We start from the raw sequence: 72,089 nt of genomic DNA on the forward strand, positions 1-72,089 counted from the left end.
ACACATTACTGTGTGGAAAAGTTGTGGGATCACCGGGCTGACACACATTTGCTACCACCCAGCGTTCCCCTAGGTCTCTAGATAAAAATGGTACCTCACTTGTGTGGGTGGGCTGAGTACCTGCGTCAGGAAAGGGCCCAAAAAATATTGTGGAGACATCAAATTACCTATCGCAAAATGTCCTGGTTTTGCAAGGGGGTCACCTGTGTTTTTAGGTCTCGCTAGCGTAGGCTGCGCAAATGCGCAGTCTCGCTGGCGAGATTGAACGTTTTGGGGATTTTTCAGTAAAGGGCTTTCCCATTGGCCGGCGTCACCGTTTATGCTAAACGGTGGCCAGCCATTGGGAAAGAGCTGTTGGTGACGTTTTGGCTCTGCTTTTTCTTATCTTTATGGGGCCAAACACATGGCCCCATAAAGATAAGAAACCTTTTAGCAGGCGAGGCCGTCCAAGTGGGACAGCAGAAAAAGGCAAACGAAAACGTCATGGCGAGCGCTTGGTCTATGCTTGCCAGGGCGAGGTCAGGCCATTCTATCCACATCAGCAACGGACTCCACTAGAGTGAATAAAAAAATCTAACTGTTATTCGATTCTGGATTAAGCGCTATACAAACAAACAAAAACTCCCCTCAAGCCTTGTTTCCAATTAACTTTTTTGCTCACCTCGAGCATATCTGGAAGGAACGCCTTTATACGCTTGGGAAAGTATAACATTGATAACTCTATCCAACTGCCCCATTCATAAAATGATCGCACATGACAGATGGGCTTCTGGAGTTTCTACCGTTGTCTGCAGCGGCAATGCCAGGTGCTGTACACCGTGTTACCCCCGCATCTGCCCAATGTCCTGATGGGTCCACCCCGTGCCGAAGGTCAATTGGTACATTTCGCCAACCTGCTCCTTTTCCAGATTGCGCACTGACGCCCCTCTTGGTTGGTGCACGTTGGGTAATCCATTTCACCTGCCACATCTCCGGGGCGAACCACCTATGGCCATGACAGACGTACCCCACAAACCACCCTTTCTACTCGCCTGCCTCGTTTTCACCGCCCCCTCACACACACACACACCGTACTCCATTTTACGTGCCCACCCCACGTGTTACTTAGGGACACTGATATCCACCATGACAGTGGTAATTGGCCCAAGCGTGTCAGCCGCGTCATGACGTAGCAGCCTCCGCCATGCTGGATGGGATAATTCACACAGGTTCGCACTTCTTGGCTACTTATCTGCTCCACCATAGGGATGTGCGCCACACACAACCCTTTAGAAGGTGTAAGGAGGGGAGGGGGTAACTCACCTCGTGTTCCCCTCATGAATAAGGTAAAACACCGACATGAAAGGTATACAATCCTGATAAGACAGCTGAGTTAAGCACTGGATGTGGAAATATGCGTGCAACGGTAGGACACAGCTCCAAATTCTTGTAAAGCCGACTCGAACTTTCAACCTTCAGAGGACGATAAAAAGAGTTCTTGTGTAATGAATAATGGCGCTTGTTTTTTAGTTTTACAGTGCTGTGAAACGGTGGGAATGCGTGATAACAAGCAGTGTGTGCATTTTGTTTATAGTTTATATATAGCGCAAACTTGGCCCAAAGGCTTTTTACGAGCACAAAATTACATTACACAAAGTCAGATTTTACTGATATAATTTCAGGCACGGGGAGATTAAGTGTTTGGCCAAGGAATCACAGGATGGTTGAGTCGACGCCAGGATTGGACACTGATTCCGCAAGTTTCAATGACGGCAAATCAGGCCGGTGAGCCACATCTCATCCCTTGGTTTTATTACCATCGCAATTGAACGCTTGCCCTAAGCTCAGGGTGCCCCTATATCTGAACATAATGGTCCCTTCCAAGACCAGGATATTGTGATCCCTCGTTCTCATTCACCGCTGTCACTAAATACAGGCCAGACTGCCCCGAGCGGCTGCTTCCAAAGAGAACCAATGACCAGCCCGGGCTCTGACTGTCAACACCGCCACTATCCCTGTGAAAGAGGAAGCTCTGGGATGGTCGTGTGTTCGATGGGCTCAAGTGACGGCTGTCTGAGGACAGTCTCCCACACTCACCCACACGGAGACGCTACCGGAGCCCAGGGGTGAGAAGAGGCGCGGACCGGCGGCTCCAGACACCATGGCACCTCCAGCCAGATAGCGTCAGCAGCAGGCAGTAATTACAGCTTCTGCCGTGTTTGTGCGTGTGGAGGAGGGAGAGGGCTGGAAAGAAAGGTCTACACGCACCACCAGTAAATAAATCCACCCTCCAGGCCGGAGAGCAGTCACTCTCAAGCAACACATGTGTGGTGATGTCATGTACTTGGAAATTTGTCAGAACTCTCCTATGTCATTCAGAGTGTTGGATGTACTCATGTTCTGTATGTTCTAGGATTGGCAGTTTCTACCTTTGCCATGGTTATACCAGGGGCGGCTCTCTGTATCACTGAATAAACTACATCTCCAGCTTATCTGACCCATCAAGTATCATTTCATTGGCGACAGGCGATAGGATGCGAGTCTTCTGTGACTCCACTACGGATCTACATTGATGCGAGTTTACTCAATTCACCTAAGTAGCGCATCTATCTATTGACTCTCTTCTCCTTACTGTGTAATCCCTCAAGCCAAGTGTGAGTATTTTTTTTTTTAAACTTATCAAGGCACACGCACACCTCGGAAATCTACACAGAGAGCCGTGCCCTTTTTATCATCTACGAACTGCTTTTATCGTTGGCTGGGCTATATTTATTTCTTTTATACGCTGGCACTGAGTTAAGAAGACTCTATTTAGTCATATTCTCACTATTAACATATTGGGGGCCTAACTGAAACGTATGCTCGCGCTACATCGCGCGCCTTACCCCGAGCTACGCCACGCGCAAAAACATCTTCTCCATGTCTCACCGGCTCATGGAACCATAGTTGAGCAGCTCCATATCACGTACGTGCCTCAGCGAGTCTTCTTCCTCCTTTATGATGTGCTGCACTGTCTCCATCAAGACGCATCATCACGTGGTTACCTTGTGGAACGCAGCGTTCACACGAAGAAGCGTCTCTGAGGCCTCGTCATTTGAATAAGTGAAACTGCGCTGACACACTCAGCTTTCGTGTGTCAGTTTCAATTCCGCTACAAATCTCATTGGTCTGCAGACACACTCAGCATATACGAACAATTTAAGGTAAACTCTGAGGTAAACTCTGCCATCAAGTTCGTCTTACCGCTGACACGCTCAGCCTTTGCGTGTCAACTTCACTTTGCACCTAATTTTGCCGCTGACACGCTCAGCTATCTTGCGTGTCAATATTTTTGCATTTCTCACATTTAACTTCGCTGGCACACACAGCATTGTTCATGAGTACATCCAACACTCTGAATGACATAGGAGAGTTCTGACAAATCTCCAAGTACATGACATCACCACAACATGCCAACAGTTTCGAAGTGGAAAGTGCGAGATTTAAAAAAAATATCCAGGAGAATGTATTTATTTTCCCCATTTACTTGTATTGAAGTGGAGGCAATTTTACGCAGGAGACAGACAACTGAAAGTCACTTTTGGCTTGAAAAAATCGCAACCCTCTCACCTAAATCGTGTCTGTTGACACGTATGTAGGCCTGGGCGTAGTTCGCGAAGTGGCACTTCGTGAAGCTACCCAAAGTGAAGTTCGCACTACGCGAGCTAAGCGTAGCACTTCGCGAACTGCGTAGTATCTTGTTCGCACTGTGCCAGATGTCGTTTTCAATGATTGCACAGTGCGGACAAGCAACCGGCACTGTGCAATCATTGAAAATGGCATCTTTTCTGCTGCTCGAGTAGATTTTTACTCGAGCTTCAGCTTTCTCAACGCGAACTGGTAGTTTCTCATCACGAGCGGTCGCGAGCATACGCGACCACTCGCAATGAGAAACCTGACCTCCTCGCGTTGGGAATCTCGCCGGGAGGTTTATTTTCCATGCTCGCGATCGGCAACTTGAAGTTGCTGATCGAGAACAAGGAAACAGTCTCGCCGGGATGTCATTTTTCTTGCTCGCGGTCGCCAACTTGACGTTGAGGACCGCGAGCAAGCAAAAAATGACCGCAGCACTACGCAACACTACCCTACGCGTGTTCGCACTGTGCTACGTGCAGTTCGCGTAGTGCGAAGTAGCGTGAACTTCGCAAACTACGTGAGCGTAGCGTAGTGCTTTGCCCAGGCTTACACGTATGCCTAGCACTGTTTGGAATCAAGGCTCTGTTCTGCTGTGCGTCATGAATTCTATAGCTTGCTGCAGTACCCTGGACCAGCAGTACTCCAGGCTCGGTTCGTAGCACCCCTCAGTACCCAGGTCTTCGGTGCTCCTGCCCCCCCCCCCCTTTAAGTCTTTGGTCGATAGCTCTGTAGTATTCATGGGCCTGGAGGATTCTCATGCTCTGCTATGCTCCAGACCCTCTCTAGCCTTGAAATGCCCCGTCCCTGGGGTATTTCTGGCCCCTCACTAACCAGGGTCAGTGGTACCCCAGCCCCATTGACTCCTCAATATCTAGGCTTGGCTGTTCTCCTAGGCATCCCCAGGTCCCGCCAGCTCCCTGTCCCTGCGGTACTCCATCACCCTGTGCTACTCACCCATACTCCAGACCTCTTTTGCTACTCACCCGCCTTTCTGTACTTTAGTCCCCCTCCCTTCCATCATGCCCTCATCCAAGCTCTGCGGTACTACAGGTCCTGCGAACAGGACCGGCTTTAGCGCTGGTGGCGCCCTGTGCGACAATGTCTGTTGGCGCCCCCACCCCCAATGACCACCTCTGCCACAGATTCCTTCTCTAGCACCCTTTAACAGTACCTCTCAAGTCTCCATTACCACTGTCTCTCAAATTCATTTAGTTTTATAGCACCACTCATACCAGTGTAAGGTGTCAGAGCACTTTACACCACACACACATTGCAGAGAGACAATCATATGTGTGTAAATCAGTGTATAGGAAATGTTACTTCAGACAGGACTACAAGGTTTTAGAGTAGGAGTGGCATGCCATCGATACTGGAAGGCAATATAGTTAAAGTTCCTATTTAGGAAAGGCACATATTCAGAATTTAAAATGCAATATCATTGTTAAGGGTTCTCTTTCATAATAAGAATTGTTTTCTACCCAAATGAACCCTGTTCACAAGTTTAGGATAATGAAAAACTGGGCAAAAAAACATATAGCTCTAACATATACCTTGCAGTTTGCATGCAGCTGTAGGGTGACAGTTAATAGCTCAATGTTCTATATTAGGATTTTGACTTATAAACGACCAGTAACAAAAGGAGCTCTCTGACAGAAGCAGTAACCCACTGACCTATTTACATTATATGCACTTTGTTATGTGCATGATACACTTTCTTAGCAGCAGGAATTTTAACCCTCAGCGCTACTTTAGGATGAGTCAAAATTTCCACTAGACAAACCTCCGGTCTCTTTCCAAGAAAACGATTAATCACGGGACTTCTCTTGACATAAGGAGGCAGCAGGTGCTTTAAAAACGATGATAAACATTTTCAAAAATGACGCCCCCACCCCAAGTCAACGCCCGGTGCGGTCGCACCGATCGCACCGCCCTGCCTGTGAAAGCTGTAACCTACTCTTGATTGATGTACTCTCTCCCTCTATTCTTACAACATCCCATTGGTACTCCATTCTCTGTGGTCTGACTTACATTGATCACTTCCTGCTTCCCAGCCTAGGGTGACCAGATTTTGAGAAGAAAAAACGGGCAGGCCAGACATAAAAGTAGGACTAAAGTCTTAAGCCTCATTTATGATTGGCCTGTCCCGATTTTTGCATGGAGGGGCAGTGCAGGCCTGTTTAATATATATAGCCACATATTTACAAGCTATGCTTACATAACATTAGCTATGGCATCACCTTTTGCCCCGAGCCCCCCTGCCATCTTCCCCACTGTGTCTCCCCTCTGTTGCAGCATGCATTCAGCCGATCTCCTCCTGCGCTGCCTGAAACAGACAAATTACTAAACGAGCGCACACCTTTTTCTTCTCCTTTACAGGTTGACTTGACCTTTTCTCAAAAATCGGGACATACGTTTAAAATTAAAAAAAGCGTGGGGACAGCACTCAGAAAACCAGGACTGGCCGGAGAGTCTGGTCACCCTATCCCCCTCAAAAGCCCTACACATCTACCCTAGAACTGTGTGAGGCCACAAAATCGTAATTGGAATCAGTTCTCCAGTACCCAGACCGTCACCCAATGGGTCATTCCACTCATTGAGAAACAAATGGACCTAAACATCCTAGGGTATGGCAGCGGTTGTATCCCCTGCAATCCCTCTTTTCTACACAAACTTAACTATGATACCAAGAAGTGCCTTAACTGGGTCCAGGAGCCTTTCTCCTTGCATACCCCTGATGCTACAAGTTCAAAATGCTATCCCCAAGCCAAGTGCTACTGACCCTGAATGTAATAGATTGGTTAGGGTCCCTGGACCTCCAGGACGCCTATTTCCATCGTCCAATTCTTCCCACCCATAGACATTGCCCAAGGTTCACAGTTGAGTCAGAGCCTACATGGTGCTACCATTTGATTGGCAACCACTTCCTCTGTCTTCATGAAAGTGCTGGTGGTTGTGATGGCTTCACTGCGAAGGTCAGGACTCCATGTATTTCTATACTGAGATGACTGGCTGGTGCATGCAGAGTCCCTGATGTTGGTGAAGGAACACTTCTAGCAGACAATAAACATCTTTCATGACTGGAGTTTTACCATTAACTGCTAAAAATCTCTCCTCTCTCCTACACAGAAGCACACAACACACATTAAGGCATTTCCTGCTGATCAGAGGATGTTGATATTCTGGAGATGATTCAGAGGTTTCTGACTTAGGCTCAAATGTCATTTCAGTATGTACGTCTGCCTGGCTTCATGACCTTTAGCTTACTTTTGGTGGCACATGCCAGATGGCAGAGGAGGCCCTTCAGAGGTGCCCGAGGTCACTGTGGCTCAAGTGTCAGAGGGGTCAAGTGCAAATCTCCCTCTCTGGACATCTACACTGGTAGATAGAGTCCTCCAGTCTTCTAGTGGGTCGTCCTTTCAGCTTCTGGAGGATCATGCTAATGTGGTCATGGATGCTTCCTCACTGCCTGGGGTGACTATCTGGGCAACATGACTGCGCTGACCCTTATGTCTGTGTCAGAGCAGTGCCTGGGCATAAACGGGCTCCAGCTGAAGTCAGTCCACCTTCCAATGAAGGCTTTGCTCCCTTCCTTCTAAGGAAGCACCATTCCGATTCTGTCGGACAACCGTACTAACATCCAGTATATCAACAGACAGGGCAGTGTGGATTCCCGAACTATATTTTGGGAGATGATTTACCTGTGATAGTGGGCAGAGTGGTGGGAGATATTCTCAGTATCGGCTTGCTTCATGAGCTCCCTTATTGTGAGGGTAGATGCTCTCAGTTGCATCTCACTAGAAGAAGAGTGGTAGCTACACTCCATAGTGACAAAGGTATCCTTCTCAAGCTGGGGGATTTCATCCATATATTGGGAAACACGATTCCGAACAGGTAGCATTCTCTATATTGTGCCATACATTTTCCTCAGGAAGGTTAATTGGGAAATGCTTTCAGATACATTTGGTCTCAGAGCCATCTGCTAATGTTCTCACTGGTTCCACTTATGTCAAAAGTGCTGCACACTATATTGGTATTGGAAGATTGAGCACAGCTGATCTTGCCCACGATTGAGCACAGAGGATCTGGTACGTCGATATGTTTCCACTCAGCATTTGGCTGCCTCTTCTTCCACACAGGGCAGACCTACTTGCACAGCAGGAAGATCAGGGTCTCCAGCCTAATCTCCCTAAGCGGAGGTTGAATGTGTGGCGATTGAGTGGTGCCAGCTAGAGTCCTTTTGCCTTCCTAATGAAGTTGCAGAGTCATCTTAGGGGCTAGAAAACCCACTACCAAAGCCATCTCTGTGGGTCACTGGAACAAACGGTATTGGCTCATGCTGGTATAAGGTTTAGACCCATTTAAATCCTGCCTTTCCAATGTCCTGTGATATGTATTGTCCCTTGAACAGCAGGGTCTGGCAAGGGCTACAGTTAAGGGCTATTTGGCTGCGCTCTCTGCCTCCATGGGTCTTCCTGATCAGCTGTGCCTGTTTAGATCGCTACTAGCAGTGCATTTTCTGAAATGTTTTCTTGATTTGTAAACTCTCACTTCATTTAGCGTTCTTCAATGTGATCTGAATCTTGCATTAACAAGTTGCACAGCTGTCCGGTTGAGTGTCTTACCTTAATGGCAGCATTGTTGATGGCAATAACTTCAGCCCCTAATGTGGGAGAACTTCAGGTCCTGTCAGTTTGTACACTTTTCACAGTGCCTACTTAGAGAGGCTAGTCCTGTCTGTCCTTCTTACCCAATATAGTATTCTCATTTCATATGGGTTAATCTATTACCCTCTCAACTTCCTTCTCATCCAACCAACAAGCATTGAAAATGCAATAGGTCTCGCCTTTGATTAAGTTAAAGCCATTTGCTTTGCTAATGGTATTGTATAGCAAAGCAAATGGCTTTAACTTAATCAAAGGCGCGACCTATTGAATTTTCAATGCTTGTTGGTTTTGGGCTTGGCGCCCATCTAGGGAAACCTACCTAACCAAGACATTTCAGAAAGCTAGACAGCTGGGGGAGTCCAGGGAGGTATGGCTTGTATGGATCCCCTAACGTTTTCCTACCCAGAGTCCCTTGCAAACCTCAAATTTTGCTGAAAAAAACAGATTTTTCTCACATTGAAAGGCCTGTCACCCACTTTAATTGGCCCAGATGTGGATGGCCTCAGATGTGTTCTGCGGGTCATGCCCTACCTGCCAGACCAGTGACAAGTTGTAAGAGAAGCTCAAGGCTTCCCTGCAGCCGTTCCCTGTCATTGGCACCCTCTGTGAATGGGTGGGCATCGACATTCTTCGACTTCTGGATCCCAAGAAACAGGTTCATCCTGGTCTTGGACAACGCCAGGTGAAAAATTGCGGGAGAACCAAAGTGGGTCTAAAAGAACAGGTTTTTGAAAATACGTTTTTAGGCTGACTCTGCTTTGGGCACCCACACAAGTGAGGCCTCATTTTTATCTGGAGACTGAGGGAAGCGCTGGGTGGTGTGAAATTTGTGCTGGTGCGGTGGTTCCATGACTTTCCTACACAGAACTGTGAGAAAAATTTGACTTTTTAGCCAAATTTGAGGTTTGCAAAGGATTCTGGGTAAAAAAACTGTTGGGGGATCCATGCAAGCCACACCTCCCCGGATGGGTGTCTAGTTTTCAGAAATGTCTTGGTTTGGTAGGTTTCCCTAGCTGGCCGGCGATTCCGGGACCAAAAACGCATGTGCCCCCATCCATCACAAAACAGCCAGGTTTTTCAAGTGGCACCTGCATTTTTGGACCGAGGCTCGGCAGCCAGTGAGGTATCTTTTTTACCAGGAGACTGAGGGGAACTCTGGGTGGTAGGAAATGTGTGTCAGTGCAGTGATACCAGACAGAAATGTAAGGAGAATGTGATTCTTAACAGAATTTTGGGTTTGTAGGGAATTCCGGGTAGGAAAACCTTGGGGGATTCACACAACCCACACCACCCTGGACTACCCCAGGTGTCTAGTTTTCAGATATGTTTTGGTTTGGTAGGTGTTCTTAGACGGCCGTTGAGCACAGGACCACAAATGCAGGTGAACCACCTGCAAAATTAATATTATTTTGTGATAGGTAATTTTGATGTCTCCACAATATGTTTTGGGCCGTTCTCTGTCGTGGGCACTTGGCCCACTCACACACGTGAGGTAGCATTTTTATTGGGAGACCTGGAAAATGGATGGGTGGGTAGAAGTTTGGGCTCCCAGCAGATTCCAAATCTTTCCATCACTGGAATGTGAGTAAAATTTGTTTTTTAGTCACATTTTGAGGTTTGCAAGAGCTTTTGGGTAACAGAACCTGGTGAGAGCTACACAAGTCACCCCCCTCCTGGATTCCCCTGGTTGCCTAGTTGTAACATTTTTTACAGGTTTGCTAGGTGTCCCTAGGCGCTGGCTGAGCTAGGACCCAAAATCTAGTTCTAGGCACATTGAGAAAAAAGAGCCAGTTTTCAGTGGAAAAATGTGATGTGTCCATGTTGCGTTTTGTGCCGATTTCTGTCACGGGCACTAGGGCTACCCACACAAGTGAGGTACCATTTATATTGGGAGACTTGGGGAATTGCAGGGTGGAAGGAAGTTTGTGGCTCCCTGCAGATTCCAGAACTTTCCATCACCGAAATGTGAGGATATTGTGTTTTTAGGCAAATGTTGAGGTTTGTAAGGGATTCCAGGTAACAGAACCTGGTCAGAGCCACACAAGTCACCCCATACTTGATTTCCTTATGTGTCCAGGTTAAAGAACGTACAGATTTCCTATGTTTCCATAGGTGACAGCTGATCGTAGGCTCAAAATCCACACCTAGGCACATTGCAAAAAAGGGTCACAGGCACTAGACCCACCAAGTGAGGAACCATTTTTATTGAGAGACTTAGGGGAACACATAATAGTAGAACATGTGTTATTACCAATTATCTTTCTCTGCATTTGCATCTTCCGAATGTAAAACAGTATGTAAAAAGAAGTAATTATGAAAAAAAGCCCTCTAAATCACATGCTAGCATGGGTACCCACAAATTGAGAGATGTGCAAATAACCACAGCTTCTAAACTGCATGTCTTGTCCCCTTTACAGAAATACATAGGTTTCCTTTACACCTATTTTTCACTTAATGTATTTTAGCAAAATAATTGCTGGATACCCGGTACACAATGAAAAAACATAGCAAGCTGCAGCTCAGTTATTGGCTCTGGGTACCTCCGGTTCTTGGTGAACCTACAAGCCCTATACAACCCCGCAACTAGAAGGATTCAGCGGATATAACAATATATTGCTTCAAAAAATCTGCCATAGTTAGAAGTTGTTGCAGGTGAAAACACAAGCACAAATGGCTGTTTTTTCAACTTAATTCCAATATTATTTTTATTTCAACTGTTACTTTCTATAGGAAAACCTTGAAGGATCTATACCAATTACCTCATGCAGAATTTTGAATTGTGTCTATTTTGCAGAAATATATAGCTTTCCAGGGTAACTGGAAGAAGTTTGAAAGCACAAGAATAGTAAAATTGGCTCTGTCCGAGTAAAACACGTAAACCACATTGAAAAATGTGGTTTTCTGACAAAAATCTGCCTGTTCTTGAAAGCTAAGGAGATTGTGATTTAAGCACCACAAACCCTTCGTTGATACCATTTGTAGGAGAAACAAACAGACGCATGCTTCTGCAGCAATTTTTCCCATTTTCCCCGAAAAATCCTAATTTTATCTGGATTTTGGCTAATTTCTGAGTTCCTCCCCTAGGGAAATCCACAAACCCAGGGTACCTTTTGAACCCCGATGATGGTGGAAGAAAAGGGCAAATATTTGGCGTGGATACCTTATATTGAAAACAAGTTATGGGGGCCTAAGAGTGAAGTACCCTAAGTAGCCAAAGAAAAAGCTTGACACAGGGGGGACAAGTCCTGGTAGCGAACGGGTTAAACATATCTCAGGTCTGCCATTGCAGCCTGTGTGTGCATTTTTTAAACTGCCATGATGATCTGGCAAAATAAACCTTTTGCCAGGCCCAAACCTTCCTTTTTAATACATGTAAGTCAACCCTAGGCTAGGCTCTGGGCAGCCAGAGGGTAGGGTGCAGTATATTTAAAAAGAGTCACATGAACGTTTTAGTTTTATATGTTCTGGCAGTAAAAAACTCTTAAATTAGTTTTTCACTACTACAAGGCTTACTTTTCCCATAGGCCAACATTGGAGTTACCTTATTACATCTAATAAGCGATAATTTCCAAATGGGAGTGGGTATTCAGTTCATGTTTGGTGTCCTTGGGATTGTAATGGAAAAATCCACTCTCATGGTGAAGTTGGATTTTAAATTACAATTTTGAAAGTATCATTTTTAGAAAATTGGCATTTTCCTGCCTTAGCCACTTAGTGTCTGTAGCCTGTATTTGGGTCACATGACTGGGTGTAGCTGACAGTTGAGCAATCTGTGTTCCTCCTAGAGAGCCACACACAATAGAGAGCTTAGGTGTTCCTGGATTGGACATCCCTGGCAGGATGGGAGGGAAGAGCTGGGAACAGCCCTAGTTACACTTGAATAGGCGGTGTGCTGTCTCTAAACAAAGGGCTACATACCCCCTGTAGTTAGTCTGGAGCCAGGACAGGGAAGGCATGATGACTGGGGACTTCAGAGCTTCTCCCACTTCAAAGAAAGGCCCAGATTTAAATGTTGGACCCCAGACACCATCTCTACAGTATACTCTTGATCTGCAGAAACTCTGCCAGGAAGAAGGACTGCTGTGCTGCTTCCAGGACTGCCACTCAGCTAACCTGCTTCTCTAAAGGACTACTGCCCTGTTGTGCTGACCTGTTTCCTGCTGCCCTCTTGCTTGGGTGAGACCTACATCTGTTGAACCCAGAACCCCAGAGTGACTCGAAAGGCTAGTTGGCTGGCCTCCTGACTTGGGCCTCAGGAACAGAGGGCTCCAACATCCTCGACCCCAGCACCTGGACTCTGCCATCTGTGAGTCTACCCTGCCAAATGGTGCCACCCCTGTATCACATTGAAGCCTGCTGCTTCATCGGAACCGCTATTGTTTGACGCATTCTCGGTGCAGGCTCTTGCATCGCTTGTTTACGGCAACCTCAAAGATGATGCAGAGCTCCACATTGCAGCTTTGCAGTTCCTCGGGTTGACGTACTGCCCTGACTGCGCAACGCATCCTTGACGCTGCACATCAGAAGTCCAGTTGAAGGGATCCTCTATGATGACACAGACCCTCACCTCACAACCTTGTCACATCCCAGAACTGACACATGGCTTCGGCTGCACAACACATCAACGACATGGACCCTCGCAACACTAGCCAAACTAGGATTACAGGTACTTGCGCTCCATCCTTGGCGGCCTGAACTTGTTGCTTTGTTCCAATCCAGCACAACCAGAAATACACAGTTCACTGAAATCTTTAAAGTTGCATATATCTGGTTCTACTTATTGGATTTCTGTCATTTCTAGTCTTATAGTATTTGTTAAAATAACTATGTTTCTAACCTAGTGTGGGATCTTTTTTGCGTGGTGTTTTTCACTGTATTACTGCTGAAGGAGTTGCACAAACACTTTACACATTGCCTATGATTCAGCTTGACTGCTCTGGGCGAAACTACCAGAGGGTTAAGCACAGGTTAATTTAGAGTTGGCTTGTGCCTCTCCCGTACAAGGATTGTGGTTGGATCTTGACCAGGGCTCACACCCCAGTTAACCAACAACCCAATTTCTTGCAATCATATTGATAAGTTGTTTTTTAATACAGTACCTGTTAGAACTGGGGGTCTCTAGTTGGCAGAGGTAGGTACCTTTGTCCAAATAGGGACCCTTGCTTCTAGTCAGGGTAAAGGGCTACACTTCTAAAATAACCCCTGCTCACCCCCTTGGTAGCTTGGCATGAGCAGACAGGCTTATCTCAGAGGCAGTGTGTAAAGCATTTGTGAACACATACAGTAATACAGTGAAAACACTACAAATGGACACCACACCAGTTTAGAAAAATATGTAATCTTTATTAGACTTAACAAAAGACCAAACGACAAAAATCCACAATCCTGTAATCAAAAATAGACTTTAAAATGGTAGATGGTAAATGCAACACTTTACTCTCAAAGTACCTTGGATGCGTCACGCAATACAAACAAAAGGGTCGCAGGGAAGGTGATGCGTCGATTACTTCCTTCGGGGGAGGTGATGCGTCGGTTCCTTACCAGAGAGGAGGTGATAGATCTTACTGTGATCTGGTGCAATGCGACAAGATGGTGCCTCGATGCGATGGGACGATCCGGTGCGACAAAATGGCGTCTTGATGCGATGCGACAACGATGGATGTGATGTGTGCACGCCTGATGGCTGTGAGGCAAACTCGGGGATTTCTGAGCCGTGACAGGCCCTGTGACATGCTTCGTCGATGATGCGACGGCGAACAGATGCAGTTGTGGCACGCTTCTTCGGCGATGCGACGGCAACTGCTGCGGCGGCGACACGCTTCTTGTTGCGTCGCGCTTCCATCTCCCAGTGAGTCACAGTCTTCTCAGAGGGCCCAAACAACAGTAGGCGCCTCTCTGCAGGCAGAATTCCTCAGCAAGGGAATTCAGGGGCGCTGGTGGTGAAGTCTTGTATCCCTGACACTTCAGGAAGGAGGCAAGCACAATTCAAACCCTTGAAGATTCTTCTTCAAGATTGCAAAAGTACACACAAAGTTCCTTTTTTTCCTTTCCTTGACAATAAAGTAACCACTGCAGGCCATCCCAACAGCACAGGGGCAGTCTCCTCCTTCGGCTTCCTTGGTTCTTCTCCTTGGCAAAGGGTCGTCTTGATTCCCAGAAGTGATCTAAAGTTCTGGGGTCTGGGTCCCCCTTTTTAAACACAAAGATCCATTGTCTCTGAAGTCAGGGAGTGTCTATACCTAGTCCAAACCAGTTCTGGGTGCATTCTGCCAGTGCACAACTTCTTCCTTTGTCAGTGTGGGCCAGGGTCATCAGACACACCACAGGAGGTGGAGCCAGCATTGTGGAAGGCAGGCACAGCCCTATTCAGGCCCCTGGGCTACTCCTCCCACCACTCCTCATGCAGATAGGTCTATTCAGGCTTGTGCTGACTCACCCTGTCTCCTGGAGCCATCCCAGCCCCTGTCACTCACAAACCAGACATGGAATACACAACCTAGCAGAGGCAGGCTTGGATGGTTAGGCAAGAAAATACCTACTTTCTAAAAGTGGAAATATCAAACACAGAATGTTAAAACCAACTTCACTAAAAGATGTATTTCATCATTCTGAGTTCAGGCATACTAAACCTATAATTCTACCTAGTTCCCTGAGTCAGTTAGGATTATAAGATGTTATAATCAAAGGCTAACTGGGAACAGGTAGCCTTGCAATAGTGAAAAACGAAATTGGTTGTAATTCACTATCAGGACATGCCGCACACATCAGGGCATGTCCTACCTTTTACATACAATGCACCCTGCCCTTGGGTCTACCTTAGGGGTGACTAATATGTAGAAAAGGGAAGGTTTAGGGACTGGCAAGTGGGTGCACTTGTCAAGTCGACCTGGCAGCCCCAGGCTGCACACAGGCTTTGCCAAGTCGACCTGGCAGCCCCAGGCTGCACATAGGCTTTGCAATGGCACTCCTGAGTCACATTTTACAACCGGCTTCTGTGGGTGGCACAACCAGTGCTGCAAGCCCACCAGCAACATTTGATTTACAGGCCCTGGGCACACATGGTGCACTGTACTAGGGTCTGACAGGTTAATCAAATAGGCCAATCATGGAGTCACTAATACATTACAATAAATTACAATAGAGAACACTTGCACTTTGGCACTGAATAGCCGTAGCAAAGTGCCCAAAGCATCTAGACAAGCAAAACACATAGCACAAATACAGGAGGCAACAGCAAAAAAATGATAGGGAGACCTTTAGGGCCCCCTTCGCCTTCTCTGCATGGGGATGCATTCAGGGAGGCACATGTGCCCCCCTGCATGCATGCACCCCAATTCCTGCACGGCATGGACTTTTCAGTCCATGTCATGCAAGAACTGTTTTTAGCATTCCTATTGCTATGCCCATTTTCTGAGGCCTTGTCGTGGGAACGCCAAAAAACAGCCTGCCAGACAGGAGGAAACTTCCAGTCTGGCAGGCGGTCTGACCACGGGTTTGGTGGTGCAGCAGCGAGGCAGACTCGGCGCCACACCACCAAAGTCATAATCAGGCTCTATATAGCAGGTGTTACTATTGCTCAGTTTAATTTACTCAATTTACTAACATTCAGGAGCATTGGAGGCTGAGTCAGCCTTCTCAGGATTCAAACACATAACCTACTGGTCACCACAAGCCATCTGCCAAGGTGATTTACTGACACTTACATATCTCCTCAGCATCCACAGCTGTTAACACTTATTTTGAGAAGAGAAATTGCCTTCTGAATAAATACATCCATCACAACACAAAGAATTGATTGGCCATGTCACATTGCAAACACTGTGGATACATATCCTAGTGGGGGTCCTACTCAATCAAAAATATTTCTGAGACTAGATCCTGAATCTTCAGTGCATTTACCATTTTAGTCTCAAAAACAGTCCACTGCATTAACAATGTTGACCTTAACAGCCACCCTGAAAATATTGTTCTGCATCTAGAATTCTACACAATGTATTACATTTGTACCTGTGATTCATCTTTCAGAACGATGAAGCCCAGACTTTGTTTGTAAAAAAACCTTTTCTCAATAAACCCTGTGATTAGGGACACAAACATGTTGGCGTTTTGCTCTCAAGCCTCAGTGATCCATTACAAATTGGCAGTCATCTATCAAAATTGAGTAGTGGAATGGGTACATTTCCGCATTGTGCAAGTGGAGAATAGAGCTTTTATTTAAGATTGTTCAAGTAGCACACGATTTAATTAAATCATGTAACTAACCCACGCACACTAGCTTACCATGCTCAATTTGAGATTTGAATTAAACCTGCAAAAAACATGCAAATGCTAGCCATTTGAATATATATTGGCATGCATTTGTATGACCATCCTTGGCTCCTTGTGGTGAAATCTAAAGCAATGTGCATTTAAATTTAAATGTATGAAAGGAAGATATTCTCTGATTAGACATATTTTGGTTGTGACATGCAAAAAAGGCACAAATTCCCAGCACTTGTTTACCTTTAGAGACAGGATTTAATGTAAAGTGTCCCAAACCTCACCAAGGAGGGGGTCCTATTGCACCCCAGAGTGCTCTGTAAAGATTAAATACTGTGGAATGAATGTGTGTCACTGTTCGCATGACGCAAACAGCTATTTGACAAAGGATCTCCCAATTCGGGGGAGCCGTCCTAATGTCGGTACGACTGGGACAGAACTGGGGGTAGTAGCGCTGTGTGCTGCATCCTTCCGGAGAAGGCTGTTAACCCATTGTCCGGGCTGGAGGTGAGGCACAGTGCTTCCGGGGTTGTTCCCTCTCGAGGAGCGACAAGCGCAGCCCATAAAAGGGGCAGCAAGGTGGCAAGCAGGTCTCTCTTTCCTGCTTGTGGCTTCGGACAAGACAGGCGCCGCTCCTCCACAGCCCCTCTCGGCACCACCAGATAGTTTCTTTTCTTCTTCCTCTGCAAGCGCAGCTCTACAGGAACAGCACAGCCGATTGCCTGCTGGTGGCTGCGTGGGCTGGAGAGTTTGCTCCCCTGACCCAGGTGTTATTGCACTCAGTGGCAGCTCTGTTGGAGGGTGCTGTTGCTGTAAATGAGTCGGGCTCAGGTGGGCCTAGTGGGAGCAGTTATATTAGTGCAAGCTTGTCTTTGGGCACTTTTTCTTTGTGTTTGCCATAATTCTGTTCTGGGCGTTTTTCCTCTCATTTGGATCAATTGTATTTGGTGCAATCTTTGTTTTGTGGGTGTTTTTATTCCTGCGTTTAGGGCCAAAGATTTTGTTTGTATTTTTGGGGGTGGTCGCCCTATTATCAAAGATGCTAGTACTCCAATCTCCTATATGTGCCAAGGTGTTCAGGAGGCTTGTGATGGTTTTTTGTTGGCATTTAACTGCTGGATGTCTTAGCACTTCTTTAGACTCGCACTCCTTCGATTCGCGGCCTATACTCAGCGAGTGTTTGAGGAACCCCTGATTTTGGTATTGGGGTAGTGCCTCTTCAAGGCCAATGGTTGTTTGACTGTCCTTTGAGTGTTAGGAATAGTTTTGTGTTTGTTGGTAAGCCTTTGACTAAGGATGCTTGGTAAGGCAAAGAGGGGCTCCAAGCACTCATGGTCTGAGGAGGCTATTGAGGCTTTAATGCATAGAATGGACTCAATGGCTGAGACCATGGCCCTGTTGCGGCTGCAAACAAATGTGGGGCAGCCTAGTGAACCTTTGGCACCAGTGGAGAAGGTTAGGAGATCAGGGGTTGAACCTAGGGTGGCATTTCCCCTGGGTCCGAAGCGGGGCTGGGGTGGGAACCAGGAGGGGGTCAGCAACGATTGCTGAGGATTGGCCACAGATCACATCAGCAGGTAGCTCTGGTGAGTGAGTATCACAGGGTACTGTCTCTGCTGTTGTGCGGCCACCTGCAAGTGGTAGTAAGGTTCAGGACGGTAACAGTTGTATGGTGATTGGGGTTACTCCAGCGAGAGGCCCTGGACAGCCAGATTTGGTAGCTAACTTATCCACTGTGTTGCCTTGGCTTTCCAAGGTGGGAATGTTGTCCACTCCTCTTTTGGGGGTATGAGTGACGGCGTGGTAGACAGTGATAATGTGGAGAGGGATAGGAGTTTGATGGCCCACCTTGTCAGTACGGTTTGTTAGGGAATGTAAGTGGGTGGCACACCTGTAGCGTGAGTCAGTAAGGTGCCTCAACTTAACTCGGTAGCGTAAGGGGATGCAGCTCTGTGAGGTTGTCATGGAGTGGGGGTGGGTGTCATGCCTGTGGCAGGAGTCAGTGGTGCTACCGCAATGTAACCCAGCGGTAGAGGGACCTTCAGCTCCGGTCACTCCGCTGACTAGCAGCGTTCCTCTTGCAAACCCAGCCCCCACCTTCCACTCCACAGTAACAGGTATGACACCATTGCCGGTTATTGGTTTGTGGGATGTGTGATCTGAGCATGACCAATTGGTCAGGCATGTCACAATGGAAGTAAAAGAAAATATTTGGAAGGGGAGTTACGTGGACAAGTTTGAGCTGATTGTGAATATGCCAAAAAGGGAAGAGGCCAAGGGACTGCAGCCAAAGAGGGTGAAGGAAACATTGGTTAATTGGGTGAAAGACTTTTCAATTTTCCAGTCTATTATTGCAGAACTCTACTAATTTAGGTGCCCAACTCATGTGCTACCAGATTAGAATAGTGTGTGAGCATGATGAGTTTGGTGGCAGAGCTTGGAAGGACTATGATAGGGAGCACAGGAGGATTAATACATCTAGGCCCATGCTAGCTTGGTATCACATTGATGTACACACTTGACTGAGTCTCATGAAGCAGCAACACATTGAACCTACTCCAAATCAGCCCTTCCGGGTGGGCTCTGGGTCAACTGAAAGCTCGGTTGGAAGCAATGAAAAAAACTGCGCTCCGCGGGATCCATGTAACACGGAGTGCAGAAAACTCCGCAAACTCCGCAAACGAAGCAGAGTTCACCACCCAGACTTAGTTTTAAGCCAAGCATGTCCCGGTTGTACTGAACAATGCAGCTGTGCGCAGACGCTGTATTAAGGAAAGACTTTATTCCCTTTAAACCATCTCCCTGGGATCGGGTGAGCAATCATCAAATTAATCGTACCAAGCTGGAAACAAGTTAAAATACAACAATGATGACTTTTTAAAATGTGTGTGATATAAAACTGTAGATCTTGGTGCAAAGAAATTATTATTTTTTTTTTTTTTATTTATTAGCATTTTCAAAAACAAAAGAAACACATACAATGTTATTACATACAAGTAACAGACAGGCCGTGGTACAACAACATCCGTCTTCCAGTTCAGTAGCGTTGTAACAGTTCCTAAAAAACACGTAGTCTATAGTGCAGCTGCAATGCATAGTCAAGTGACTTTATACAGTTGTAGATATTTAATCAAGTATTTCCAATAATCTCTAGGCTTTGACCCACTCGGAAGCTCTTCCTCGTATGTTTGCAGAGTGTCTTTACAGTACGTTAAATCATGAATCCATTGTTTAATTGTGGGAACCTGCCTACTGTTCCAACATAGTGATACTCTTCTTTTGGCCAGGAGTAATGCAATTACACAAAATTTACGCTTATTGGCTCGCAGTGTAGGCATCAGGCCCAGCAGACAGGTGCGAACCGTGCATTCAATGTTAACTTCCACCATAGTACCCAACATCTGCGTTACTTTCAACCAATACTCTGCCACTGCACCACAGGACCATGCCAGATGGATGAAATCCGCTTTGTCTGCACTACAGCGACAGCATCGAGAGTCAGTCCTCAGACCATACTAATAAAGCTTAGCCGGAGTATAATAGGTCTAATGGAGGTATTTATAGTACAGCATACGTAAATTACCATTTGGCGTTAACAAACCTGTTAATGAACAAGTCACAGCCTAGTCTTCCATCGTTAATGGATCGGCTAAAGTACTGTTCCATTTCTCCAGTGTTTTGTGTGTATTGCCTGCTATGTCCTCTTGCAATTTTACATATAATTTCGATACCATACTTGTAGCAGTGGGAGTGGTGAGCAAGAATTGTAAAGCAGACAATTGCGGCAGCTCCGCCGTAAAAGATGGCTATAACTACTTTAGGGCACCTTGCAGCCTATGATATGTAAATTTGAATAATAACGTTTGATTGCTGATAAATGAGAGCTCCTCCAGCGTTTGAAATAACCCATTGCTAAATAGATCCCCCATGGTGGTAATGCCCACTTGCCGTAGCAGACCCATACCCACCTTTCCTTGTGTAACCGATAGATCCAGATGGTAGTGGAGCGGCAGTGCTGGAGCATACAATGGTAGCTTATGCGCCTTTCTTCCCATTGTTCGCCACGCACTATTCGTCGTATCTATAGTGTTTATATCACGGTTATGAAGTGAAGCCCTATGGTGGGTTATAATAGCATTTAATGGAATCAGAAACGCATCTCCTTCTTTAATTGCAACATGCGTGACATACGGAATTTGGTGATACCAATAATGCGCATATTGCGCTTGCGCACATAAATAATATAGCAAAAATTCCGGCACCCTGAACCCATCCTGGGAATAAGGCAGCGTTAAAGCTCGCAGTTCAATCCAGGCCTGTTTACCCGCCCATATTAGACAAAGGACCATTGAAGATATCCTATGAAAAACTGTAGCTGGAGGCTGAATCGGTATATTATTAAAAAGATACAATAGTTTAGGTAAAATGACCATCTTTACAATGGCTAGTCGGTCAGCCAGTGATAGCGGTAATTGAATCCACCTCTCTATTTTTGCTTCCAGCACCCCAATTACCCTTCCATAATTAGTACGAATGACAAGTTCCGTGTCACGATGATACCAAACACCTAAGTATTTTACTGGCTCCGATTGCCACTCTATTGGATATTCCAAAGAGTGCGGGTGAGTAGTATCTGTCAAGGGTATAATTAATGATTTGGACCAATTGATTTTGATGCCTGATTGCTGCTCAAATGTAATATATTCCCTCAGCAAAGGATTAAGATATTTCTCAGGATCCCGAACATATAGCATCATATCATCTGCATATAATGATATATTCAAAGGCCTCTGCGGACTGTAGCGCTGAATAATGATGTCCCTGTCGAATTTTACATGCCAACGGCTCTAGCGCTAGCGCAAATAACAAGGGAGACATCGGGCAGCCCTGTCTTGTCCCCCGTGCGATAGTTATAGGTTCAGATATGTATTTATTACCTCTGATATGCGCCGTTGGCGCAGTATACAGTATTTGTATCCATTGGAGAAAAATAGGAGGAAATCCCATTCTCCGTAAAACCGTGTAGATAGGGCCACTCTAGAGAATCAAATGCTTTAGCAGCATCTAAGAGTACCGCAGCAGCCTTAGTCGTAGGAGTCAAATAATGCGACAATGCAAAGAGCGTTCTGGTTTTATGAGCTGTAGACCTATTGGGTATAAATCCTGATTGATACGGTAATACTAACTTAGTCATTAATGGCTGCAATCTAGTGGCAAGAAGTTTGGCGAGGATCTTTGCGTCTACATTGATGAGGGATAATGGCCTATACGAATCACAGTACTCGGGATCTTTGCTTGGCTTCAAAAGAGCAATTAATAGGGCTTCCCTCAATGTGGGCGGCAGCGTCTGCTTTTCATGAGCGTCTCCATACATCTCAACCAAATGAGGCGCCAATTGATCAACAAAAGCTTTATAAAACTCACATGTAAACCCATCGGGCCTGGAGCTTTCCCATTTGGCAGGGATTTGATAACATCAGTTACCTCTTCCACTGTAACAGGCAATGACAAGTAGTCCCACTGCGTGTCAGACAACCATGCTCTCGCTACATCAGCTAAGTAATCCATTATCTCATCCGTTGATGCTTTAGGCTGCGAAGCATACAATGCTCCATATGCATGCATGAATTCCCGGAGTATATCCTGCGCCCCTTATTGCAAGTCCCCATTACTATCCCGTACCGCCCAGACAGTCTGCGGCGCATGACCAGCGCATATTTTAGCTGCCAAATTTCTACCGGCTCTACCTCCCTCACCATATGCTCTCGCTACCTGGCGCTTCGCTATATACTTAAGCTCATCTTCGGCATAGGTTTGGTATTCAGATAGAACAATCAGAATGTCACCCACTGTTTTGGTACTTTGTGTGCGCTCCAGTTCGCGTAGCTTTCCTTCACGCACAACGAGTTGCTGCCGTATATCTTTAAGTATGCCCGCATTAGTACTTATGCAGATACCTCGAATCGTAGCTTTAAAAGCTTCCCATAGCAGGCAAGGATCATCCGTAGTAGGCTTATTTAGCTCAAAGTACTCCTTAATAGCTTGACTTATAGGCAGTTGCATACACTGAATCTAGTAAGGCCGTCGCATTGAACCTCCAACTAAACGGGGCGGCACGTATTTGGGCAGATCTAGGGATAGCAAAACTGGGTTGTGATCGGACAGAGTCCTGGGCAAATGACTCACAGACCTCGTCCATAGTCCTACATCGTCAGAACCCAGCCAATAATCAATGCGGGACCAACTGCTATGCACAGCTGACGTATGCGTGGCCTCCCTGCGCTCAGGGTTTCTGATCCTCCAGATATCATTAAGACACCTGTCATCCATAATATCTTTTAGTTTACCCAAAGCCCTTTTGTGGGGTTCAACCGTGGCACCCGACTTATCAAGACCATCTTGCAGCGCTATATTAAAATCACCCCCCCAGATCAAAGGGATATCTGGCAAATCGCTAAGTGTGCACCACAATGCTTGATAGAATTCAGGATCATCAACATTCGGGCCATATGTGTTAAGTAATGCGAGTCTCTGCCCCCGGAGCCTACCTGTTAGAAGAACAAAGCGCCCCACATCGTCCGTTATTGTAGTATCTATATCAAATTGCAACCCCTTTTTAATCAGGATAATGACCCCTCTAGAATAAGAAGAATATGACGAACTGTGCATGGTCTCCGCCCACCTGCGCCCAATATGTCTGGTAGAGGTGGGTGCAAAATGTGTCTCTTGCAGAAGGGCAATATCTATGTGTAGTCTGTCCAGGTATTGAAGTATGTGTCTAATTTTTGGGGGGTTATTATAGCCCTCGCACATTCCAAGTTAACAAGTTTAAATGCTTAGGTCATGTCTTTGAGCTAATGACATCCATATTATGATGCTAGATTGCGTGCAGCCTGCACCTCGCTCTATTCCTAGGAACGAACCATCAACATTATGCAGCTTAATGTACCTCTGGATTTCAGCGATGTTTCTCATGCACCTCGGCCTACAAAACAGTTCCCAACCCCAACTCTTCCACCCACCACTAAGCCTGGGCCAAAATTCCGTTCCGTTTGCGGAAATTGCTATAATTTGGCATTTTCTCGTTCCGCGGAAAGCGTAAAAATGTCAAAATTTCCACATTCTGCAGCTTAGCGATAATTTGTTTCTTGCTCGCGCTGTAAAATAATACATTCTCACGTGCGCACGATCGCCTTACCTGAATCCCCGCGTTCGCCGACAAGTTTTCCCAATCCGGTCGCGTTCTCCACGAGATGTTGGATTGTTGGTAGCCATTTGCGCTGTCTCGCGACAGTTCGCGCCCGCAGTAACGTCATGCATCACGCGATCACGTCTTTCTTCTTGCGATCATGCACTGCGAGACAAGTGAAAACAAGATGGCCACACCCGCGAGCAACCGCATGGGTAAGTTGGCGAGCCGCGACCACGCAGAAAATACCGCGAATGGGCGAGAAAAAAACTTCTGCATCTTCGCGATATTTCTGTGTGTTTGCGGAGATTTTTAACATTTTCGCGATAATTTGCGAAAGTGAATTTCGCAAATTCCGCCCACCCCTACCCACCACCCACTTCAGCACCCCAACTATGCCAAAGACAGTTCCCAGAAGAAAATAACAACATAACCTAACTTGGTGTGGGGATCACCCACGCCGGGGGGCCACCAAGAGCACTCAACTCCATCCAACCAAGTGGACGTGGTCAGGCATACATTCATGATGCAAGCTAGTCATTTACGTCAACATTAAAGTCAGAATAGTGACCATCCCTGGGCTATACCTGTTTTGCACAATACGCAATTACAAATTATCCGTCTTATCTCCATACCCCCCAATCCGCACTCTATGGCGCCCATCCTAGGGCTCTAGATATCCAGGAGCGTTGAACTAATAGTGAAGACTCCCCAACAGCTCATCCACATGCTCCGCACTGTCTGTCACAGGGAGTTCAGCAGGGGCAGCCAATAATGCCAAGCATATGATCCCACAACAGCTATGCTTACTCAGAAAAGCAGGACCATATCGATGCTCATAAAAAACACCTATCTAAAACCTGCAGCATCTCCATCCGTAGCCTCTCCGCCATTAGTAGAAACATGGGAGTCACCAACAGTTCTGAGCACAGGGATAATATGGGCTTGATGAGTTGTTAGGCCATTTTTTTTTCTGTCATCTGCAATATCCAGGCCGGCGCCAGTCTCCTGAGTCTGTTCATCCCCCCCCAGGTATCAGCAGTTGAATCGCACCTCACAGTGCAGACACAGGTCTTACCAGTCCATAGCTTCGAAGACTCAAAAGTTACTTTGTCCCGTATGAGTACTCAATCCGAGTCCCTACTCTGCTCTGCTCGCTGTTGTTCTTTGCGCCTATTGCTGATCTTCTTGATGAAGTCTTGTGCTGCTTTCGGCGTCTGGAGAAGTGTAGAGCGGCCCTCATATCTCACCCTCAGGCGCGCTGGGTATAACATAGCATATTCAATCCCCAGGTCACGCAGCTTCTTTTTTGCCGGGTTGAATTCTTTCCACGCTAGCTGAACTGATACAGTGAAGTCCGGGTAAAAATCCAGTGCATTACCCTGATAGCTTATCTGCCGTTTCTCGCGAGCCAGCCGTAGGATGACATCACGGTCCCGGTAGTTAAGGACCAGGGCAATGATAGGTCTCGGAGGCATGCCAGGCTTTGGCCTCCGGGCCAGGGATCTATGGGCACGCTCTACCAAGAAAATGGTGGAGAGGCTCTCCGCGCAGAACACGCTACGCACCAGCTCCTCAACATGAGTTTCCATCCGGCCTACGTTTGTGGATTCTGGAACTCCCGCGATTCTAATGTTGTTGCGTCGCGACCTCGCCTCTAAATCCTCCGCCTTGTTTTTGATGACGTCCAGCAATCTTTCCATTTCCGTACATTTTTGGGTCATGACGAGCGATTCATCTTCCATCGCAACAATGCGGTTTTCGGCTTCCACCAGCCGTTCTCCGTGTCCATCCAGCTTAGCAGCCATATTGTCAACCCGCAGAGTAATGGAATCCAATTTACCTTGTATGTCCTGTAGACTTTGTAGTATGGCCTGCAGAACTCCTTCCATACCTACAGGCGTCTCAGGTACAGCGTCAGACTCGGCTTCAGAGAGCATCGCCGCACCCCTTGTGGGCTTTTCCGTCTCAAAGGGGAGTTTAGACTGCAGACGATCAGGCTAACCCATTGACACACACTGAGACTCCACCAGGCAGAGCGTCTTGGCCTCCGTGAATGTCACGATGTAGGGTGGCAATGCGACACGTACAGCCACTTTAGTGTTACCCGTCTTGAGCTCTCCCTCCCTCCAGCAACAGTCCATGTCACAGGCAGGGCACAACTACAATGTGGGCAATCCGCCACGCCGCAGGTACTGGTGTGCCTCTCTGCAGCCAGCTCACCCCGCCACAACAACTGAGTACTGGGGGGCAAACGATCAGGAACCCAGTCGCAGCACAGCGCCAAACCACACCTGACCGGCACTGGTTGTAAGCAGCACTAGATGTGAGTCCCAGCAGCCATAAACCATAATCTTCAAGGCACCAAGGGGAGAAGGCTGGGCAAATATCTGATAGCACACACCATCCCCCTCAGCGCCGCCGCTCCGGGTATTAGCACCAACAGCGCGACATGTGGGCCACGCACAACTCCGTTGCTTCCAGCGTTACGGGAGCACCCATCTAATAGCATGGCATCCACAGGTGTTACAGCGCTGCACACCGCCCAGGTGCAACCGCCGCGCAAGTCATGCCATGCACAATGCGTGCCCCGCAGAGTCAATGTCAATAAATGGCGTCAGCGAGGAGCGCTCAGGCCACAGCAGTGCAGATGTTTATAGCAGTTTAAATCAAAAGCAGGGCACCTCAACTTCAGGGCTTCTCAATTACCGGCCATGCTTTTCCCCAAACGCTAGCGGCATCCGCCATTTTGCGCCGATGTCCGAGTCTCCACCGCCCGGCAGCCTCTCTCTCTCAGTGCAGCGCTGGGAACTCACACTGACAACTTGGTACAAGCGCAATCTTCACCTGCCCAGCGCAACCAGGGCATAGTCGCAGTTTCACCGCACTTCACTCCGTACCGGCTCCGATTGAGTTATGCCTCAGGGCGCCGCCATCTTGTTCACCGCAGATCGTACCGCTCGTCCAGACACCCTGCTCAAGTTTTCCGCCGTTCAATCAATCAATCAATCAATCAATCAATACATTTATAGAGCGCGCTACTCACCCGTGAGGGTCTCAAGGCGCTGAGAGGGGGGGGGGGTGCCGCTATTGCTCAAATAGCCAGATCTTGAGGTGTTTCCTGAAGGCGAGATGGTCCTGGGTCAATCGTAGGTGTGCGGGGAGGGAGTTCCATGTCTAGGAGAATGATCTTCCTCCTGCGGTGGTTCTGCGAATCCGAGGGACGGTGGCGAGGGCGAGGCTGGTGGAGCGGAGCTGGCGGGTGGGAGTGAAGAACGAGAGGCGGCTGTTGAGGTATTCGGGGCCCATGGCGTGGAGTGCTTTGTGTGCGTGGGTGAGGAGTCTGAATGTGATCCTCTTGCTGACGGGGAGCCAGTGCAGGTTTTCTCAGATGGGTGGATATGTGGCTGTGGCGAGGGATGTCGAGGATGAGTCGTGCGGAGGCGTTCTGTATGCGCTGAAGTCGTTTCTGGAGTTTGGCTGTAGTTCCTGCGTATAGGCAGTTACTGTAGTCCAATCGGCTGGTGACGAGGGCCTGGGTGACAGTCTTTCTGGTTTCGATGGGGATCCATCGGAAGATTTTTCGGAGCATGCGCAGGATGTTGAAGCAAGAGGACGAGACGGCGTTGACTTGCTTGGCCATCGTGAGGGAGGAGTCCAGGATGAATCCCAGGTTGCGTGTGTGGTCCGAGGCTGTCGGCGCGGAGCCCAGCGCTGTGGGCCACCAGGAGTCGTTCCAGGCGGAGGATGAGGACCTCCGTCTTGTCTGAGTTCAGCTTCAGGCGACTGATCTTCATCCATTCTGCGACGTTTTTCATTCCTTCCTGGAGGTTGGTTTTGGCGGTGGCTGGGTCTTTGGTGAGGGAGAGTATCAGCTGGGTGTCGTCGGCGTAGGAGATTATGTTGATGTTATGTTTGCGTGCGATGGCGGCGAGGGGGCTCATGTAGATATTGAAGAGGGTTGGGCTGAGTGAGGAGCCTTGGGGTACGCCGCAGATGATCTCAGTGGCCGCTGAGTGGAAGGGAGGGAGGCGGACTCTCTGGGTTCTGTCGGAGAGGAACGAGGTGATCCAGTCCAGGGCCTTTCCTTGGATCCCAGTATTGAAGAGGCGGGTTGTTAGGGTGCGATGGCATACGGTGTCAAAGGCTGCCGAGAGGTCTAGGAGGATGAGAGCGGTTGTTTCTCCGTTGTCCATCAGGGTCCTGATGTCATCGGTGACTGCGATGAGGGCGGTCTCGGTGCTATGGTTGGCTCAAAATCCGGATTGGGACGGGTCGAGCGAGTTGTTTGCCTCGAGGAATGCAGTCAGCTGTTTGTTGACGGTCTTCTCGATTACTTTTGCTGGGAAGGGAAGAAGAGAGATGGGACGGAAGTTCTTGAGGTCTTTGGGGTCCGCTGTGGGTTTCTTCAGAAGGGCGTTGATTTCTGCGTGCTTCCAGCTCTCAGGGAAGGAGGCTGACGTGAAGGAGTTGTTAATGACGTTCCGGAAGTGGGGTGCGATGATGATGTCGGCTTTGTTGAAGATATGATGGGGGCATGGATCAGAGGGGGAGCCAGAGTGGATGGTGTTCATGATGTGGGTGGTGTCTTCAGTGCTGACGGGGGTCCAGGCACTGAGGGTGCTGGTGGGGGTCATTGGTTCGGTGACTGGAGGCGGAGTCTGGGGTCCGAAGCTGTCGTGTATATCTGCGATCTTGCGGTGGAAGAACATGGCGAGGGAGTTGCAGAGGTCTTGTGACGGTGTGATGTCGTTGTTGCTGGCGCTGGGGTTGGAGAGCTCTTTGATGATGCTGAAGAGTTCCTTGCTGTTGTGGTTGTTGTTGTCTAGCCGCTCTTTGAACAATGTCCTTTTGGTGGTGCGGATCAGCTGGTGGTGTTCGCGAGTGGCGTTCTTGAGGGCTGTTATATCTTCTGTTGTCCATTCGTGGCGCCAGGTTTTTTCATGGGTTCGGCAGGTTTTCTTACATTCTTTGAGGGCGTCTGGGAACCAGGGGTTTTTCCTGTTGCCGGTCTTGCCTGGGGGGTTCTTCAATGGGGCGAGGTCGTCAGCGCAGTTGATGATCCACTGTGTGAGGTTGTGGGCTGTGTCGTTAGTGTCAGCGGTGTTGGCTGGCTGGTTCTGGCTCTTTGATGAGAAGAGCTGGTCAGTGGTGACTTTGCTCCAGCATCTGCGGGGGATTCGTTGCGTGCGGTTGTGGGATGTGGTCTTTTTGAAGGTGAAGTGAAGGCATCTGTGGTCGGTCCAGTGTAGTCGGGTGGAGTGGCTGAAGGAGACGTGGTTGCCGGTGGAGAAGATGGGGTCGAGTGTGTGGCCAGCGAGGTGGGTGGGGGTGTTCACCAGTTGATTGAGTCCGAGGCTGGCGAGGTTGTCGAGCAGGGTGGTGGTGTTGTTGTCGTTGTTTTTTTCCAGGTGAAAGTTCAGGTCCCCTAGGAGGATGTATTCTGGTGAGGCTAGGGCGTGCGGACTGACGAGGTCGGCGATGGTTTCGCTGAATTGGCAGGGGATGACGAGGGGAGGGGCACAAAAACAAAAAGGCACCGAGGGGGGTACAGAATCAAAAGCGGGGCACAGAGGAGAGGGTGCAAAGTGAAGAAGGGCACAAGTAAGGGGGGTACAGGGTCAAAAACGGGGCACAGAGGAGAGGGTGCAAGCGAAAAAGGGCACAAGTACAGGGGGTACAGAATCAAAAACGGGGCACAGAGGAGAGGGTGCAACAAGCAAAGGGCCCTGAGGAGACAATACAATACCAGTGGAGGTGGGGCGAGGCGGGCTGGTCACGGGCGGTGGTAGCACAGGGTCACAGTTCACACAGGGGGCTGCGTGGCGGTGAGGGGAGTGACCTGCCTGGTGGCAGGGTCAAAGGTCGCTCTCTCTACCGCTGTGCGGCCTCCATATGAGGGACAGAGGGAGGGAGGAGCAGCTGGGAGGTGGGAGCAGGGTGGCCAATGGGAGGCGAGGGGGCGGGGCTGCAGGGACGCAGCGGCAGGAAAACCGAGGCAGGGGACAACGAGGGGAGGGGCACAATAACGAAAGGACACCGAGGGGGGGTACAGAATCAAAAGCGGGCACAGAGGAGAGGGTGCAAAGCGAAGAAGGGCACAAGTAAGGGGGGTACAGAGTCAAAAACGGGGCACAGAGGAGAGGGTCCAAGCGAAAAAGGGCACAAGTACAGGGGGTACAGAATCAAAAACGAGGCACAGAGGAGAGGGTGCAACAAGCAAAGGGCACAAGTACAGGGGGTACAGAATCAAAAACGGGGCACAGAGGAGAGGGTGCAACAAGCAAAGGGCCCAGAGGAGACAATACAATACCAGTTGAGGTGCGGCAAGGCGGGCTGGTCACGGGCGGCGGTAGCACAGGGTCACAGTTCACACAGGGGGCTGCGTAGCGGTGAGGGGAGCGGCCTGCCTGGTGGCAGGGTCGAAGGTCGCTCCTACCAGCCTTCCGCTCCCAACCAGAACAGGGACACGCTATTCTGATCACATATTCTGCCACTTGTGATCCAATTTGAAGCCCGCAGCTCGCTCTTCGCGCTACATCATGAGCCTGCCCGGAGGAGCTGTCTTAGCAGGCAACCATTCCGCAGTGCGCCCTCTAGCGCCCCCCCCGGTGCAAAGAAATTATTGCATGAGATACAATTGAGCTCTTGAACATTTCTCTGTATTCTTTAGCAACAAATGCGAGCTCTTTCATTTTTTGCTTTAACTCTAATTTTGTTAATTTAGTGGGAGTAGCGAGGATACTGTCTTCAAAATTACTCAAGCTTAACCCTAAAATGTGGTGGCTGGATCTAATAAACTCCAGTGAAGAGATTTGGTGGGTAAAATCAATAGAAAGGATCAGCAATAGGAGCCCTCTGTTAGTACATTCGGGTTCCAACCAGATAGAATACAATAGCAGCATAGGCCTTGATCTACTTATGTCCTCGATATAAGAGAGGTTCATTTCATTATGGTAAATAAAAGCTGGCGCAGCTTGAGGAACAGGTAATAACCTTCTAAGAATTATGTTCTCAGCCTGCTGCAATACTTTACAATCAGTGTATCCTCAAAAACTAGAGCCATAAGTAGCAGCGTAGATACTCTCTTACTAGAATAGATTTTGAACATTTCTCTAATGGTCTAGACCCAGTTTTCGAGGGAGACCAGAAGACGGACATTGCTGTCTTCTTTAACTGCATGGTCCTAAAACGAATTTGAGGTGCTCAGTTTTTATAACTATTAAATTGTACCCACAAATAACAAAATGTAGATACTCAAGGAATTTAAGTGTTTTTAACATTTAGATTAAAGTCATACATAAAAATTGAAAAGAATTGAAAAAGAGTTTAACAGCGAATACAGTAGATTCGCGGAAAGCGCTATAAGGACTGCATCATCTGCGTACAACAGAATGAGCATCATTCCAGAGCCTACCTTTGGTAAGCCAGTGGAGTCATGCAATAGGGCTTGTTCAAGACCATTTTATATGGAGCGAATGGAAAGGAAGCTGAAATGCACCCTTGTCTTACCTCACTCAGAGCTTGAAAGGAATTGGTGCATTTAAGTCCTGGGCCAAACAAAACTCGGAAAAACAAAAAGGTAATAGGGGGACCAAGGGATTTTATAGACCTACCACGGATTAAATCCCCAAATCCATATGATCAAAAACAAACAAATAATCCGGGGTCTAATGTACCAGTCCGTAATGTAATAATCTGTGTACTCTTTTAGGATTTTACTACAATTGGCTATCCATTGGTGTTCTCTCTGAAATATGTAGAATTATAAGTGAACCAGAACAAACCATGATCTTTCAACTCACTGGTTCTAACCAAATTGTTAGAGGCCACTTTTTAAAATTCAGATTTATGATCTTTACAAACCTGCTTTTACTGGGGTCTACAGTAGGCTATTTACAAAAGGGTCTCTGGGGTGATTGTTTAGTACATTCTTTAAGTCTGAATGTGCTGTAGTTCATGCCACATCAAACCACATTTTCACTTGGGCTTTCCTGGGAAGCTACTTTCGGTCAATTTAGTGTTAATGGCCCTACAAATGGCTTCAAATGACACCTTTCTTGGGCAGCATTCATTCTATAGGCAAATATCAAATGTGTCCTTATTATCAGTGATAATTGGGAAAATTATTAGAATCCACCCCAGACCATTTAATTCAAACACTATTCAGTTTGGATGCAGTCAAATTACCTACTATGGTCATGTTTGGCTTCTCTGGAACTCCCAAACTAAGTTCCGCTTTGACTATATTATAGTCACCTAATTATGATGGAATGACCAAGAGCCCTCTAGGGAGAAGGACATGGTTACTCAAGGTCAATATACTATTAATAACACTAGTGGCACCCCTACCTGTAAAGGTTTGGTAAGCTGTTTGAAATTTTGAGCAGGACTCACTAGCAAATCTAAAGTTAACCCCTTCAGCGCGGCGGGAATTCCCCCGCGGTGCTGAAGGGTTCGAGCGCGGGCGGGGCCATGACGGAACGGTTCCGTCATGAGCACAGCACAACCGATGCTCATGACGGAACCGTTCCGTCATGGGCATGGAAGGGGTTAAAAGAAGAAAGTAAGTCATTCAAAGCATCACCGTATGATGAATGGTACAAATGAGCCTGCCCACCCTCTATATCGTCCTTAACCTCAGAGACTGCTTTAGGGGTCATGGCTACACATTTGGAAAATAAAATCTCCGGCCCAGACAAAATAAATATTACACTTGTTAGATGTATGATTGTTAGAAATGGGGGTCTCTAGTTGGAATTGGCACCCTTTCCAAGTAGGGACCCTTCTTTCTAGTCAAAGTAAGGGGATTTCTGATGGATACATCTGCCAGTGGATTCCTCACCTTGTGAATATCCCCTGCACCTGCAAGATTCGGAAACTTTTGTAGCAGTCCACGCAGATGGGGTCGAAGACGACGTCACAGAGACACGGCTCCACTCGCGACTCCGCTGACGTCACCGGCTCCATAAGAAGACATCGTCGGCGTGATGACGTCAGTTCCCTTTTTTCCGCGCCGACGACGCCAACGGATTTCGGGAATCGTTACTAGTAGCTTTATCTGTTACTTTGTGTATTTTCTGAAAATGTTCTGTCTTTCTTCGAAGATGTCGACAAGGAAGTCGGGTTTCAAGCCCTGTCGAGAATGTGGAAAGCACATGTCTATCACCGACCCACACGAGGACTGTGTTTGGTGCCTTTCATCCGACCACGATGTGGGTGGTTGTTCCAGCTGCCGCAAGATGAGCTCGAAGGCTCTCAAGGAAAGAGAAGCGAAGCTCTTTATCGCCCGGATGAAGAAGAAGGAAAAAAGAGAAAGGAGGAGGTCTGGATCCAGGTCGAGGTCGAGGTCGGCGTCCAAGTCGACTTCGGGGCATGCTTCGAAAAGTAAGAAGCATAAGAAAAAGAGGAGGCATTCTTCACATCATCACTCCGACAAAGGTTCGGCTCTGAAGTCGAAGTCGCCTACTCGACGTCGGAGAGAGTCAGTGTCTCCTTCTCCGGTTCCGGCTTCACCTCCAGCTCCTTCTTCTCCGGTGACTTCGCCGGCTCCAGCTGAATCTCCGGTGCCGGTTTTATCCCCGACACCGGTTCCATCTCCGGCTCCAGCTGATTCTCCGGCTCCGTCTCCGGCCCCGGGTGAGGATCTTCAGGCTCCGGGTGAGACTGTGATGCCGCTTGTACCACCGTCGGCGCCGCCAGGCCCGAGTCCGGTGCTGCCTGACCAGTATCCTGCATTCCCTGGTCCAGGTCAGGACCCCTCGCATTATCTTAATGCCATGTACGGGGTGTTTTCAAGGGCCATGTATACCTCTGGTGCACCTGTGGGTCCGATGGGTCCGATGGCTTTCAATTTGGGAGTGCCGCAGGTCTACCCTCAAGCTCCGTTCATGCCATTCTTTCCGGCGACGCCGTCTTGGCAGCTACCGGCGCCGAGAACATCGACACCGCTTCCCTCTTCACCTGCGCCGACTCGACTTCGTTCAACGCCGGCTGCTCCAGCAGATCCGCGTTCGACGCCGCTGCCGGCGCCGTCGGATTCGAACACGGCGCTGCCGACGCCGCTGGTGCGGATTCGTTCCAGAAGGGAAGCACAGAGAGTGGTGGATGAGAGACGCTTTCTGTTGGAAGAGGCTGAAGAGGGAGAGTTAGTCGAATCTGATGAGGTGTTTGAAGAACTGAAGGAGGCAAGTGGACTGGATTTGTCTCCAGAGTGGGAAATCACTCCACCATCAGATGAGCCCTCTAAAGATGCAGCGCCGTATCATGCGGTCATCAGAAAAGCTGCAGAGTTGTTGGACCTACAGTTACCATCCACGGAGTTCAGGTCTAATATACTTACTGAGGTGCTGCATTCACCTACAGCGGTCTCGGAGCCTTTGTTACCCTTCAGTGAGGCTATTATGGAACCTGTGCTGGAGGTATGGCGCAAGCCTTTTTCAGCTCCTACGGTCTCCAGGGCAGTCGCAAGGAGATATAGAGTGGCTACAGGGGATCCTGAGTTTCTAACTTCTCACCCTTCGCCTGAGAGCTTGGTGGTCCAGGCGGCTTGTTCGGGAAGGTCAAAGGGGGCCTTTCCTCAGGTTCCAGGAGACAGAGAGGCCAAAAAGGTGGACCAATCGGCCAAAAAGGTCTTTTCATCAGCCAGCATGGCTCTCAAGTCCACGAATGCGACGTGTTTATTGGGGCGCTATATCCATGCACTAATGGATTCAGCAAAGAAGATTGCACCAAAGCTGTCGGAGGAGGATAGGGCTGGCTTCAATGAAGTTCTGACTGATGCCCAGGCGGCTGCTCGACAAGTCATTCAGAGTGGACTAGACACGGCAGACTCAGTTGCCAGAGTCATGGGGTCTTCTGTTGCCACCAGGAGGGGTGCATGGCTAAAGTCCTCTGAATTCTCCTCGGATGTGCAGTCGACCTTATTAGACTTGCCTTTTGATGGGTCTGGTTTTTTCGGGAAGAAGGCGGATGCTGCTCTCGAACGCTTCAAGGAGAGTAAGGCTACGGCTAGGTCGTTGGGCCTTCAATCCCAGCCGAGAGGTTCTTTTAAAAGGTATAGGGGCTTTGGAAAGGCGACTTTTCGCTCCTGTAGACCGACCCAGCAGCAGCAGCAGCAAGGTTCCTCGTCGAGAGGTTACAGAGGAAGAATTAGGGGTCGCACACGTGGCCGTCAGCTCTCCTCCTCCTCTTCCTCCTCCTCTGCCCCTCCCACCACTGTAAAGCAGCCCTAGATTCGACATTCCGGATCATGCTGGTCCTGTGGGGGGTCGGCTTACCCATTTTCTACAAGATTGGGAATCTGTAACTACAGATCTCTGGGTTCTAGATCTTGTAGAAAATGGGTACGCCCTTCCCTTTCGGGAATTCCCTCCAAATTACCCTCCTTGCCAAGGGGCTTGCTCGGAGGACCACCGTCTTCTCCTGCAGGAGGAAGTCCTGAAGTTGTTTCAGAAAGGTGCGATAGAGGTGGTTCCAGAGCAGGAAAGGGGTCAGGGATGCTACTCCCGGTATTTCCTGATTCCAAAAAAGGACGGCAGGTTGCGTCCGATATTGGACCTCAGAATTCTGAACTTTTACCTGAAACAGGAGAAGTTCAAGATGCTCACCCTTGCGCAGGTTCTTCAGGCGCTGAATCAGGAGGACTGGATGGTGTCGCTCGACTTGCAGGATGCGTATTTTCACATCCCCATCCTGAAGTCGCACAGAAAGTATCTCCATTTCACGGTAGGGTCGCAACATTATCAGTCCTACCGTTTGGTCTTACTTCAGCACCTCGAGTCTTCACGAAGGTGATGGCAGTGGTGGCAGCCCATCTCAGAAGGACGGGGATTTCAGTTTTCCCTTATTTGGACGACTGGCTGATAAAAGCGGAGTCGCCAGAGAAGGTGCTGCATCACCTGCAGGATACAACTCGGCTGTTGTAGAAATTGGGTTTTTCGATAAACGTACCCAAATCTCACCTTGTGCCCTCTCAGCGCAACCTGATCATAGGTGCGGTACTGGACACTACTGTGTGTCGAGCATTCCCTCCTCCGCAAAGGATTCTCGACATACAGGAAATGATTCCTTTATTTTACAGCGGAGCGGTCGTTCCAGTTCTGAAGGTCCTTCGCCTGCTCGGTCTGTTCGCTTCCTGCATCCTGTTGGTCAACCATGCACGCTGGCACATGAGGGCGCTCCAGTGGTGCCTCCGCAAGCAGAGGTATCAGCACAAAGGGGATCTCAGGGAGTCTGTGAGGATCTCCAGAGAAGCTGCGGCAGATCTATCTTGGTGGAGCGTGGAGGGCCATCTGTCCCAAGGGAAGCCCTTCCATCTACCTCCATCGGTGACAACTGTGATAACGGATGCCTCCACCTTAGGGTGGGGTGCTCATCTGGGGAATCTGGAGATCAAGGGTCTTTGGTCTCCAGAAGAAAGGTTGCTTCATATCAACCTTCTGGAATTGCGGACAATACGTTTGGCACTCAAGGCCTTCCTCCCTTCCCTTCGCGGTCAGTCTGTTCAAGTCCTGACGGACAATACGACCGCGATGTGGTATATAAACAAACAGGGAGGAGTGGGGTCTCTTTGTCTCTGCAGAGAGGCCCTGCGTCTATGGTCCTGGGCTCAGGTCCATCAGATTTGTCTAATGGCAAATCATCTGGCCGGGGTTCTGAACGTTCGTGCAGACAGTCTCAGTCGGCAGTTCTCCGCCGACCACGAGTGGAGGCTTCATCCAGAGGTAGTTCGTCACGTCTTTTGGACGTGGGGGACTCCTCGGGTGGACCTATTCGCCACTCAAGAGAATGCTCACTGCCCGTCTTTCTGCAGTCTCCAGTATCCGATGCAGGGAGCGTTGAGGGACGCGTTTCAGTTGAGTTGGGGTTCACGACTCCTTTACGCGTTTCCTCCCATACCCTTGATTCCTCGGGTTCTGAGGAAGATTCGCCAAGACCGGGCCCAAGTTATATTGGTCGCCCCGGATTGGCCAAGCAGGGTGTGGTACACAGATCTTCTCCACCTCTCCTCGTGCCCTCCACTCCGTCTCCCGCTGAGGGCAGACCTCCTCTCGCAGTCGGAGGGGCAGGTTCTACACCCCCACCTCCAGAGCTTACACCTTCATGCCTGGAGATTGAACGGGGCAACCTGAATTCTTTCTCTCTCCCACCAGATGTGGTGGATGTTATTTTATCGGCCAGGCGACACTCCACCAAATCTATATACTCATATAGGTGGTCTAAATTTGTGCTTTGGTGCGGAGAGAGGTCCATTGATCCCTTGAAGGCTCGTCTGTCTAACATTCTACAGTTTGCCCTTTCTCTGGCTCAGCAAGGCTTTGCTGTGGCTACTGTGAAAGGATATTTATCGGCTTTGTCGGCTTTCCTTTGTTTGCCGGATCAGCCGTCATTATTCAAATCACCTATTGTTCTTCGTTTTATAAAGGGCCTTACAAACAAGTTTCCTCCGTCTCCTTTTATTATGCCTCAATGGGACTTAAACCTTGTATTAACTTATCTTATGGGTTCTCCCTTCGAGCCCTTACACAAGTGTCCTTTGAGGCTGTTGTCCTTTAAGACGGTATTCCTCATTGCAATCACCTCGGCAAGGAGGGTAAGTGAGCTTCAAGCTCTAAGTTCAAAACCCCCATTCTTGACTGTGCATGCTGAACGAATGGTACTTAGGACCAGGGCTGCGTTTTTGCCTAAGGTGGTGACTCCCTTCCATCTGGGGCAGTCCATTACACTTCCTTCTTTCTATCCTCCCCCTCACCCTTCCAAGGAGGAGGAGAGACTTCACCGCTTGGACCCTAAGAGGGCGGTGAGCTTTTACCTGGACAGGACAAAGGACATCAGAGTTGATGACCAGCTCTTCGTGGGCTTTGCTGGCTGCAGGAAAGGTCGAGCGGTGCACAAGCACACCCTTTCCAGGTGGATTGTCTTGTGCATCAAGATTTGCTACTCCCTGGCTGGTAAGGAACCACCGGAGGGTTTGAGGGCTCATTCCACTAGAGCAAAGTCTTCCACGTCTGCTTTGTCTAGGGGTGTTCCTGTGGAGAACATTTGTAGGGCGGCAACTTGGGCCTCCCTCCACACCTTCGCAAAACATTATTGCTTAGACACTGAGGTGAGGAGGGACGGACATTTTGCGCGATCCGTCCTTCAGGACTTTCTGGTATAGAAGGGTGGACACCCTCCTCCGGGAGTGGGGACTGCTGTGGAATCTATTCACAAGGTGAGGAATCCACTGGCAGATGTATCCATCAGAAGAACAAGTTACTTACCTTCGGTAACGCTTTTTCAGGTGGATACAATATCTGCCTGTGGATTCCTCACTGACCCACCCGCCTCCCCATTGTCCATCCTTCTATACCTGTAGTTCTATGCCTGTAATTCTATTGATGGTGTTTCGAATGTGTTTATTACTGTCAAAGGCATTTTGTTATTTCCACACTGGGTGTGTTGATATGCATATTGTGTACTGTGTATACTGTGTATATATATTGCTGTCAGTCTGTCTGTGTGCCTCGAAGGCACGGAAAAAAGGGGCGGAACTGACGTCATCACGCCGACGAGGTCTTCTTATGGAGCCGGTGACGTCAGCGGAGTCGCGAGCGGAGCCGTGTCTCTGTGACGTCGTCTTCGACCCCATCGGCGTGGACTGCTACAAAAGTTTCTGAATGTTGCTGGCGCAGGGGATATTCACAAGGTGAGGAATCCACAGGCAGATACTGTATCCACCAGAAAAAGCCTTACCGAAGGTAAGTAACTTGTTCTATACAGGTAAGATAACCCCTGCTCTGCCGGTTGGTAGCTCAGCATGAGCAGTCAGGCTTATCTCAGAAGCAATGTGTAATACATTTGTACAGAAACACACAGTAACACAGTGAAAACACTACAAATGGCCACCAAACCAGTTTAGAAAAATAACCAATCTTTATCTAAATAAAACAAGACCAAAACAACAAACTTCCAACATACAGAAGCAAAGATATCACTTTTAAATGGTTCAAGATGGTTCAGACATAGAAAACTATGGCTGCGTTACTTGTCGCGCAAAGTACCTGGGATGTGTCAAAATCAAAGATGAAAACAGGGGAGGTGAGGCACCAGAAAGGCAAAGCGATACATCACTTCCTTGCTCTAGGGGAGGTGATGCGTCGGTTCCTTACTGCTAGGCAGGGAAGGTGATGCGTTAATTCCTTACTGTGAGAGGAGGTGACGCATCGGTTTCTTACTGCAAGGGGAGGTGATGCATTGGTCTCTTACTGCGAAGGAAGGTGATGCATCGTTTACCAAGAAACAGGGCCTCAGTTCCTTACTGAAGCCCAGCGTCAATGCAGACTTGGTGTACAGGTGCGTTTGTGTGGAAAATCTGGGTGCACTGGGGTCGAAGCATCCAAACAGGTGCTGCTTTGATTCTCCAATCTGCGAGCAGGTGATGCGTCAGATCTTCATCCACAAAGCAGGGCCTGCGTCGGAGTCTGAGTGGAAGTCCCAGATGTTGGAACAGCATGACAGGTGCTACATCGATTCTTTAGCCGCACCATGGCGATGCAGTGGTTTTTCATTTGCACGGCAAAGCTTGCGGTGGAGGAAAGCAGGTGCTGAGGACCAGTGGATGGATTTTCTTTCTTTCTTGCAACAGAAACCACCTCAATGGGCCCAAAACTGGAATTGGCACCACTTGGCAAGTCAGAACAGCAGAGTAGTTTAGGGGCTGCAGGTGGAGTCTTTAATGGCCCTGAGACTTCTTAACAGGAAGAAAGCACACACAAGCTGTTAGAAATGGGGTTTCTGGTTGGCTAGGATATGTACCTAAGCAAGATAGAACCCTCCACTTTAGTCAGGGTAAGGAAGTAACACATACAAGATAACCCCTGCTCACTCCCTTGGTAGCTTGGCCAGAGCAGTCAGGCTTATCCCAGAGGCAATGTGTAAAGCGTTTGTGCAACACACGAACATACACACACCACTGACATAATTTAAACACCACAAAAGAAACTCCAGGCAGTCGTATATAAAAATACGTATCAGTATTGCATATAAACATAGACCAAAAACACATAAACCAATAATAACTTTGCCACCTAGACAATTGTCATAACATCACAATTAGTTCAATAAGATAAAGAATTATATGTTGCACACGTCATAAAAACACCATCACTGTACATATAATGTAGATCCTGAAATGATACTCGCTACCCTGTCATTGCAAGGCATAAAACGACATAACCATTACATCAGGGCTGGAAATGCAGCAGTTAGGTTATTGGTAGAAAAACACAGGAATCACCAAATAACATCATAAATATGTAGGTCACAGCGCATTTGCACTCCTTTCATATGTTGTATGTTAAGCGATGACAGAACATATGACACAGGGACAGCGGCGCACCTATCACATTCATTTCAGTAATTCCTACTGAGGTATTTACATTACAGGACATCACCTTTATGTCATGCCCTACATGGCACAGCCAACAACCTTCCTCAGTGTGGGACCAAAAACAAATCTCCTAAGGTCAGTCCATAGCACAACAGAAAAGCGTGTGGGGCACGTGAAAGATCCGTCCATCTACTGTGCCTTCCTTCCCTAAAATGAAACCAGCTTCCCCCGAGTGCGTGGTACAGCCATCGCAGCTCCAACTCAGGTGCACGCAGGGGATCTTGGATGACTCCCTAGAGCCACCCGCGAGGGAGCCCCCACTCTACTACGGTTCTCCTCGTGGGGCTGGACCAGCCTTGGGGGGGATGTATCCAGCCAAAGGCACTTCCAAACAGTGCTAGGGAAGGCTTTGGCAGGAATGTTGGTGGCTTTCCCAACCGTGCGGGTATCTGTGAGGTCTTGAGCTCACAATGTGAAGGCAGGTGCAGCTTCCTTTTCCATGCGGCGAGAAGAAAATGTGACTTTCCTCGCAGCACCCATGCACTTGACATAGCACGTTTGAACAGTTTGACGCAGAGTCGGGCAGTGCTGGGAAAGAGATACAGTGCTCAACAACTCAGAATGCACCTAGCATCCAGCACTAGTCACGGGGAGAAACGTCAGTCGCAATCATGAAGCCTCCACACATGACTACAGAACAAAGGGGGTACTGCACAAAAGCAGAGCTCACCACATGCTGAGAACACTGGTGGGGGCACACAACATGCAGGCAGGCCAGCTCATCCAACCAGCAAGTGCAAAGTAGCAGTCCACCCTGCAGCCCAAGAATCAGTAGGCAGCAGACCAGTCCAAAAAGGCAGGTAGTCCAAATGGTGGTTCCTCTTGGCAGCACAGCAAACTCTTGGTGCCGTATGTAGAGCCATCAGTGTCTGGCTAAAAGTCCCACACAGTGTCTAAATTCATAGGGTCAAAGCCCCTATACTTAAAATGTCTTTGATCTTGAGGTAACTTCAAACAAACTTTAGAAGTGCATAATGCCCCCATTCAATCCCAGACCTTGCTACAGACACACTACAGGGGGGCAGAGACGGCATTGTGAGAGGCAGACACAGCCCTATTCAGGAGTCAGGGACAACTTGTCCCACCACTCTAGCTCAGGAAGACTCATCCGGATATGCAGGGCACATCTCAGCTACCTTTGTGACTATCTAGAGTGAATGCACAAAACAATCTGTCAGTCTAAACCAGATGTTGAGTGGAGTCAGGTTGCAAAGCGCAAAGAGTCATAAGCACGGTGAAATTCCCACTTTCAAAAAGTGGCATTTTTACCAAAGTCATGAAAAATCCACCTACACCAATAGGATTTATCACCACTACTCCAAACATACCAAACATGGCAACCCTATTCCTTTCAGATCAGAAATTACTACCTACAAGCATATAAGGGAATTTTTATTGCTAACCTATTAGAGGAGCAGTACTCACAGCAGTGACAAACCAAATAGGCTGTTTGACACTGCCAGGACATGCCACATAATGACAGCACATGCCCTACATTTTACCTACACAGCAACCTGCCCATAGGGCTCCCTAGGGCTTATCTTAAGGGTGACCTGTATGTAGAAAAAGGAGAGATCACGCTTGGCAGGTAAAATAAAAAGGCAAGTAAATGTGGCCGTAAACTGTGCATGCAGGCCCTGCAGTGGCAGGCCTGATACAGGTTTGAAAGGCTACTTCTGTGAGTAGCGCAAGCAGTGCTGCAGGCCCACTAGTAGCATTTAATGTACAGGCCCTAGGTATAAGGGATACCACTGTACAAGGCACCTACAGGTAAAATAAATATGCCAAACAGGTGCAAACCGATCGTATAATGTTTAAAGGAGAGCACATGTACTTTAGCACTCATTAGCAGTGGTGTTGGACTTGGCCCTTTTTGGCAGGTTCACCCCACGTTTTGCCTTAGCTCTGCCATTGTGTTGGTGGTTTTAGGCCTCTGGGCACTTTAGCATTGTGGTCCAGTGTAAAGTGTGTGCGCTCTCTGTGTTACATTTGTAAGGTTGGCCTGCCCTACCATAGGAATGCATTGGGGATTCCCTGATCAGTGTGTGTCAGTGGTAATTCCTGTTATGAGAGGAACAGTGTGGTATGTATGAAATTGTGTGAATAAATGCTGCGCAATGGTGTGCGCAGATTTATTGAGTTTTTTTTTATAGAAATGGCACTTTTAGAAGTTGGCATTTCTGTGTGCTATGTGTCTGCCTGCCTGATGTGAATTGCATAGCTGGCTTGTGAGTGACAGGAGCTGAGAGGTGTGGGTGGCTCCAGGAGGGACAGGGTGAGTCAGTGCTGGGCTGAATAGGACATATGGGCTAAGAGTAGTGGGAGGGGTAATCCCCTGACTCTGAATAGGATGGTGCCTGCCTTAGTGAATGCTGGCTCCGCCCTCTGTGGTATGTCTGATCACCTAGCCCCCATCTGACAAAGGGGAAGAGGAGCTTCCACAACAAAGTGCTCCAATTCCCCCCTGAACCAGTTGTGTCTGGTTCCCCCATGCCCTGCACTAAAGACAAAGGATTATGTAGTATAAATATAGGAGCTGTGACCCCATGATGTTGTTCAGTTCAGTTCTTGTGCTGGTGCTGTTCCTGACTTACTGGGGGCCTGCTGCTGCTGGGGCCCAGGAGGAACCGCCATGGGGGCTGCCTCCCTGCTGGAGGGCCCTGTGTGCTAGCCTCCCTGGGGCATAGCCCCAGGGACCTTTTGTTCCTTGTTAGCCTCAAGGACCTGGAACATTGATTTGCTGCTTCTAGCGCCTCGTGAGCGCTGTACTTTATTTTCTTTAGTTCCCACAGAAGAAGAGGGGGGCTGGCCGCTTGCAGCACTGAGCTGTGTCCCCTACCGAGGAAATCCCTACGTGGAGATTCCCCCGCATCACGGAAGAGAGCGGGAGCCCACCCTGCATTTTGGTGCGCTTTTGCAGGAGCCAACCCCGCTTTATCTCTATTTAAACTGGCGGGTGCCCACCCCGCAGTTTTGCGCTTTTGCGGGAGCCTACCCCGTGTTTTCAATGCCTAGTGAAACGGGAGCCTACCCTGTACTGCCACCATAGGAATCGGTGGTAGAGCAGTGGGCGGAGCCGGCGCCTCCAGCACGTCCGGAGTCTCTCGGGTCCCCGGTCGAAGTCCCGGTGCCGAGAGAGGGGACAGGGCGAAACGAAGGAGAAGTCCCGGGTCCCAGGAGGGGGCCCGTGTGAAACTGAGGGATGCTTCAGGCAGGTGGGAGCCCACCCCGCCTGCATAGAGTCTGTCCGGAGAGTGCAGTGAAGAGAGGAAGGCAGCGTGGTGAGCAGGGCTCCCGTGATCGGGAGGGAGCCCCGCTTGAGGCAGAGTCTTTGAGGAGCGGGAGCTCCCAGGACACCGCCGAGCCTGCTCTCGCTGTCCTGAAGCAGACAGCAGGAAAGAGGCTGTGTGCACCAAGGCGGTGCTCCTGTGAGCTTGGGAGAGCCCAGCCGTGCCGACCAGAGGAAGTCCAGGAGAGGAGAGACGCCGAGGGAGTCCTGAGCCAGCCTGGTGAGTGGGGCTGAGGTAGGAATTGTTGTTGTTAGTGCCACAGGGCACCCGTGCAGTATTGGCGTCTCCTGAGCGGCCCCGCCTGGCAGTGGGCTGCTCCAACGACAGGGCAATGTTGTTTCGTATAGGCCCCGAGGGCTCCAGTGAGATGGTGCACTTCAAGACCCAGTATTAGTGCCTGGGCGGTCCCGCAAGAGAGTGGGCCGCCCCAACGATGGAGGCATGTGTTTAGAGCCACGTGGGGGGCCAGAGGGCATAGAAGTGCCGGGCCCCCTTTATGAAAAGTGCCACAGCTGCGCCGCACCAGCACGGGCAGCTACTACGAGATGGGCATATTTGATCCGAGGGCCCATTGAGTGCCCAGGACCTTCTTTCATTCCCAGCTGCGCAGCAATTAGTGCCAGCTGCAACGTTTAGGCCCACAGTTCTTTGGGGGGCACCTTTGTGAGAGGTATGAGCGAGATACACTCCTGCCCCAGCGCAATGCTGCATTGACAGCGCGCCCTGACATTTTTGAGACACAGGGCATTTGAGCCCCTTTGAGAAGGCCAGTTGGCCAGGGGGACTGCTAGGTTTATAGGGCGCCAGGCCCTAATGTGATTTATGTGGTGCTAGGAAATGTGATTTATGTAGTATGATTTATGCACCCAGATTTATGCCTCTAAATGTGGTTTTATGATTATGAGGTTTTGAATACTGTGCTATGTTTGAGTTATTCTCTACTACGGTTTAGGTATTAGGCTATTTGCCTACTGTGGTTTATGTAAGTGTGATCATTTCCTAATGTGAGTTATGCTTAGGAGGTTATGATCTAATGCGTTTAGACTTATGAGAAGATTGCATAATGTGTTTATGCTGGTGAGGTTGGCGCAGAATGTATTTCACGCCTAAATGTGATACTGTGCATAATATGATTTGTGTTACAGGAGGATGCTGAGTACAGTGTTTGCCAGTACATACTGGTTGTGTTCTATGTTTATTACATGTTCTACATTTACTATCTTTACTTTGTGATGGTTCTGACAGTGGTCCAAGTGGCCCTATCATGTGTATATAATCCCCTGTAAATATTGCCCAGTGCCAGTTGGCACAGTGTATATTGTGTGACTACTATTCTAATGTGTTTTATGATAATACAAAGGCTAATTTTGCTATAACCTTGTGTGGAGTTCCTTTTGTGGTGTGCCTAGTAGGTTGTTGCTGTGTTTGTTGCACAAATGCTTTACACATGGCCTCCGGGATAAGCCTGACTGCTCGTGCCAAGCTACCAAGGGGGTGAGCAGGGGTTATCTTTGGCGTGTATCTCCCTTGCCCTGACTAGAGTGGTGGTCTCTGCCTGGCTTTGGCGGAAGCCTTAGCCAACCAGAGATCCCATTTCTAACAAGTGGTAAAGTCAACAAAAACAGGTAAGAAAAATAAAGAGAAAGTCAAAACATTTGGGGATAACCCTGCAAAAAGGGCCAGGTCCAACACAAGCCCTTCAAGAACCTTGGTACTAAGGATGATAAAAACAGAGTCCAGTTCTTTCACTCTCCAAGACAGAAGCAACAAGCAGCAGGCCAGCACTGGCCAGCACAACATAGCAACAAGTTGAGTAGCAGTTCCCTCAACACAGCTTCTCCAGCTCTTCTTCTTGGCGGTATCTCCTCTTAATACAGAAGTGTTCTAAAGATGTGGGGTCACAGGTCCAAAACTTATATCCCTTGCGGTCTTTAAAGCAGGCATACTTCAAAGGATATTCTTTGTAGTGCACAGATCCTGCCTTGCCCTGACCTGGCTCGAGACACACTCCAGGGGAGTGGAGGTAGGCTGCAGCCTTCATGGAGAACATGCACACCCCTCTAGCCCCTGGCTGAGCGCCGTGTCATGATGCTCCAGACCAATCACCAAGCTGCATGCAGCATTGTGATTGGCTTAGGGGAGGGAGCCTGGCTGATTGCTTCCTGTTCCTGTCAGAGGCAGGAGAGCAGGAGCAGTGAAGATGCGGGACCTGGCAGAAAGGTAGGTTATTACATTTAGTTTTTTAATTTTGATGCCCCGAGCCCCCCCACGCAACCCCCCACGCACACCTCCCCACTTGCGAGCCATGCTGGCCGCTACTGAAAGTATTAATTGTAAAATGCTACTTATTAATATTGCTAATCTCCCTTTTCATCTTCCTGCTTTGAAGGGTTGGGCTGAAGTAACAAATGCGGAAAACCCATTTCCACTGAAGTTGTCCAATGCCCAGATCTCCTGAAGTTAAAGGATCTCAAACCTTCCTATTTAGCTACCCATTCTGGGTTTCTTAATCGTTCGGCTCACACTACATTTCAGGTTACAACTTTAACATCTCCCTTATATTGTGAATCATTATGCCTTTCAGTAGAACTTAGCATACCATCAACATCGGTACCTACTTCTAGCACTTCATTATTCACAACAACATCCAAAACATCATAGGAAAGACTAGTAGGGCCTACACTTGGTTCATTAAGTCAGTCTAAACTATTAACTGATTTTAGCTGATCAAAGTGATTATAGGGTGTAACATTATATGTTGCATCTTTCGTCTCCGGGACCACTGACTGCATTGGAGAAAGCCTCCATTGGCTGAAATCTTTGGGGTGTAAAAATAACCAAAGATAACAACTGCAATATGGCTTCGGTGAGAGTCAATATGATTGACTTTTTTCAAGGATATATCTCACACAATCAGGGTTTTAAAAAGTCATAATAATACAATTCCAATCACATGTTTTCTTTGAACTACTGACCTAAATTACCCTCCACGCTGTCAAAATCTCTTTAGACAACTGGTCAATGGCACCCATTCTAGTAGAAAACCAATGAACAACTTTATTTGTCGATGATGACCAAGGCCTAAATATGATTATGGTGAAGGTGCTGTACGTTCTTCAATATTAAAACATAGGGGTTGCCTGTGGGGTCAAATGTAAGGTATGGTTATATATCAGTGGAACCTGATAATTTGCAACATCTTTATTATCATCTGTCTGTGACAAATGGCCTGTGTAACCTGCTTATGGTGTTGTCAAAATTCCAGACAAACTATTGAGAGCCATTGCTAGGTCCCTTAGGCTGACCTACTCTCCTCCTCTTGTCCTCCTCAGGTATAGATGCAATCGGGCAGATGGGAGCAATTGCTAACCTATTCCTCGTGGGGCTGGACCAGCCTTGGGGGGGATGTATCCAGCCAAAGGCACTTCCAAACAGTGCTAGGGAAGGCTTTGGCAGGAATGTTGGTGGCTTTCCCAACCGTGCGGGTATCTGTGAGGTCTTGAGCTCACAATGTGAAGGCAGGTGCAGCTTCCTTTGCCATGCGGCGAGAAGAAAATGTGACTTTCCTCGCAGCACCCATGCACTTGACATAGCACGTTTGAACAGTTTGACGCAGAGTCGGGCAGTGCTGGGAAAGAGATACAGTGCTCAACAACTCAGAATGCACCTAGCATCCAGCACTAGTCACGGGGAGAAACGTCAGTCGCAATCATGAAGCCTCCACACATGACTACAGAACAAAGGGGGTACTGCACAAAAGCAGAGCTCACCACATGCTGAGAACACTGGTGGGGGCACACAACATGCAGGCAGGCCAGCTCATCCAACCAGCAAGTGCAAAGTAGCAGTCCACCCTGCAGCCCAAGAATCAGTAGGCAGCAGACCAGTCCAAAAAGGCAGGTAGTCCAAATGGTGGTTCCTCTTGGCAGCACAGCAAACTCTTGGTGCCGTATGTAGAGCCATCAGTGTCTGGCTAAACGTCCCACACAGTGTCTAAATTCATGGGGTCAAAGCCCCTATACTTAAAATGTCTTTGATCTTGAGGTAACTTCAAACAAACTTTAGAAGTGCATAATGCCCCCATTCAATCCCAGACCTTGCTACAGACACACTACAGGGGGGCAGAGACGGCATTGTGAGAGGCAGACACAGCCCTATTCAGGAGTCAGGGACAACTTGTCCCACCACTCTAGCTCAGGAAGACTCATCCGGATATGTAGGGCACATCTCAGCTACCTTTGTGACTATCTAGAGTGAATGCACAAAGCAATCTGTCAGTCTAAACCAGATGTTGAGTGGAGTCAGGCTGCAAAGCGCAAAGAGTCATAAGCACGGTGAAATTCCCACTTTCAAAAAGTGGCATTTTTACCAAAGTCATGAAAAATCCACCTACACCAATAGGATTTATCACCACTACTCCAAACATACCAAACATGGCAACCCTATTCCTTTCAGATCAGAAATTACTACCTACAAGCATATAAGGGAATTTTTATTGCTAACCTATTAGAGGAGCAGTACTCACAGCAGTGACAAACCAAATAGGCTGTTTGACACTGCCAGGACATGCCACATAATGACAGCACATGCCCTACATTTTACCTACACAGCAACCTGCCCATAGGGCTCCCTAGGGCTTATCTTAAGGGTGACCTGTATGTAGAAAAAGGAGAGATCACGCTTGGCAGGTAAAATAAAAAGGCAAGTAAATGTGGCCGTAAACTGTGCATGCAGGCCCTGCAGTGGCAGGCCTGATACAGGTTTGAAAGGCTACTTCTGTGAGTGGCGCAAGCAGTGCTGCAGGCCCACTAGTAGCATTTAATGTACAGGCCCTAGGTATAAGGGATACCACTGTACAAGGCACCTACAGGTAAAATAAATATGCCAAACAGGTGCAAACCGATCGTATAATGTTTAAAGGAGAGCACATGTACTTTAGCACTCATTAGCAGTGGTGTTGGACTTGGCCCTTTTTGGCAGGTTCACCCCACGTTTTGCCTTAGCTCTGCCATTGTGTTGGTGGTTTTAGGCCTCTGGGCACTTTAGCATTGTGGTCCAGTGTAAAGTGTGTGCGCTCTCTGTGTTACATTTGTAAGGTTGGCCTGCCCTACCATAGGAATGCATTGGGGGTTCCCTGATCAGTGTGTGTCAGTGGTAATTCCTGTTATGAGAGGAACAGTGTGGTATGTATGAAATTGTGTGAATAAATGCTGCGCAATGGTGTGCGCAGATTTATTGAGTTTTTTTTTATAGAAATGGCACTTTTAGAAGTTGGCATTTCTGTGTGCTATGTGTCTGCCTGCCTGATGTGAATTGCATAGCTGGCTTGTGAGTGAGAGGAGCTGAGAGGTGTGGGTGGCTCCAGGAGGGACAGGGTGAGTCAGTGCTGGGCTGAATAGGACATATGGGCTAAGAGTAGTGGGAGGGGCAATCCCCTGACTCTGAATAGGATGGTGCCTGCCTTAGTGAATGCTGGCTCCGCCCTCTGTGGTATGTCTGATCACCTAGCCCCCATCTGACAAAGGGGAAGAGGAGCTTCCACAACAAAGTGCTCCAATTCCCCCCTGAACCAGTTGTGTCTGGTTCCCCCATGCCCTGCACTAAAGACAAAGGATGATGTAGTATAAATATAGGAGCTGTGACCCCATGATGTTGTTCAGTTCAGTTCTTGTGCTGGTGCTGTTCCTGACTTACTGGGGGCCTGCTGCTGCTGGGGCCCAGGAGGAACCGCCATGGGGGCTGCCTCCCTGCTGGAGGGCCCTGTGTGCTAGCCTCCCTGGGGCATAGCCCCAGGGACCTTTTGTTCCTTGTTAGCCTCAAGGACCTGGAACATTGATTTGCTGCTTCTAGCGCCTCGTGAGCGCTGTACTTTATTTTCTGTAGTTCCCACAGAAGAAGAGGGGGGCTGGCCTCTTGCAGCACTGAGATGTGTCCCCTACCGAGGAAATCCCTACGTGGAGATTCCCCCGCATCACGGAAGAGAGCGGGAGCCCACCCTGCATTTTGGTGCGCTTTTGCAGGAGCCAACCCCGCTTTATCTCTATTTAAACTGGCGGGTGCCCACCCCGCAGTTTTGCGCTTTTGCGGGAGCCTACCCCGTGTTTTCAATGCCTAGTGAAACGGGAGCCTACCCCGTACTGCCACCATAGGAATCGGTGGTAGAGCAGTGGGCGGAGCCGGCGCCTCCAGCACGTCCGGAGTCTCGCGGGTCCCCGGTCGAAGACCCGGTGCCGAGAGAGGGGACAGGGCGAAACGAAGGAGAAGTCCCGCGTCCCAGGAGGGGGCCCGTGTGAAGCTGAGGGATGCTGCAGGCAGGTGGGAGCCCACCCCGCCTGCATAGAGACTGTCCGGAGAGTGCAGTGAAGAGAGGAAGGCAGCGTGGTGAGCAGGGCTCCCTTGATCGGGAGGGAGCCCCGCTTGAGGCAGAGTCTTTGAGGAGCGGGAGCTCCCAGGACACCGCCGAGCCTGCTCTCGCTGTCCTGAAGCAGACAGCAGGAAAGAGGCTGTGTGCACCAAGGCGGTGCTCCTGTGAGCTTGGGAGAGCCCAGCCGTGCCGACCAGAGGAAGTCCAGGAGAGGAGAGACGCCGAGGGAGTCCTGAGCCAGCCTGGTGAGTGGGGCTGAGGCAGGAATTGTTGTTGTTAGTGCCACAGGGCACCCGTGCAGTATTGGCGTCTCCTGAGCGGCCCCGCCTGGCAGTGGGCTGCTCCAACGACAGGGCAATGTTGTTTAGTATAGGCCCGAGGGCTCCAGTGAGATGGTGCACTTCAAGACCAAGTATTAGTGCCTGGGCGGTCCCGCAAGAGAGTGGGCCGCCCCAACGATGGAGGCATGTGTTTAGAGCCACGTGGGGGGCCAGAGGGCATAGAGGTGCCGGCCCCCTTTATGAAAAGTGCCACAGCTGCGCCGCACCAGCACGGGCAGCTACTACGAGATGGGCATATTTGATCCGAGGGCACATTGAGTGCCCAGGACCTTCTTTCATTCCCAGCTGCGCAGCAATTAGTGCCAGCTGCAACGTTTAGGCCCACAGTTCTTTGGGGGGCACCTTTGTGAGAGGTATGAGCGAGATACACTCCTGCCCCAGCGCAATGCTGCATTGACAGCGCGCCCTGACATTTTTGAGACACAGGGCATTTGAGCCCCTTTGAGAAGGCCAGTTGGCCAGGGGGACTGCTAGGTTTATAGGGCGCCAGGCCCTAATGTGATTTATGTGGTGCTAGGAAATGTGATTTATGTAGTATGATTTATGCACCCAGATTTATGCCTCTAAATGTGGTTTTATGATTATGAGGTTTTGAATACTGTGCTATGTTTGAGTTATTCTCTACTACGGTTTAGGTATTAGGCTATTTGCCTACTGTGGTTTATGTAAGTGTGATCATTTCCTAATGTGAGTTATGCTTAGGAGGTTATGATCTTATGCGTTTAGACTTATGAGAAGATTGCATAATGTGTTTATGCTGGTGAGGTTGGCGCAGAATGTATTTCACGCCTAAATGTGATACTGTGCATAATATGATTTGTGTTACAGGAGGATGCTGAGTACAGTGTTTGCCAGTACATACTGGTTGTGTTCTATGTTTATTACATGTTCTACATTTACTATCTTTACTTTGTGATGGTTCTGACAGTGGTCCAAGTGGCCCTATCATGTGTATATAATCCCCTGTAAAGATTGCCCAGTGCCAGTTGGCACAGTGTATATTGTGTGACTACTATTCTAATGTGTTTTATGATAATACAAAGGCTAATTTTGCTATAACCTTGTGTGGAGTTCCTTTTGTGGTGCGCCTAGTAGGTTGTTGCTGAGTTTGTTGCACAAATGCTTTACACATGGCCTCCGGGATAAGCCTGACTGCTCGTGCCAAGCTACCAAGGGGGTGAGCAGGGGTTATCTTTGGCGTGTATCTCCCTTGCCCTGACTAGAGTGGTGGTCTCTGCCTGGCTTTGGCGGAAGCCTTAGCCAACCAGAGATCCCATTTCTAACAAGTGGTAAAGTCAACAAAAACAGGTAAGAAAAATAAAGAGAAAGTCAAAACATTTGGGGATAACCCTGCAAAAAGGGCCAGGTCCAACACAAGCCCTTCAAGAACCTTGGTACTAAGGATGATAAAAACAGAGTCCAGTTCTTTCACTTTCCAAGACAGAAGCAACAAGCAGCAGGCCAGCACTGGCCAGCACAACATAGCAACAAGTTGAGTAGCAGTTCCCTCAACACAGCTTCTCCAGCTCTTCTTCTTGGCGGTATCTCCTCTTAATACAGAAGTGTTCTAAAGATGTGGGGTCACAGGTCCAAAACTTATATCCCTTGCGGTCTTTAAAGCAGGCATACTTCAAAGGATATTCTTTGTAGTGCACAGATCCTGCCTTGCCCTGACCTGGCTCGAGACACACTCCAGGGGAGTGGAGGTAGGCTGCAGCCTTCATGGAGAACATGCACACCCCTCTAGCCCCTGGCTGAGCGCCGTGTCATGATGCTCCAGACCAATCACCAAGCTGCATGCAGCATTGTGATTGGCTTAGGGGAGGGAGCCTGGCTGATTGCTTCCTGTTCCTGTCAGAGGCAGGAGAGCAGGAGCAGTGAAGATGCGGGACCTGGCAGAAAGGTAGGTTATTACATTTAGTTTTTTAATTTTGATGCCCCGAGCCCCCCCGCACAACCCCCCGCGCCCACCTCCCCACTTGCGAGCCATGCTGGCCGCTACTGAAAGTATTAATTGTAAAATGCTACTTATTAATATTGCTAATCTCCCTTTTCATCTTCCTGCTTTGAAGGGTTGGGCTGAAGTAACAAATGCGGAAAACCCATTTCCACTGAAGTTGTCCAATGCCCAGATCTCCTGAAGTTAAAGGATCTCAAACCTTCCTATTTAGCTACCCATTCTGGGTTTCTTAATCGTTCGGCTCACACTACATTTCAGGTTACAACTTTAACATCTCCCTTATATTGTGAATCATTATGCCTTTCAGTAGAACTTAGCATACCATCAACATCGGTACCTACTTCTAGCTCTTTATTATTCACAACAACATCCAAAACATCATAGGAAAGACTAGTAGGGCCTACACTTGGTTCATTAAGTCAGTCTAAACTATTAACTGATTTTAGCTGATCAAAGTGATTATAGGGTGTAACATTATATGTTGCATCTTTCGTCTCCGGGACCACTGACTGCCTTGGAGAAAGCCTTCATTGGCTGAAATCTTTGGGGTGTAAAAATAACCAAAGATAACAACTGCAATATGGCTTCGGTGAGAGTCAATATGATTGACTTTTTTCAAGGATATATCTCACACAATCAGGGTTTTAAAAAGTCATAATAATACAATTCCAATCACATGTTTTCTTTGAACTACTGACCTAAATTACCCTCCACGCTGTCAAAATCTCTTTAGACAACTGGTCAATGGCACCCATTCTAGTAGACAACCAATGAACAACTTTATTTGTCAATGATGACCAAGGCCTCAATATGATTATGGTGAAGGTGCTGTACGTTCTTCAATATTAAAACATAGGGGTTGCCTGTGGGGTCAAATGTAAGGTATGGTTATATATCAGTGGAACCTGATAATTTGCAACATCTTTATTATCATCTGTCTGTGACAAATGGCCTGTGTAACCTGCTTATGGTGTTGTCAAAATTCCAGACAAACTATTGAGAGCCATTGCTAGGTCCCTTAGGCTGACCTACTCTCCTCCTCTTGTCCTCCTCAGGTATAGATGCAATCGGGCAGATGGGAGCAATTGCTAACCTATTGTAGGCAGAAGAAGTTGGTTATTGAATAACATCAGAAGAGCCTTAGTAGGAATAATTTCACAGGATATACAAGTCGGATTCTATGCGCTTTAGCAATCTCAGTCAGAGAGGCTAAATCATCGACGTTTTTTCACTTAACTATGGCTGCATCAAAGTTCGTCTTTACAAAGTGTCAAGGTTAGATAACTGATAGACCCTGTTAGGCAGTGGGGATTTGCTACATGGCAAAGGATCCATTCCGACCGGGATAACCTATATGATGTTCTGGGAGTTCTTAGGTTGAATAACGGAGCTAGGGGTGTCCTTAGCCCGGGGGCATGTCATGCAAGATAAGTCTTTATTCCTCTTTCGTTTAGGTGTTGGGGGGGCTCCGGATCACAGCAGATGAGATGATTAAATCACTGATATAGCAAAGTTAATCAGATAAGGTGCAGGGTTTGTCCTTTGATGGTAATGATTTAGTAATAGATGCACCCGCTATGGGTTGTTTCTTAATATTCTGTTCGGCCTCAGCTGTTAACATTGTAACTAATGTCTGCTTCGATGCAACAAGCAGCCATCCCGCTGTTTCAATTTATGAATTAATAATCCATTGCATTAGTTTAATAGCTTGTGATTATGAAGCCCCTACTGCCTTAGCGTGACCAACTGTCATGGGTGCAAATTCAGGATGGTGAGACAAAGGGTCAAAATTGAGGACAAAAAATCAGGCCACAAGGTCAAAATTCATGGCAACACCTCGGGACGAAACCTAAGTTGTACAAACACATCAGTGCCATTGTGAGATGTAAAGTGGCACACATAGAACCTGCAGTGCTGGACTAGAGTGCAGTCCTCCGAGTGGCCAGCTTTATGTGTCAGATCGCTTCAGGTATTCCATGTCTGTTCAGCTGGTGATGAGTAGTTTAGGGGCTGGTACAGTACTGAGTGATGGATAAGATCCTTAGCGGACATGTCTTGTGTGAGGCTAAGAGCATGAAGCAAAAAAAGGACGTTATTAACCAGCTTGCATGAGCTATAATTGGATGCAGACTGCTGAGCGTTATGGTCTTATTGTGGGTTTGAACGGTTAGATAGGAGTTGACATTAGCATGAAATGACCTGGCTGGCATATATCAGCCCACCTTTTTTTTCCTGCATAATGGAAAATAGTATACTGCTTGGACTGTTTCATTTCTGTGAGCTGTAAACTGCAGATTCTCATTGATGCGCAGAAGTGTGCTACAGACTAGAAACTGTAAACGTTGTGGAGGCATTATTGTAGGTCAGAAGGAGGCACTGTCTTTTACATACAGAGCATTATAGATTGAATGGAAGCAAAATCCAAACATTCAGTTTTACTGATAAAACTATATAGCACATAAACAATGATGTGTGGAAATGTGGTTTTGACAAATATGCATCATTTGAACATTACCAAGTAAAGTGTATTGATTGTTTTGATCCTATTAAAACTCTGTTTCCAGAACACTTTTGAATTACAAACAAGTGGTCCATTTGTGGTTTACTAATTGTTGATATGTTTCGAAATATTTGCACATTTAATTTGCAGATATTTAGAAGTTGTGTGTTACAAACAAACTGGCAGTTTACAGCCTTTGTTTTTGGAGCCCAAGAAAAGATGCGAAAAAATGGTGCATTCTACAACACTTTTGTCATTCTATAGTCAATTGTATTACCTTCAAAAGCATAGTAAATGATGACCTTACTGTACACCAGGATACGACAATCTTTGATGGGGCTCCTCAATGATTCCCTAACTATTACCAAAAGTTCCTATCTCTCTCACATATATTGCATTTGTTTTATAGCGCCTCTCATACCAGTGTAAGGTGCCAGAGCACTTTACATCACACACACATACAGAGACAAGGAATCATCCATGTGTAAATCAGTGTATAGAAAATATTACATAAGGCAATGGGGACTACAATGTGTAGGATGCGCATCACTAATACTGGAAGGCATTTTGTAAGAGTGCTTAGTCTGAAGAAGCACAAAGTCAGGATCCAGAACATAACGTAGTTAGCATTGACGTTAATGATAAGAATGTATTTCTACCCAAATAAATCCTCTTTAGCAACATCATTAGAATGAAAAACTGGGAAGAAAGTAAGAAACCATAACTTTGTAACCTTCACCATGCAGCTTGCATGCAGCTCTTTGATGGCAGTTCATAGCTCATTGTGCTAGATTATATATGTTACTTATGAACTGCATGGTAACAAAACAATCTCAGTGACAAAAGCAGTAACCCACTGAGCAATGCACATAAAATACTGTTCTCTGATATGCATGATACACATTCTTTGCAGCAGGCATAGCAGGCTCTGTGCTACCTTGGATGATTAAAAACTGCCACTAAACCAAACTCCCATCTCTCTCCAGTGGGTACATTGGTCACCAGAGGTATCGTGACACTTTTATTGTTGCTGTAAACTGCTGGATATACAAGGAACTTTGCAGTTCCAGCCCCCAGTAAAAAAAAAAACACTCCCCACCCTTCCAGCCTACCAGGAATATGCTTGATGCGGGGTACGGCTAGTCCGGCCTTGCTACTACCCTCCAATGGTGCCCCTCATCTTCACATAGAGCCCTCTCTCATAGTATAGTGAGAAGAACTTAAAGGTACTATCATTTTTTAATTTGTTTATCTAACACTACTTTTGTCACTCTAAATGTATCCAATAACAGTTATTTCTGTACATTGATTACCCTGCAGGCTACATTCTTGTAATAAACATTTGTGAAGATTTCTCTCATTAGTCAAAACAGTTTCATGATTCCGAGTAAGTGGCTTTCTAATTGTCATCACAGTTCAGCCTTAGTCTAGATTCAGTGGTTCCAATTATTAACATGTCAGGACTATCTTTTCAGTTGGTGAACCCTGTCTGATTTTCACATCTTACTTCATGTCTTAACTATCACTGTTGCAGCATTCTTTTCATTTACTAGGTGATGGTATAATTCCTAATCTTCGTTGCAGTCATTAGAAAACACCTTGTCTGGTCGGAGAAGGATTTGCTGCTATCTTTAACAAACTAGTAATTCTATACCTCTCAGCGAGCACTTTTCAACAACTTTACATACTAATACAGACACAGATATCGCATGCACAAAAGCACCTCCTTCCTGTAAGTAAACTATATAACTATACAAGTATTTCCATTGACTATGTTTACAGTGGCCCCTGAAGAAGGGATCTCCTTCACAAAATACATTGGGCATGCACAAAGAATTTCTTGAGAGAGCACACATTTTGTCAAATAGGAAAATCTGGAATGTTATTTTCAAAATGACTAACATAAAGTCACTAACATGAATGTATGATTTATTGAATATTGTTTCATGAAAGATTGTTTCAGAAGAGTGGAATGTTATCCTCATGAATAAACAATACAGTGTAATCAATTTGGACATGTTTCTGCTGAATGTACATTGAAGCATAAATATATTAATTTTGTTGAATGAACCTTGAAGCTGTGCGGTCAAGCAACAAGTGTTTCTGTACACTTGCTATGATAATATTTGTTACATGAGGTAGGCAGCCTCATCCCTGACCAACACGCTAAAAATATATTTTTATTGATAATTAGAGGCTCAAGTTATTGCAGAGTAAAATATAAATCAATTTAAAATAGGGTGTGCTTAACACACTACAGTAACTATCTCATTTGCCAAACACACAGTTGCAGCACCTCTAGATAACCACGTCTTTTAAGGCTATGTCAAGCATTACGGACAACTGAGACAAAAAAGTACACAACAGCACAGGCAACTGATATTTATTCAGTGATACAAGACACCAGATCTTTCAATATACAGAGAGGTTCCATTACACAACAACTCAGGCAACTCAAATGTATTTCCAGAAGAGCATTAAACCAACGGCTCCATCCATCTACGCTTATACAATACCACAACCCATGTAGTTCAGATTCCAATTCAATAAAGATTTATTGGAAAAATGGCAAGCTATCCTAAACAAATGTTCACTGGACATTATTCTTCTTTTATTAGAAGAACTTTCTCGCGCAATAATGGAACTAGAAAAAGAGATAGAAATCATAAAATCAGACTAGACTTCAAGATTTGAACCAGACGTTTGGAAAAAACCCTTAATGACCTGAACGAAAAATTGGATACTTACAGCAAACAAATCCAAGAACGGAAATACAGAAATTTGAAACACGACACAATTGAATATAAACTCAATGATGTATACATCTGGGCTGAGGTATACGCCCACAGAAGAACTACTCAGAAACCAACAATATCATCACAGAAAAGCATAATATCTGAACATGAAATAGAAACAAAAAGAACACCATTAAATACTGAAATGGGGTATAGGCAACATCCAGAAGAAGCAGCAGGTTTGAGCACTCAGTCTATGAATTTTTTAGCGAGTGGCCAAATCACAGGATGTCCACTAGATAAAAGTTGGTCTAAAAAACATGCAGAGTAAAAAGAAAGAGAAGAAATCAGCAAAAACCTCCGGAGCAAGACCAAAACTTAATCATCAACATATCATCTACAATTTTTTCAACATAGCAAATAAAAGTATTGAACAAAGGTACATCGTTTGTACCAGCGTACAACAAAAACACATTAGAATTGGCGGTATCGATTTTCACATTTATGAGAAACATAAGGTTACAGCATTTCATCAAGAATATACTACCAGCCACACAAGAAAAACAACAGCCACTACTACCAGCCATACAAGAAAAAGAAGATCCACCATACAAGGAACCTTGGAGTATATACTCTGCACCAGTTTCTCATTAGGTGTTGGATACCTTTGAAATTCTCATTAAACAATATTTAGCTACAGTAAATCTTCAATCAACATGCAGATCTAATCTGAACAAAAATGAATACAAAATTCTGAAAGATTTGTCTCAGAATCAACGGATAATTTTCCAACCTGCTGATAAACATGGAGCTTTAGCAGTCATGGACAAGAGTTTCTACTTGAAGAAAGTACAAGAACACGTCATGAACTCTTCGACATATTTACGACTAGAGAATAATCCAACATTCAAAATAAAAAAGATTTTTGATTATGGTTTTGGAAAAAGCAACAGAAATGGAATGGATTTCACCAAACACATGTAGCTTTCTCACAGTACAACATCCTAGACGTCCTCAATTGTACATGCTTCCAAAAGTACCCCAAAATCCCCAAGATTCACCATTCATATAAATTGTTTCAGGGTGTGATTTCCTGTTCGAACCACTGGGTAAAAATGTAGATTACTTTTTGCAACTGTTTCTACAAAATTGGAAATCCTATGTAAAAGACACCACACACTTTTTACAACTCTTGCAAGATCTTGACTGTGAAACACATGATCAATGGTTACTCTGTACAATTGGCGTTACATCACTATATAGATCCATTCCTTTACAAGAAGGCAATGATGCTTGTGAATGGGTGCTATTACAACAGCCAAATATTAAAGCCAACAAAGTCTTTATCTTGAAAATCCTCCAGTTTTGTCTACAGCACAGCTACTTCCTGTGGAGCAATGAGTTCTATTTACAGTTAAGCTGCACTTCAATGGGCTTTGCATGGGCACTGGTGTATGCTAACATCTTCATGCCAAAGTTCGAACAAGATCATATTTTCACTTACCCAGAAAGGAACTCCAACTTGACTTACTATTGTCATTTTATTGACGATATTTTCTTGATATGGAACAACACCCAAAAAAAACTGTAGACTAAAATCACGAAGCTTAAATTGAAAAAACGCCGGAATTCAATTCACCTATGATATTAGAACTAAGAGTACACCTTTTCTGGATGTACAAGTTACAAAAACAAACACAAGGTTGGAAACTACAGTTTACAAGAAAAATGCAGATCGGAACAATCTCCTGTTGTTCCACAGCTTTCATCCACCTAATCTTTTCCAAAATGTACCTTTCTTACAAATGTTAAGGATAAAAAGAATATCTTCTACACAGGATGCAATCACGACAGCACTTGCAGAACAAAAATGCAACTTCAAACAAAGGGGGCATTCTAACAATATATTAGACAATGCAGAAGACAGAACATCTTCAATCGAAAGACTTGTTATTGACTAGATTCAAAGCCCCACAGGACCGTATGGTTTTGGTATCCAAATACTCAACCAAATCGGCTACAATAAAAAAGATTATCAATAAATGTTGGGAACTCCTGCAGCATAAACCAGACTTCAAAAATCTATTTGATGAAAGGCCTTTGTTTGCATATGAAAAAAGTCAGAACATAAAAGAAATGTTAACCAGTCCCAAACTGAAACGCAGTACTTTTGAAACGGGTACAAAGAAATTCTAAAAAGTGCATTCACTGCAATAATAGAAATAATGGGAACTCCATCATACATCCACTGACGGGAAAACCAGTGAAACTCTGGCACTCACAAGCCTGCAACTCAGCATTTGTAATCTATTGCATCAAATTTCCTTGTGTCTTAATGTACACAGGCAAAACTGAACGGAAAATTAAAATAAGAACAACAGAACATAAAAGCATGATACAACATCAAAATGCCAACTCCAACCTAGCGGTACATTGGCTGGAAAACAAATACAACATTGCTCAACTGAGGTTCCTCATTTTAGAAACATTACCAAACACTCCCAGTAAAGACAACTCCAAATTATTATCCCAGAGGGAAATTTGGTGGAATAAAAAGTTAACACAAAAACTCCTTTTAGCTTGAACGATAAAATTGACATGATTTGTTTTTTTATAATTTGTGCATGATACAAAGAGTTGCTCTGAACAGGCCATTATACAACACACAAAGTTGCACTCTGTTCATTGACTCGATGACTTATGTCATGGGACATGAGGATTATATGAAATATTATTCACAGGAATTTTGTTGAATTTGCTTTTATTTGAAAAATACAGAATGGAAAAACCATGATTGTTCCTGATTAATTGAAACAATGTAACATTAAGCATGCCTATAAGACTTATTTTTCCTCTTTGTCACTCTTTGAATCTCATTCGGTCCAGGATCACTAGGGCATTGTTTTTGAGATTTATTATTTCACAGTCCATTACCATCTTGTTCTACATTGAACAGTATTGTTAAAAATATTTTTTTATACCACACACATATAACCTTTTTCAATTGCTCTGAAACACTAGTCTAGCAATCCAGTACATACACTTGGTGTACTTCAAAGGTGGCTACCGCATTTCATCAAGGTGGCATCATTTCACTCGAATAGTCCTGTCTCTATTTCTATTTGTTTTTCAGTACCGCAGTTCCTTTGCCAAAGTTTTCAATCTACCAAACATGCATTGCTTCGAGCATAGATATACAAGGCATTTCTCTGTAGGTAAGAAGTCTCTTTAAAAATCCCCAGCACTTGCAGTTTGTTAAATTTGAGGCACTTATTCGCCACAGTCATTGTCATTCATTACTCTGCAGTGTGAATTAACTCGTGTATTTTTTAACTGCCTCGGGATACAACGGCTTTCCTAAGCGGAAATAACTTAAAGGTACTATCCTTTTAAAATTTGTTTACCTAACACCACTCTTGTCCATCCAGTTTATCCAATAACAGTTATTTCTGTGCATTAATCACCCTGTAGGATACGTTCCTGTAATAAACATTTGTGAAGATTTCTCTCATTAGTCGAAACAGTTTCATGTAAGTGGCTTTCTTGTTATCATCACAGTTCAGCCTTAGTCTACATTCAGCGGTTCCAATTATTAACATGTCGGGACTATCTTTTCAGTTGGTGAACCCTTTCTGATTTTCACATCTTTCTTCACATTTTAACCGTTTAGCATTCTTTTCATTTACTAGGTTTTGGTATAATTCCTAATCTTCATTGCAGTCATTCGAAAATACCTTGACTGGTCGGTAAAGGATTTGCTGTTATGTTTAACAAACTAGTAATTCTATACCTCTCAACGAGCACTTTTCAGCAACTTTACATACTAATTCAGACACACATTTTGCATGCACAAAAGCACCTCCTTCCTGTATATAACTATATAATTAAACAAGTATTTCCACTGAATATGTTTACAGTGGCAACTGAAGAAGGCATCTCCTTCCAGCAATGCATTTGGCATGCACAACTATTTTCTTGAGAGAACACCCATTTTGTCAAATAGGAAAATCTGGAATGCTATTTTCAAAATGACTAACATGAAGTCACTAACATGAATGTATGATTTATTGAATATTGGTTCGTGAAAGATTGTTTCAGAAGGGTAGTTATCAACAACAAAAAACAACACAGTGTAATCAACTTGAACATGTTTCTACTGAATGTACATTGAAGTATACATATATTAATTTTGTTGAATGAACCTTTAAGCTGTGCGGCCAGGCAACAAGTGATTCTGTACACTTGCTATGATAATAATTGTTACATGAAGTAGGCAGCCTCATCCCAGGCCAATGCGCTAAACATACACTTGCTATGATAGTATGTCTGCGCTATCCATGGTTCAGTTGCTTAACCTCAACCCCTATTAGGTGCATATCCTGTTGCATGGCAATATGTAGAACCCTACATCTCAGATACCTATGGATGTTGTGTCGCTTGGTGGCTGATCCCATCCCCCTCACATTCCAGGACATACACATCAACTCTGTGTTCTTGATGGACATAGGGGTATGTGTCTCATCAGTAGACCCTGACTACTCCCCAGCTAGGTCCACTGCTTCTCCCCCTAGTAACAGCTCCCCAGAAACAAAAAAGCACACACTCCCTAACAGCAAAATCCCCCTTCCAAGGAATGCACAGCAACGGCCGGGTGGCCAAAAATATGGTAACTAAGAAGCAGAGTCATATGCAAAGCTCTACTAAACTCCTATGAGGAGTCAAGTGGTAGGGTGGTGGAGAGGGTGAGACAAAGTTTGTGGATTGCTCTGCCCGAGATGTGACAAGCCCACAGTCTGTGAAGCTGCAGCATATTTGGTCTGCAGGGTCAACCCCCACCCATTGCCACAGTGGTAATTTGAGACAGTTCAAGGAACAGGAGGCCTCTCTTGTAACACCTTTATGTGCCATAGTGAACATTCAACAGATCTCAACAGCACAATCTATGAGCCACCCGTCCCCAGTGTCTTACAAGTTCCCTGCTTACCAGAACTGATCCCTCCAACTCGAAATCTGCCAATCGCTTATTGGACTGGGAATCTTTACAGAAGTGAGTCTTGCCATCAAATATGATCTTCAATGTTGCCGAAACATCAGGGAGTATTAGATCCCCTCCTCCCTGAGTGCTTTTTTATGAGACTGTTTTAGCCTTTTAGAGGCTGTGTAATCTGGGAAAAATGACACTTTTCTACTACCAATAGTGTATGGGCCATCTTCCATGCCCTCTTCAGGAGGGCATTTCCGTCTCTGAAATAAAGGAGCTTCACCACTACTGGGCAGGGTGGTCAGGCAGGGGCCAGCAGCCAGCCAGGCATTTCATGCTCTCGTTAAAGGGTTAAGAACTGTCAGATGATTCAGGGCAACCTCCATCTGGAGCAAGTGTTCCAGATAGGCCACCATGTCATTGCCTTCAGTGCCCTCCGGGAAGCCCTCTATACAGACACTGTTCCCCTAGTGCAGCCCATGGCATCTTCAGCCCTATATTCCAGGGTGCGCACTCTGTCCGCTAATGCCACCATTTACCGTGCTAAGTCTATGGGCTTTGGCTGCATTTCCTTGAGCTCCACCTACTTCTCCTTCACCCTGTCTGTAGGTTTATGATGTTCTGTTCTCAGGAGGCCCAACCCCACAGACACAAGTCCAATGTCCTGCTGGAGAGTAGTCTTCATGTCAGCAATTGTGCAAAGAATCCTGCTAAATTTCAGTTGAAGTGGAGAGGCCGAACCCTCCGAGTCCTCCGTTTCTCCCTGTGTGGTCAGGTGAGGATCTGATGTCCCCGCCTTGGCGCCTGTCTGTTTGACCCTGTTTTTCCCCATATCCTTCTGGCGGGACACAACCAGTGGTCAGGGCCTCCAGTTGCAAGGACAAATGGGATCAATCAGGAGAGAAAGCCTGGTACCATTTATTAAGAGCATTACACGTGCTGTTACATCAGGGCCAGGCACTCTGTTGCAGGCCAGGTGGCTCCGCTAGGTTCCAGCATGCCTGCTGTCCACTGTCCTTCTCCTGATGATCAAGAAGAAGGAGCACAACTGCTCTTTGTTGGGCAGCCTGTGAACTCTAGTCCCTCAGGTTTTCCTCGAGGTCGCAGATCTCCTGAGTAGAGGTGTTCTCAGTGTTTGCGCCCACTGGGCTCCCGCCAGACCAGCCCAGGGCACTCCTAATTCAGGTCACAGAACTCCTGTCACTCACTCCCAGAACTTCGGAAAAGATGAGATGTTAGACCCCATTCATGGGCAGTCCCCAGCCCTCATTGCCAAGAGCTGACTCACATTTTTCCTTCTTGGGTCTCAGGGAGCATGTGTGAGAACAGAGCAAACAGGTAATTTAGTCAGTACAGGGGAACCTCCAATGTCTTCCCCTTATGGTGGCGTGAAAACTGCACCTCTGCAGCCTGGAAGCAAACCACAGGGAGTGGGTTGCTCACAGTATGTTCTTCCTCCCCATATGGCCCAGCTATCTGGTGCCGCACCTCCACATCCAAGAGCACCCTAGAGCTGGGCGCGGCAGTACCATGCACCAATAGCAGCAGGTCTCGAGCACAGTTTCTCAGGCAAGTAGGTTTCACCTCCTCTGTGCAACCCAGGCAAGCGGCAGATTCGACAGCCATAGGCAGGCTGGACCAGTGTCCACAGAGGAAGTTCCAGACCTCCCTATGCCACCAGGAGGCCTGGAACTGCAAGCAGTTGACGTAAGGAAACAAGGCAATCCAGTCACCAGAGCCTACAGGGGTCCGTAGTCGCAAGCACTCGAGCAGCTCCAAGCACTGCAGCCTCATTCACCAGAAGCCCGTCAGGGCCTGTCTGCCCCCCTGTATGCAGTGCAGCTCAATCCGATGTCTAGACCAGTCCCGCGCTGCTGCACTGTGCTTCTCACTCCCTTGGGTGAGTTCAGAGTAACCCTGGGTGTAAAACTCTGCTCCGCTTGTGGAGTTTGTGGAATTTTGGCACTCCGCGTTCCGCATAGAATGCGGAGGTGCCAGAAAACTCCGTACTCAGCAACGGAGCAGAGTGTTTGTGTATTTGCGTGCCCAAAATGCGTTTTCGCACGGAACTGGCTTACAGGGTGCCTGCAATCGTCGGCGAGATATCCCAACCGTTCGCGAGTGCCACGAGACTTGCTAGGTGGCCGCATGGTCCAGCAAGAGTTTGCATTCGTGAACACGTCATTCGGGTGCACCATTGGACTTCCAGCGCAAGTTTTGTGAAGATCACGATCCCGAACACGCAGAGTTTACAATCTGGAGAAGGTTCTCTCTCAAACAGCATCAAAACCTTCTCGAAATGATGATTTGGTTTAAAAAAAACTTCTCAGATTGATATTGGCTGTACTTTTTTTGTGCAAGGAGTCCTTTTTCTTTTTTTACCTTTTTTTGTAAGAGGAATGAAGTGCCCTAGACTCTCCAACTTCCTGTTCTTGTCCAGCAGGCTACCCAGTGCTTTGTCTATCTCCTGTTCACTTTTAATTTGGATTTGGAGCTGTAAGGATCCCTCTTTGTGTCTGTTGCATCATATATTATTGGATTTGAGGACGTTTGAATTTGAGATTTCACAAATAAGTTTGAAAATTGGTGTTGTTTGTTTGATTGGGGCATTGCACCTCAATTATAAAAGAAACCTGTTGCACAGTTCACTACATTTTCTCCAACTCTGAAATCCTTTTGCAATATTGACCTAAATCACTAGTCGGCCAGTAGTCTGCCAATAGGCCTTTTAGCCAGTAGGCCCAAAGCTACTCATGGGTGCATGAAACAACTGTTTCTGTGGCGTCTGTTGAATTTAAACATCATTTAGGGCATGGATGGCATTGGATTGAAATGCAAAATGTTTTTTTTTTGTATTCCATTTTTTTTCTGTGTGTTAAATAAATGCCTTTGTTGGATTATGTGGTTGTTGGGTAACTTGCAAATGTTTTTTTAGCCCTGTGTATTTTCATTTTTGGCATTATTGCATTAAAGCTGTGGTGTTTAGCATTTGCCTTGTCTGAGCCTCCCATTTAGTAAAGTCTGTGTCTGGAGTAAGACCTCTGACCCTCGGACTAGGTCCACTCTCTCCCCGCAGCTCCGCTGTGCTGTCTCTTGCCTCCAGACCCCGAAATCCTCCTTGGGAGGTTCGAGGCTGCTGCCCACTCCTGTGCCTGCTGCCCACTCCAACTGGGACCAGAGTCCTGCAACCACCGTAACCTTACTCAGCTGTTTTTTTTCAAATTTTTCCCTGTTGTGCCACTGTTATTGTGCCCATCTGTGTCTTGCTCTAATTCCACCACTGTTTTTATTTTCTAATGCCTGCCTGTTCCTTTCACCTTTTGCTGCAGCTGCCCCTGCGGCCCCTCCCCCAGAATTCCCCCCTGTGAATTCCCCCCGGAATTCCCCCGCTCCCGCCTCCTAGCCTCTCCTCCCACCTCCCCTACTTAATGGCGGTCGATGTGCGGTCGCACAGCGGATGCACGCAGCGGGCACACCAAAGGCGCGCCAATGGCAAGCCTGTCTCCGCCTTTCCACAAACCCGACTGCGGCCAGTGCCAGGAAACCTGGACCTCCCACTACCCATCACTACAACACCACCACCCTCCTAACACTCAACCCTGGAAGAGAATGCCAACAGGCCTTGCCGAACACGCCCCACAGCCAGTTCTCCTGACTCCACTGCCGCCAGACCCTCACCTCCACCACAGCCTCCAACACTGCAGACGCCAGCACCGGCGACACCCTAAAATGCATCCTCCTCAACGTACGCTCCTTACACAAACATGCCATGGAAATTTTGAACCTACTCGACTCTCTCTAGCCTGACATCACCTTCTTCACAGAGACCTGGACCAACGTATCCTCCGTCCCCGACATCAGCACCACCATCCTAGATGAATACAAGATCTAGAGGAAAGACTGCCCCAACCACCCAGGAGGGGGACTTGCCATCGCCCACAAGAGTACCCTCTGCCTCACCACCTCCAGCAAAACCTTCCCCTCTGCCAAACACCTGCACTTCCAGATTCAGACCACCCCAAAGCCACACTCTGAGAAACCCTCGTCTACAAACACCCCGACCCCTGAACACCCTTCACCACCACCATCACTGACTTCATCACACCGCACGCCATCACCTCAACAAACTATATATTCATTGGAGACCTGAACTTCCACCTCAACAACCCCAGCCACCCCAACTCCACTACCCTTTGTGACAACCTCGCCAGCATCGGACTTAAACAACTTGTCAACACACCCACCCACAGACCAGGACACACCCTCGACCCCATCTTCGCGGCAGGACACAGCGTCCAATTCAGCCACAAAATGCAGCTGCCATGGACCGACCACCACTGCGTTCACCTCGCCATCAACAAACCCAAGGCACCCAAACCAGCCCCACGCTCACCACGAAGGAACTGGAGCAAGGTTACCAATGAGAAACTTAACTCCACCCTCACCCGGGACAACCACACCTGGGCACCCGACGCAAATGATGCAGCCAGAGAACTCCACACCTGGATCTCCAACTGGGCAGACAAGCTCGCCCCGCTACGCAACCCCGACAGACAACACCCCAGGAAAGACGCCTGGTTCACCACCGCTGTCCAAATAGCCAGACACAAATGCAGATGCCTGGAGAAGATCTGGAGAAACACCAAGACAACCGAAAACCACACCACCTACAAGGGCGCCATGACGGACTACCACAACCAGATCAGAGCCACCAAGAGGAACTTCATCCAACTCCTCCAAATCCAAGGAACTTTTCAGTATCATTGAAGAATTCACCAACCCACGCAGCGAAGCCACAGACATCACCCCATCCCAAGACCTCTGCGACAACCTTAGAACCCATTTCCACCTCAAGATCAAAAACCTCTACGACAACTTCATCGACCATCCACCAAGCGCCACAAATGGCTCCCCTCCCCCAGAAACACCAGCCAGCCCACTATCTCCAACTGGACACCGATCATGGCCGAAGACACATGAAAAGCATCCACTCGGGGGCCCCCACCAACCCCTTCCCCCTCACATCTACCACAGAGCCGCGGCCGCCATTGCATCCGAACTACAATGCACCATCAACACCACCTTCAAAACAGGCACCTTCTCAAACGACTGGAAGCATGCAGAAGTCAGACCCCTGCTCAAGAAGCCCACAGCTGACCCCACCGACCTCAAGAACTATTGGCCCATCTCGCTCCTCTCTTCGCAGCCAAAGTTGCAGAGAAAACAGTCAACAGGAAACTGGCATGATTCATTGAAGAGAACGCCATCCTCGACCCTTCCCAATCCGGATTCCGAAGCAACCACAGCACAGAGACCGCGCTACTTGCCATCACAGACGACATCCGCACCCTCCTGGACCAAGGCCACTCCACAGCACTCATCCTACGCGAACTATCAGTGGCCTTTGTCACCGTCTCCCAGTCGCCAGACTACACGACGCAGGCATACAAGGAACAGCCTTGGACTGGATCTGATCATTCCTCACTGGAAGAAGACAAAGGATCAGAGTGACTCCCACCCTTCAACATCTACATGGCTCCCCTCGCAGCCATCGTCCAACAACAAGGCCTCAACATCATATCCTATGCCGACGACACCCAGCTCATCCTCTCCCTCACCAAAGACCCCACCACTGCCAAACTCAACTTCCTGAAAGGAATGCAAATCGTAGCATTTTGGATGACCACCAGCTGCGTGAAGCTCAGCGCACAGAAGACAGAAGTCCTTGTCCTCGGTACCATCCCTTCTGCATGGGACAGCACCTGGTGGCCGACTGCCCTCGGAAGCCCACCTCCCCCCTCAGACAACGCCAAGAACCTTGGCATCATACTCGACTCATCACTCACCATGAACCCACAGGTGAACGCCGTCACCTCCAGCTGCTTCAACACCCTCCGCAAGACCTTCAAGTGGACCCCCCCGAGTCAAGGAAGACAGTCACCCATGCACTCATCACCACCCAGACTGGACTATGGAAACGCACTCTACAATGGCATCAACAAGTCCCTACTCCACAAACTCCAGACAATACAGAACACCACCGCCAGACTTGTCCTCTGCATCCCCCGACAGGAACTCATCATCCAACACCTACGAAGTCTCCACTGGTTCCCCAGGGACAAAAGAGTCACTTTCAAAATCCTCACTCACGCCTACAAATGCCTACACAACAACTGAACCAAATACCTCAATGACAGAATCAACTTCCACGTACCCAAAAGAAACCTCAGAATTTCAAACCTCGCACTGGCCATAACCCTGCACATCCACAGAGCCAGAGCAGGCTGAAGATCCCTCTCTCACATTGCAGCCAAGACCTGGAACAAGATACCGGCAGACATCAGATGTGCCCCCTCCCTGAACACCTTCAGGAAGACTCTCAAGACCTGGCTCTTCGGCTAAACAGATCTGCGGACCCCCCCCCCTCAGCTCCTTGAGACCCTCACGGGTGAGTAGCGTGCTTACAATTCCCTGATTGATTGATATAGGCCTGCTTGAGTTCATTGTTTTCCAGGCCTCCTGCTTGTTTTTGATGTGAGTGACCATGTGGCTGGTGGCCATTTTGTGGGGTGGTAGTTAGTGTACTTTTGCCATTGACCTGCATGTCTTCTTTCCTTTGTTCCTCTTGGCTTATTGCTTCTTGTTGTGGCTGACTGGCTATGTGGCTGGCAGCCATTTTGTGAAGGCAGCCAGTGTGCTTTTGCCATAGGCCTGCATTTTCTGTCTTCCCTTTCTTGCTATTAAGGCCTGGCCATGTGGCTGGGGGCCATTTTGTTAATGCAGCCAGTGTGCTTTCGCCATAGGCCTGCATTGTCTGTCTTCCCTTTCTTGTTGTTGTGACTTGGCCATGTGGCTGGCCGCCATTTTGTGAAGGGGCAGCCAGTGTGCTTCTGCATTAGGCTAGCATGTCTTTCCATTGTTGGCTCATTGCTTCTATCCATGGTCAACTGCAGCTCCTTGAATGCTGAATCCCATGTGATGCACAATGCCAAACCGGGTCCGTCACATTCGTATTTTTGTTGTTGTTCTTCATCTTTCCTATCCTTCCTGAGTGTACTGTACACTAGTACACCAACCATGAAAGCCCTTGTTGCTGTCAAAGTCTCACAAATGACTACACTGTATTGTTATTTTTTTAAATAACTGAAGTAATACATTTAATAATAATAACACTAACAAGTGTGACCACACATTAAGTTATATATTATATTTGTGTGTTTGTACTAGTAGTAATTGAACCACAACAATGACTGCCACGTTTCACTGATGTTCTTCTTGCTTCTTTGCTTTTAGGTGCACAAAAGAGGAGACAACATCACCCATTGTACTGCCAGACAGAAGTCCTGCTGCGCACAACGTCACATGACGTGTGACCACAGACATCTTTTCATCTTGTGCCACTGTGTGCTGCTGACATCTTCAAGATGTTAGAACTAAGGGCAAACCCAATAGTCACTGGGACCTGGGTAACAAACAGTGGAATAGAAATGGTCCCAGAAAATACATAAAATTGAGAAAGGTAAACAAAATAACTCTTGCAACAAGTAAGGCAGAACCAAAGTGTTATTTAATCACACTTGGAACAGGCACATAAATGCATATGATAAATCACACTATTTACAAAAGTGCAGGGTGCCACGGGGGAGGGGAGGGAGTGAAGAATTAGGTAGGGTAGTAGGGTAAGTGACATATAAAAGTTCATAACAATGGTACAAATCAATTGTTGGGCACCTTACTGTCGTGCCAAATAATCAAGATAAGAGTCATTCATTGACAGAATTGAATGTTTTGCCAAATAACCATATACAGGTGAAAGTGCACAGTGCTCAACGCACTATTGACGGTACTGGCATGGTGAGATGTCGACGTTTCGACCCCTCTTCCAAAGTAGGTTGATTAATTCCTTACGGGTGGGGTCTTCCTCAGAACAAAGAGGATGGTGGAACGGGGAAGGTAGGCACCTATACAGAGAGATTGGGTGGGAATTAAAAACTGATAATGCCAAGCGGAAATTCAACTGCGGGAGTGGATATGGATAAAACTGCCATAATTACCAGTTTAAAGAACGAACATCTTAATCAGTGACAGCTTGGCATCAGGGCAAAAAGGCTCCACAGTCGGGTGGGAGTGACAATCACCTAAAATGAATTAAAAAGTGACAATGAAGTCAACAATTAAGTTGACTGAAAAAGGGGGGGGGGGGTTATGACTCCATATAAATGTAAACTCACTTGTATTACTTAGCACAAAAGGGAGGATTAGATTACTCCGTCAAATCACACCGCAGCGTAGATCGGTATGTTGGGTGAAGAAAATCACCGGGAGAACAGCCTCTATAAACCAAATGGAGAGAGCGCTCTTTAAATGAGAAACCTAGTAGGTAGTCCAGACCTAGAGAAATACAAAGCCAACAGGACCCGGTCCCCCAGCCTATCATCCGTATACTGGGATGGAAAAACGGGAGCGGGAGACTAGACGGGACTGGCAATTCAATATGTGAAAAAATAAACAAACATCGAATAGAAGGGAAAGTCAATAAAGCGAAAATCGCTGTTCCACTATGCATGGAAAGGGCAGAATCATCAGTATACATGCGGACGGACTAATCGTGTAAGACATGAGATCCTATTGACGGGACTGGCAATTAGAAAACATCAAAATGGGAAGAGTCAATACAGAAAACGAACCCTTGGCGTAATACGCATGGAAGCGGCAAAATTAACAGTTAGTATGGGAACGGACTGATCTTAAGAAACAAGATTATACTAATCGGTCGAATTGCCAAATACAGCGGAGTGTAATTCGGCGGTTCCCCTACCTTGAAACTGCGAACGTGGCTGGAACTGCTCAAATCAGACAGCTTACTGAGGACGCGGAGCGGCTCCCTGATATGGAGAACGCTGAGACCGCGTGACGTTACACCGGGTGCAGCCGCTAGATGCTGCCCTTAACGGGAGAATGGAAGAAAGACCATTCGAGTAGTTCATGAGTGTAACGAAACCGAGGCTTGATGAATTAGTATTGGTAAATTAAATGAATGATCCAGAAATAAATGAACAATAAGAATAAGTGTGTCAGTAAAAATACGTGTATTATTAATCAATAGGTGGGTGGAATGCATCACTCAAGGAGCGTCATCTTATCCTGCATCACTCATGGAGCGTCATCGAGGGCCGGTAGGTGGGCATGATCGGCCGGGCTAAAGGTTAGGAGAGGAGAATCTCTAAGTGAACATGTACACACGTAGGAAATCCTAAAAATGAGCGATTGTATTGTGAAGGTGCATAGTTGATTAACAAGCATATGAGCACATTTGATTAACAAGCATATGGGCACATATAGATTGCACTGTTGTACAGACTAAAAGGAGTGCAGTCAAAGCTAATGGTCTGTTCTTGGGTAAACAAACAGTCAAATTAACTTCTTCACATTAGGTACATTAATTGAAGGCGTCTAAACGTTAAGATGACAAATTGAGCCAGAAAACAATGATTCACTTGTAGAAAATACAAAACATAAATAAACATTAAAGAAAGGGATGAAAGAACATTGGTTGTTTGAAAGCAAGCATGTGAGCTTATGTCAATTAACATTTTCTAATGAAGATACAAGAGAACCAAATGATAATTACATTTAGAAAAACCCGTCAGATAGTCATGTGGAAACATGTAAATAGATATTAGCTTGCTGGATAATGGAAATATTGCAAAAGACAGATGA

The sequence above is a fragment of the Triturus cristatus genome, chromosome 1_2 (assembly GCF_964204655.1).
Source record: "Triturus cristatus chromosome 1_2, aTriCri1.1, whole genome shotgun sequence".
In the NCBI taxonomy this organism is placed as follows: domain Eukaryota; kingdom Metazoa; phylum Chordata; class Amphibia; order Caudata; family Salamandridae; genus Triturus; species Triturus cristatus.